General features: G+C 31.6%; 1 protein-coding gene and 6 non-coding genes across 7 annotated transcripts; all 7 read left to right on the top strand.

Annotated features, from left to right (window-relative positions):
• Window positions 1-33,958: 33,958 nt before the first annotated feature.
• On the top strand, window positions 33,959-34,077 carry LOC126265160 (5S ribosomal RNA). The gene has a single exon (XR_007547702.1). It is a non-coding gene; the product is annotated as a 5S ribosomal RNA (ribosomal RNA).
• Window positions 34,078-47,766: 13,689 nt separating this feature from the next.
• Window positions 47,767-47,885, top strand: LOC126265159 (5S ribosomal RNA). Its single transcript, XR_007547701.1, has one exon. It is a non-coding gene; the product is annotated as a 5S ribosomal RNA (ribosomal RNA).
• A 3,587-nt stretch (window positions 47,886-51,472) lies between these two features.
• On the top strand, window positions 51,473-51,591 carry LOC126265158 (5S ribosomal RNA). Its single transcript, XR_007547700.1, has one exon. It is a non-coding gene; the product is annotated as a 5S ribosomal RNA (ribosomal RNA).
• Window positions 51,592-62,124: 10,533 nt separating this feature from the next.
• On the top strand, window positions 62,125-62,243 carry LOC126265156 (5S ribosomal RNA). Its single transcript, XR_007547698.1, has one exon. It is a non-coding gene; the product is annotated as a 5S ribosomal RNA (ribosomal RNA).
• Window positions 62,244-63,780: 1,537 nt separating this feature from the next.
• Window positions 63,781-63,899, top strand: LOC126265155 (5S ribosomal RNA). Its single transcript, XR_007547697.1, has one exon. It is a non-coding gene; the product is annotated as a 5S ribosomal RNA (ribosomal RNA).
• A 1,525-nt stretch (window positions 63,900-65,424) lies between these two features.
• Window positions 65,425-65,543, top strand: LOC126265154 (5S ribosomal RNA). Its single transcript, XR_007547696.1, has one exon. It is a non-coding gene; the product is annotated as a 5S ribosomal RNA (ribosomal RNA).
• Window positions 65,544-67,398: 1,855 nt separating this feature from the next.
• LOC126264773 (uncharacterized) lies at window positions 67,399-69,276 on the top strand. Its single transcript, XM_049964045.1, has one exon. The coding sequence runs from the start codon at window positions 67,399-67,401 to the stop codon at window positions 69,274-69,276; it is 1,878 nt and encodes a 625-aa protein (XP_049820002.1).
• Window positions 69,277-72,089: the final 2,813 nt, after the last annotated feature.

Below are 72,089 nucleotides of genomic sequence, written 5' to 3'. Positions count from 1 at the left end.
TTTTACATTTTACATTTTACATTTTACATTTTACATTTTACATTTTACATTTTACATTTTACATTTTACATTTTACATTTTACATTTTACATTTTACATTTTACATTTTACATTTTACATTTTACATTTTACATTTTACATTTTACATTTTACATTTTACATTTTACATTTTACATTTTACATTTTACATTTTACATTTTACATTTTACATTTTACATTTTACATTTTACATTTTACATTTTACATTTTACATTTTACATTTTACATTTTACATTTTACATTTTACATTTTACATTTTACATTTTACATTTTACATTTTACATTTTACATTTTACATTTTACATTTTACATTTTACATTTTACATTTTACATTTTACATTTTACATTTTACATTTTACATTTTACATTTTACATTTTACATTTTACATTTTACATTTTACATTTTACATTTTACATTTTACATTTTACATTTTACATTTTACATTTTACATTTTACATTTTACATTTTACATTTTACATTTTACATTTTACATTTTACATTTTACATTTTACATTTTACATTTTACATTTTACATTTTACATTTTACATTTTACATTTTACATTTTACATTTTACATTTTACATTTTACATTTTACATTTTACATTTTACATTTTACATTTTACATTTTACATTTTACATTTTACATTTTACATTTTACATTTTACATTTTACATTTTACATTTTACATTTTACATTTTACATTTTACATTTTACATTTTACATTTTACATTTTACATTTTACATTTTACATTTTACATTTTACATTTTACATTTTACATTTTACATTTTACATTTTACATTTTACATTTTACATTTTACATTTTACATTTTACATTTTACATTTTACATTTTACATTTTACATTTTACATTTTACATTTTACATTTTACATTTTACATTTTACATTTTACATTTTACATTTTACATTTTACATTTTACATTTTACATTTTACATTTTACATTTTACATTTTACATTTTACATTTTACATTTTACATTTTACATTTTACATTTTACATTTTACATTTTACATTTTACATTTTACATTTTACATTTTACATTTTACATTTTACATTTTACATTTTACATTTTACATTTTACATTTTACATTTTACATTTTACATTTTACATTTTACATTTTACATTTTACATTTTACATTTTACATTTTACATTTTACATTTTACATTTTACATTTTACATTTTACATTTTACATTTTACATTTTACATTTTACATTTTACATTTTACATTTTACATTTTACATTTTACATTTTACATTTTACATTTTACATTTTACATTTTACATTTTACATTTTACATTTTACATTTTACATTTTACATTTTACATTTTACATTTTACATTTTACATTTTACATTTTACATTTTACATTTTACATTTTACATTTTACATTTTACATTTTACATTTTACATTTTACATTTTACATTTTACATTTTACATTTTACATTTTACATTTTACATTTTACATTTTACATTTTACATTTTACATTTTACATTTTACATTTTACATTTTACATTTTACATTTTACATTTTACATTTTACATTTTACATTTTACATTTTACATTTTACATTTTACATTTTACATTTTACATTTTACATTTTACATTTTACATTTTACATTTTACATTTTACATTTTACATTTTACATTTTACATTTTACATTTTACATTTTACATTTTACATTTTACATTTTACATTTTACATTTTACATTTTACATTTTACATTTTACATTTTACATTTTACATTTTACATTTTACATTTTACATTTTACATTTTACATTTTACATTTTACATTTTACATTTTACATTTTACATTTTACATTTTACATTTTACATTTTACATTTTACATTTTACATTTTACATTTTACATTTTACATTTTACATTTTACATTTTACATTTTACATTTTACATTTTACATTTTACATTTTACATTTTACATTTTACATTTTACATTTTACATTTTACATTTTACATTTTACATTTTACATTTTACATTTTACATTTTACATTTTACATTTTACATTTTACATTTTACATTTTACATTTTACATTTTACATTTTACATTTTACATTTTACATTTTACATTTTACATTTTACATTTTACATTTTACATTTTACATTTTACATTTTACATTTTACATTTTACATTTTACATTTTACATTTTACATTTTACATTTTACATTTTACATTTTACATTTTACATTTTACATTTTACATTTTACATTTTACATTTTACATTTTACATTTTACATTTTACATTTTACATTTTACATTTTACATTTTACATTTTACATTTTACATTTTACATTTTACATTTTACATTTTACATTTTACATTTTACATTTTACATTTTACATTTTACATTTTACATTTTACATTTTACATTTTACATTTTACATTTTACATTTTACATTTTACATTTTACATTTTACATTTTACATTTTACATTTTACATTTTACATTTTACATTTTACATTTTACATTTTACATTTTACATTTTACATTTTACATTTTACATTTTACATTTTACATTTTACATTTTACATTTTACATTTTACATTTTACATTTTACATTTTACATTTTACATTTTACATTTTACATTTTACATTTTACATTTTACATTTTACATTTTACATTTTACATTTTACATTTTACATTTTACATTTTACATTTTACATTTTACATTTTACATTTTACATTTTACATTTTACATTTTACATTTTACATTTTACATTTTACATTTTACATTTTACATTTTACATTTTACATTTTACATTTTACATTTTACATTTTACATTTTACATTTTACATTTTACATTTTACATTTTACATTTTACATTTTACATTTTACATTTTACATTTTACATTTTACATTTTACATTTTACATTTTACATTTTACATTTTACATTTTACATTTTACATTTTACATTTTACATTTTACATTTTACATTTTACATTTTACATTTTACATTTTACATTTTACATTTTACATTTTACATTTTACATTTTACATTTTACATTTTACATTTTACATTTTACATTTTACATTTTACATTTTACATTTTACATTTTACATTTTACATTTTACATTTTACATTTTACATTTTACATTTTACATTTTACATTTTACATTTTACATTTTACATTTTACATTTTACATTTTACATTTTACATTTTACATTTTACATTTTACATTTTACATTTTACATTTTACATTTTACATTTTACATTTTACATTTTACATTTTACATTTTACATTTTACATTTTACATTTTACATTTTACATTTTACATTTTACATTTTACATTTTACATTTTACATTTTACATTTTACATTTTACATTTTACATTTTACATTTTACATTTTACATTTTACATTTTACATTTTACATTTTACATTTTACATTTTACATTTTACATTTTACATTTTACATTTTACATTTTACATTTTACATTTTACATTTTACATTTTACATTTTACATTTTACATTTTACATTTTACATTTTACATTTTACATTTTACATTTTACATTTTACATTTTACATTTTACATTTTACATTTTACATTTTACATTTTACATTTTACATTTTACATTTTACATTTTACATTTTACATTTTACATTTTACATTTTACATTTTACATTTTACATTTTACATTTTACATTTTACATTTTACATTTTACATTTTACATTTTACATTTTACATTTTACATTTTACATTTTACATTTTACATTTTACATTTTACATTTTACATTTTACATTTTACATTTTACATTTTACATTTTACATTTTACATTTTACATTTTACATTTTACATTTTACATTTTACATTTTACATTTTACATTTTACATTTTACATTTTACATTTTACATTTTACATTTTACATTTTACATTTTACATTTTACATTTTACATTTTACATTTTACATTTTACATTTTACATTTTACATTTTACATTTTACATTTTACATTTTACATTTTACATTTTACATTTTACATTTTACATTTTACATTTTACATTTTACATTTTACATTTTACATTTTACATTTTACATTTTACATTTTACATTTTACATTTTACATTTTACATTTTACATTTTACATTTTACATTTTACATTTTACATTTTACATTTTACATTTTACATTTTACATTTTACATTTTACATTTTACATTTTACATTTTACATTTTACATTTTACATTTTACATTTTACATTTTACATTTTACATTTTACATTTTACATTTTACATTTTACATTTTACATTTTACATTTTACATTTTACATTTTACATTTTACATTTTACATTTTACATTTTACATTTTACATTTTACATTTTACATTTTACATTTTACATTTTACATTTTACATTTTACATTTTACATTTTACATTTTACATTTTACATTTTACATTTTACATTTTACATTTTACATTTTACATTTTACATTTTACATTTTACATTTTACATTTTACATTTTACATTTTACATTTTACATTTTACATTTTACATTTTACATTTTACATTTTACATTTTACATTTTACATTTTACATTTTACATTTTACATTTTACATTTTACATTTTACATTTTACATTTTACATTTTACATTTTACATTTTACATTTTACATTTTACATTTTACATTTTACATTTTACATTTTACATTTTACATTTTACATTTTACATTTTACATTTTACATTTTACATTTTACATTTTACATTTTACATTTTACATTTTACATTTTACATTTTACATTTTACATTTTACATTTTACATTTTACATTTTACATTTTACATTTTACATTTTACATTTTACATTTTACATTTTACATTTTACATTTTACATTTTACATTTTACATTTTACATTTTACATTTTACATTTTACATTTTACATTTTACATTTTACATTTTACATTTTACATTTTACATTTTACATTTTACATTTTACATTTTACATTTTACATTTTACATTTTACATTTTACATTTTACATTTTACATTTTACATTTTACATTTTACATTTTACATTTTACATTTTACATTTTACATTTTACATTTTACATTTTACATTTTACATTTTACATTTTACATTTTACATTTTACATTTTACATTTTACATTTTACATTTTACATTTTACATTTTACATTTTACATTTTACATTTTACATTTTACATTTTACATTTTACATTTTACATTTTACATTTTACATTTTACATTTTACATTTTACATTTTACATTTTACATTTTACATTTTACATTTTACATTTTACATTTTACATTTTACATTTTACATTTTACATTTTACATTTTACATTTTACATTTTACATTTTACATTTTACATTTTACATTTTACATTTTACATTTTACATTTTACATTTTACATTTTACATTTTACATTTTACATTTTACATTTTACATTTTACATTTTACATTTTACATTTTACATTTTACATTTTACATTTTACATTTTACATTTTACATTTTACATTTTACATTTTACATTTTACATTTTACATTTTACATTTTACATTTTACATTTTACATTTTACATTTTACATTTTACATTTTACATTTTACATTTTACATTTTACATTTTACATTTTACATTTTACATTTTACATTTTACATTTTACATTTTACATTTTACATTTTACATTTTACATTTTACATTTTACATTTTACATTTTACATTTTACATTTTACATTTTACATTTTACATTTTACATTTTACATTTTACATTTTACATTTTACATTTTACATTTTACATTTTACATTTTACATTTTACATTTTACATTTTACATTTTACATTTTACATTTTACATTTTACATTTTACATTTTACATTTTACATTTTACATTTTACATTTTACATTTTACATTTTACATTTTACATTTTACATTTTACATTTTACATTTTACATTTTACATTTTACATTTTACATTTTACATTTTACATTTTACATTTTACATTTTACATTTTACATTTTACATTTTACATTTTACATTTTACATTTTACATTTTACATTTTACATTTTACATTTTACATTTTACATTTTACATTTTACATTTTACATTTTACATTTTACATTTTACATTTTACATTTTACATTTTACATTTTACATTTTACATTTTACATTTTACATTTTACATTTTACATTTTACATTTTACATTTTACATTTTACATTTTACATTTTACATTTTACATTTTACATTTTACATTTTACATTTTACATTTTACATTTTACATTTTACATTTTACATTTTACATTTTACATTTTACATTTTACATTTTACATTTTACATTTTACATTTTACATTTTACATTTTACATTTTACATTTTACATTTTACATTTTACATTTTACATTTTACATTTTACATTTTACATTTTACATTTTACATTTTACATTTTACATTTTACATTTTACATTTTACATTTTACATTTTACATTTTACATTTTACATTTTACATTTTACATTTTACATTTTACATTTTACATTTTACATTTTACATTTTACATTTTACATTTTACATTTTACATTTTACATTTTACATTTTACATTTTACATTTTACATTTTACATTTTACATTTTACATTTTACATTTTACATTTTACATTTTACATTTTACATTTTACATTTTACATTTTACATTTTACATTTTACATTTTACATTTTACATTTTACATTTTACATTTTACATTTTACATTTTACATTTTACATTTTACATTTTACATTTTACATTTTACATTTTACATTTTACATTTTACATTTTACATTTTACATTTTACATTTTACATTTTACATTTTACATTTTACATTTTACATTTTACATTTTACATTTTACATTTTACATTTTACATTTTACATTTTACATTTTACATTTTACATTTTACATTTTACATTTTACATTTTACATTTTACATTTTACATTTTACATTTTACATTTTACATTTTACATTTTACATTTTACATTTTACATTTTACATTTTACATTTTACATTTTACATTTTACATTTTACATTTTACATTTTACATTTTACATTTTACATTTTACATTTTACATTTTACATTTTACATTTTACATTTTACATTTTACATTTTACATTTTACATTTTACATTTTACATTTTACATTTTACATTTTACATTTTACATTTTACATTTTACATTTTACATTTTACATTTTACATTTTACATTTTACATTTTACATTTTACATTTTACATTTTACATTTTACATTTTACATTTTACATTTTACATTTTACATTTTACATTTTACATTTTACATTTTACATTTTACATTTTACATTTTACATTTTACATTTTACATTTTACATTTTACATTTTACATTTTACATTTTACATTTTACATTTTACATTTTACATTTTACATTTTACATTTTACATTTTACATTTTACATTTTACATTTTACATTTTACATTTTACATTTTACATTTTACATTTTACATTTTACATTTTACATTTTACATTTTACATTTTACATTTTACATTTTACATTTTACATTTTACATTTTACATTTTACATTTTACATTTTACATTTTACATTTTACATTTTACATTTTACATTTTACATTTTACATTTTACATTTTACATTTTACATTTTACATTTTACATTTTACATTTTACATTTTACATTTTACATTTTACATTTTACATTTTACATTTTACATTTTACATTTTACATTTTACATTTTACATTTTACATTTTACATTTTACATTTTACATTTTACATTTTACATTTTACATTTTACATTTTACATTTTACATTTTACATTTTACATTTTACATTTTACATTTTACATTTTACATTTTACATTTTACATTTTACATTTTACATTTTACATTTTACATTTTACATTTTACATTTTACATTTTACATTTTACATTTTACATTTTACATTTTACATTTTACATTTTACATTTTACATTTTACATTTTACATTTTACATTTTACATTTTACATTTTACATTTTACATTTTACATTTTACATTTTACATTTTACATTTTACATTTTACATTTTACATTTTACATTTTACATTTTACATTTTACATTTTACATTTTACATTTTACATTTTACATTTTACATTTTACATTTTACATTTTACATTTTACATTTTACATTTTACATTTTACATTTTACATTTTACATTTTACATTTTACATTTTACATTTTACATTTTACATTTTACATTTTACATTTTACATTTTACATTTTACATTTTACATTTTACATTTTACATTTTACATTTTACATTTTACATTTTACATTTTACATTTTACATTTTACATTTTACATTTTACATTTTACATTTTACATTTTACATTTTACATTTTACATTTTACATTTTACATTTTACATTTTACATTTTACATTTTACATTTTACATTTTACATTTTACATTTTACATTTTACATTTTACATTTTACATTTTACATTTTACATTTTACATTTTACATTTTACATTTTACATTTTACATTTTACATTTTACATTTTACATTTTACATTTTACATTTTACATTTTACATTTTACATTTTACATTTTACATTTTACATTTTACATTTTACATTTTACATTTTACATTTTACATTTTACATTTTACATTTTACATTTTACATTTTACATTTTACATTTTACATTTTACATTTTACATTTTACATTTTACATTTTACATTTTACATTTTACATTTTACATTTTACATTTTACATTTTACATTTTACATTTTACATTTTACATTTTACATTTTACATTTTACATTTTACATTTTACATTTTACATTTTACATTTTACATTTTACATTTTACATTTTACATTTTACATTTTACATTTTACATTTTACATTTTACATTTTACATTTTACATTTTACATTTTACATTTTACATTTTACATTTTACATTTTACATTTTACATTTTACATTTTACATTTTACATTTTACATTTTACATTTTACATTTTACATTTTACATTTTACATTTTACATTTTACATTTTACATTTTACATTTTACATTTTACATTTTACATTTTACATTTTACATTTTACATTTTACATTTTACATTTTACATTTTACATTTTACATTTTACATTTTACATTTTACATTTTACATTTTACATTTTACATTTTACATTTTACATTTTACATTTTACATTTTACATTTTACATTTTACATTTTACATTTTACATTTTACATTTTACATTTTACATTTTACATTTTACATTTTACATTTTACATTTTACATTTTACATTTTACATTTTACATTTTACATTTTACATTTTACATTTTACATTTTACATTTTACATTTTACATTTTACATTTTACATTTTACATTTTACATTTTACATTTTACATTTTACATTTTACATTTTACATTTTACATTTTACATTTTACATTTTACATTTTACATTTTACATTTTACATTTTACATTTTACATTTTACATTTTACATTTTACATTTTACATTTTACATTTTACATTTTACATTTTACATTTTACATTTTACATTTTACATTTTACATTTTACATTTTACATTTTACATTTTACATTTTACATTTTACATTTTACATTTTACATTTTACATTTTACATTTTACATTTTACATTTTACATTTTACATTTTACATTTTACATTTTACATTTTACATTTTACATTTTACATTTTACATTTTACATTTTACATTTTACATTTTACATTTTACATTTTACATTTTACATTTTACATTTTACATTTTACATTTTACATTTTACATTTTACATTTTACATTTTACATTTTACATTTTACATTTTACATTTTACATTTTACATTTTACATTTTACATTTTACATTTTACATTTTACATTTTACATTTTACATTTTACATTTTACATTTTACATTTTACATTTTACATTTTACATTTTACATTTTACATTTTACATTTTACATTTTACATTTTACATTTTACATTTTACATTTTACATTTTACATTTTACATTTTACATTTTACATTTTACATTTTACATTTTACATTTTACATTTTACATTTTACATTTTACATTTTACATTTTACATTTTACATTTTACATTTTACATTTTACATTTTACATTTTACATTTTACATTTTACATTTTACATTTTACATTTTACATTTTACATTTTACATTTTACATTTTACATTTTACATTTTACATTTTACATTTTACATTTTACATTTTACATTTTACATTTTACATTTTACATTTTACATTTTACATTTTACATTTTACATTTTACATTTTACATTTTACATTTTACATTTTACATTTTACATTTTACATTTTACATTTTACATTTTACATTTTACATTTTACATTTTACATTTTACATTTTACATTTTACATTTTACATTTTACATTTTACATTTTACATTTTACATTTTACATTTTACATTTTACATTTTACATTTTACATTTTACATTTTACATTTTACATTTTACATTTTACATTTTACATTTTACATTTTACATTTTACATTTTACATTTTACATTTTACATTTTACATTTTACATTTTACATTTTACATTTTACATTTTACATTTTACATTTTACATTTTACATTTTACATTTTACATTTTACATTTTACATTTTACATTTTACATTTTACATTTTACATTTTACATTTTACATTTTACATTTTACATTTTACATTTTACATTTTACATTTTACATTTTACATTTTACATTTTACATTTTACATTTTACATTTTACATTTTACATTTTACATTTTACATTTTACATTTTACATTTTACATTTTACATTTTACATTTTACATTTTACATTTTACATTTTACATTTTACATTTTACATTTTACATTTTACATTTTACATTTTACATTTTACATTTTACATTTTACATTTTACATTTTACATTTTACATTTTACATTTTACATTTTACATTTTACATTTTACATTTTACATTTTACATTTTACATTTTACATTTTACATTTTACATTTTACATTTTACATTTTACATTTTACATTTTACATTTTACATTTTACATTTTACATTTTACATTTTACATTTTACATTTTACATTTTACATTTTACATTTTACATTTTACATTTTACATTTTACATTTTACATTTTACATTTTACATTTTACATTTTACATTTTACATTTTACATTTTACATTTTACATTTTACATTTTACATTTTACATTTTACATTTTACATTTTACATTTTACATTTTACATTTTACATTTTACATTTTACATTTTACATTTTACATTTTACATTTTACATTTTACATTTTACATTTTACATTTTACATTTTACATTTTACATTTTACATTTTACATTTTACATTTTACATTTTACATTTTACATTTTACATTTTACATTTTACATTTTACATTTTACATTTTACATTTTACATTTTACATTTTACATTTTACATTTTACATTTTACATTTTACATTTTACATTTTACATTTTACATTTTACATTTTACATTTTACATTTTACATTTTACATTTTACATTTTACATTTTACATTTTACATTTTACATTTTACATTTTACATTTTACATTTTACATTTTACATTTTACATTTTACATTTTACATTTTACATTTTACATTTTACATTTTACATTTTACATTTTACATTTTACATTTTACATTTTACATTTTACATTTTACATTTTACATTTTACATTTTACATTTTACATTTTACATTTTACATTTTACATTTTACATTTTACATTTTACATTTTACATTTTACATTTTACATTTTACATTTTACATTTTACATTTTACATTTTACATTTTACATTTTACATTTTACATTTTACATTTTACATTTTACATTTTACATTTTACATTTTACATTTTACATTTTACATTTTACATTTTACATTTTACATTTTACATTTTACATTTTACATTTTACATTTTACATTTTACATTTTACATTTTACATTTTACATTTTACATTTTACATTTTACATTTTACATTTTACATTTTACATTTTACATTTTACATTTTACATTTTACATTTTACATTTTACATTTTACATTTTACATTTTACATTTTACATTTTACATTTTACATTTTACATTTTACATTTTACATTTTACATTTTACATTTTACATTTTACATTTTACATTTTACATTTTACATTTTACATTTTACATTTTACATTTTACATTTTACATTTTACATTTTACATTTTACATTTTACATTTTACATTTTACATTTTACATTTTACATTTTACATTTTACATTTTACATTTTACATTTTACATTTTACATTTTACATTTTACATTTTACATTTTACATTTTACATTTTACATTTTACATTTTACATTTTACATTTTACATTTTACATTTTACATTTTACATTTTACATTTTACATTTTACATTTTACATTTTACATTTTACATTTTACATTTTACATTTTACATTTTACATTTTACATTTTACATTTTACATTTTACATTTTACATTTTACATTTTACATTTTACATTTTACATTTTACATTTTACATTTTACATTTTACATTTTACATTTTACATTTTACATTTTACATTTTACATTTTACATTTTACATTTTACATTTTACATTTTACATTTTACATTTTACATTTTACATTTTACATTTTACATTTTACATTTTACATTTTACATTTTACATTTTACATTTTACATTTTACATTTTACATTTTACATTTTACATTTTACATTTTACATTTTACATTTTACATTTTACATTTTACATTTTACATTTTACATTTTACATTTTACATTTTACATTTTACATTTTACATTTTACATTTTACATTTTACATTTTACATTTTACATTTTACATTTTACATTTTACATTTTACATTTTACATTTTACATTTTACATTTTACATTTTACATTTTACATTTTACATTTTACATTTTACATTTTACATTTTACATTTTACATTTTACATTTTACATTTTACATTTTACATTTTACATTTTACATTTTACATTTTACATTTTACATTTTACATTTTACATTTTACATTTTACATTTTACATTTTACATTTTACATTTTACATTTTACATTTTACATTTTACATTTTACATTTTACATTTTACATTTTACATTTTACATTTTACATTTTACATTTTACATTTTACATTTTACATTTTACATTTTACATTTTACATTTTACATTTTACATTTTACATTTTACATTTTACATTTTACATTTTACATTTTACATTTTACATTTTACATTTTACATTTTACATTTTACATTTTACATTTTACATTTTACATTTTACATTTTACATTTTACATTTTACATTTTACATTTTACATTTTACATTTTACATTTTACATTTTACATTTTACATTTTACATTTTACATTTTACATTTTACATTTTACATTTTACATTTTACATTTTACATTTTACATTTTACATTTTACATTTTACATTTTACATTTTACATTTTACATTTTACATTTTACATTTTACATTTTACATTTTACATTTTACATTTTACATTTTACATTTTACATTTTACATTTTACATTTTACATTTTACATTTTACATTTTACATTTTACATTTTACATTTTACATTTTACATTTTACATTTTACATTTTACATTTTACATTTTACATTTTACATTTTACATTTTACATTTTACATTTTACATTTTACATTTTACATTTTACATTTTACATTTTACATTTTACATTTTACATTTTACATTTTACATTTTACATTTTACATTTTACATTTTACATTTTACATTTTACATTTTACATTTTACATTTTACATTTTACATTTTACATTTTACATTTTACATTTTACATTTTACATTTTACATTTTACATTTTACATTTTACATTTTACATTTTACATTTTACATTTTACATTTTACATTTTACATTTTACATTTTACATTTTACATTTTATATTTTACATTTTACATTTTACATTTTACATTTTACATTTTACATTTTACATTTTACATTTTACATTTTACATTTTACATTTTACATTTTACATTTTACATTTTACATTTTACATTTTACATTTTACATTTTACATTTTACATTTTACATTTTACATTTTACATTTTACATTTTACATTTTACATTTTACATTTTACATTTTACATTTTACATTTTACATTTTACATTTTACATTTTACATTTTACATTTTACATTTTACATTTTACATTTTACATTTTACATTTTACATTTTACATTTTACATTTTACATTTTACATTTTACATTTTACATTTTACATTTTACATTTTACATTTTACATTTTACATTTTACATTTTACATTTTACATTTTACATTTTACATTTTACATTTTACATTTTACATTTTACATTTTACATTTTACATTTTACATTTTACATTTTACATTTTACATTTTACATTTTACATTTTACATTTTACATTTTACATTTTACATTTTACATTTTACATTTTACATTTTACATTTTACATTTTACATTTTACATTTTACATTTTACATTTTACATTTTACATTTTACATTTTACATTTTACATTTTACATTTTACATTTTACATTTTACATTTTACATTTTACATTTTACATTTTACATTTTACATTTTACATTTTACATTTTACATTTTACATTTTACATTTTACATTTTACATTTTACATTTTACATTTTACATTTTACATTTTACATTTTACATTTTACATTTTACATTTTACATTTTACATTTTACATTTTACATTTTACATTTTACATTTTACATTTTACATTTTACATTTTACATTTTACATTTTACATTTTACATTTTACATTTTACATTTTACATTTTACATTTTACATTTTACATTTTACATTTTACATTTTACATTTTACATTTTACATTTTACATTTTACATTTTACATTTTACATTTTACATTTTACATTTTACATTTTACATTTTACATTTTACATTTTACATTTTACATTTTACATTTTACATTTTACATTTTACATTTTACATTTTACATTTTACATTTTACATTTTACATTTTACATTTTACATTTTACATTTTACATTTTACATTTTACATTTTACATTTTACATTTTACATTTTACATTTTACATTTTACATTTTACATTTTACATTTTACATTTTACATTTTACATTTTACATTTTACATTTTACATTTTACATTTTACATTTTACATTTTACATTTTACATTTTACATTTTACATTTTACATTTTACATTTTACATTTTACATTTTACATTTTACATTTTACATTTTACATTTTACATTTTACATTTTACATTTTACATTTTACATTTTACATTTTACATTTTACATTTTACATTTTACATTTTACATTTTACATTTTACATTTTACATTTTACATTTTACATTTTACATTTTACATTTTACATTTTACATTTTACATTTTACATTTTACATTTTACATTTTACATTTTACATTTTACATTTTACATTTTACATTTTACATTTTACATTTTACATTTTACATTTTACATTTTACATTTTACATTTTACATTTTACATTTTACATTTTACATTTTACATTTTACATTTTACATTTTACATTTTACATTTTACATTTTACATTTTACATTTTACATTTTACATTTTACATTTTACATTTTACATTTTACATTTTACATTTTACATTTTACATTTTACATTTTACATTTTACATTTTACATTTTACATTTTACATTTTACATTTTACATTTTACATTTTACATTTTACATTTTACATTTTACATTTTACATTTTACATTTTACATTTTACATTTTACATTTTACATTTTACATTTTACATTTTACATTTTACATTTTACATTTTACATTTTACATTTTACATTTTACATTTTACATTTTACATTTTACATTTTACATTTTACATTTTACATTTTACATTTTACATTTTACATTTTACATTTTACATTTTACATTTTACATTTTACATTTTACATTTTACATTTTACATTTTACATTTTACATTTTACATTTTACATTTTACATTTTACATTTTACATTTTACATTTTACATTTTACATTTTACATTTTACATTTTACATTTTACATTTTACATTTTACATTTTACATTTTACATTTTACATTTTACATTTTACATTTTACATTTTACATTTTACATTTTACATTTTACATTTTACATTTTACATTTTACATTTTACATTTTACATTTTACATTTTACATTTTACATTTTACATTTTACATTTTACATTTTACATTTTACATTTTACATTTTACATTTTACATTTTACATTTTACATTTTACATTTTACATTTTACATTTTACATTTTACATTTTACATTTTACATTTTACATTTTACATTTTACATTTTACATTTTACATTTTACATTTTACATTTTACATTTTACATTTTACATTTTACATTTTACATTTTACATTTTACATTTTACATTTTACATTTTACATTTTACATTTTACATTTTACATTTTACATTTTACATTTTACATTTTACATTTTACATTTTACATTTTACATTTTACATTTTACATTTTACATTTTACATTTTACATTTTACATTTTACATTTTACATTTTACATTTTACATTTTACATTTTACATTTTACATTTTACATTTTACATTTTACATTTTACATTTTACATTTTACATTTTACATTTTACATTTTACATTTTACATTTTACATTTTACATTTTACATTTTACATTTTACATTTTACATTTTACATTTTACATTTTACATTTTACATTTTACATTTTACATTTTACATTTTACATTTTACATTTTACATTTTACATTTTACATTTTACATTTTACATTTTACATTTTACATTTTACATTTTACATTTTACATTTTACATTTTACATTTTACATTTTACATTTTACATTTTACATTTTACATTTTACATTTTACATTTTACATTTTACATTTTACATTTTACATTTTACATTTTACATTTTACATTTTACATTTTACATTTTACATTTTACATTTTACATTTTACATTTTACATTTTACATTTTACATTTTACATTTTACATTTTACATTTTACATTTTACATTTTACATTTTACATTTTACATTTTACATTTTACATTTTACATTTTACATTTTACATTTTACATTTTACATTTTACATTTTACATTTTACATTTTACATTTTACATTTTACATTTTACATTTTACATTTTACATTTTACATTTTACATTTTACATTTTACATTTTACATTTTACATTTTACATTTTACATTTTACATTTTACATTTTACATTTTACATTTTACATTTTACATTTTACATTTTACATTTTACATTTTACATTTTACATTTTACATTTTACATTTTACATTTTACATTTTACATTTTACATTTTACATTTTACATTTTACATTTTACATTTTACATTTTACATTTTACATTTTACATTTTACATTTTACATTTTACATTTTACATTTTACATTTTACATTTTACATTTTACATTTTACATTTTACATTTTACATTTTACATTTTACATTTTACATTTTACATTTTACATTTTACATTTTACATTTTACATTTTACATTTTACATTTTACATTTTACATTTTACATTTTACATTTTACATTTTACATTTTACATTTTACATTTTACATTTTACATTTTACATTTTACATTTTACATTTTACATTTTACATTTTACATTTTACATTTTACATTTTACATTTTACATTTTACATTTTACATTTTACATTTTACATTTTACATTTTACATTTTACATTTTACATTTTACATTTTACATTTTACATTTTACATTTTACATTTTACATTTTACATTTTACATTTTACATTTTACATTTTACATTTTACATTTTACATTTTACATTTTACATTTTACATTTTACATTTTACATTTTACATTTTACATTTTACATTTTACATTTTACATTTTACATTTTACATTTTACATTTTACATTTTACATTTTACATTTTACATTTTACATTTTACATTTTACATTTTACATTTTACATTTTACATTTTACATTTTACATTTTACATTTTACATTTTACATTTTACATTTTACATTTTACATTTTACATTTTACATTTTACATTTTACATTTTACATTTTACATTTTACATTTTACATTTTACATTTTACATTTTACATTTTACATTTTACATTTTACATTTTACATTTTACATTTTACATTTTACATTTTACATTTTACATTTTACATTTTACATTTTACATTTTACATTTTACATTTTACATTTTACATTTTACATTTTACATTTTACATTTTACATTTTACATTTTACATTTTACATTTTACATTTTACATTTTACATTTTACATTTTACATTTTACATTTTACATTTTACATTTTACATTTTACATTTTACATTTTACATTTTACATTTTACATTTTACATTTTACATTTTACATTTTACATTTTACATTTTACATTTTACATTTTACATTTTACATTTTACATTTTACATTTTACATTTTACATTTTACATTTTACATTTTACATTTTACATTTTACATTTTACATTTTACATTTTACATTTTACATTTTACATTTTACATTTTACATTTTACATTTTACATTTTACATTTTACATTTTACATTTTACATTTTACATTTTACATTTTACATTTTACATTTTACATTTTACATTTTACATTTTACATTTTACATTTTACATTTTACATTTTACATTTTACATTTTACATTTTACATTTTACATTTTACATTTTACATTTTACATTTTACATTTTACATTTTACATTTTACATTTTACATTTTACATTTTACATTTTACATTTTACATTTTACATTTTACATTTTACATTTTACATTTTACATTTTACATTTTACATTTTACATTTTACATTTTACATTTTACATTTTACATTTTACATTTTACATTTTACATTTTACATTTTACATTTTACATTTTACATTTTACATTTTACATTTTACATTTTACATTTTACATTTTACATTTTACATTTTACATTTTACATTTTACATTTTACATTTTACATTTTACATTTTACATTTTACATTTTACATTTTACATTTTACATTTTACATTTTACATTTTACATTTTACATTTTACATTTTACATTTTACATTTTACATTTTACATTTTACATTTTACATTTTACATTTTACATTTTACATTTTACATTTTACATTTTACATTTTACATTTTACATTTTACATTTTACATTTTACATTTTACATTTTACATTTTACATTTTACATTTTACATTTTACATTTTACATTTTACATTTTACATTTTACATTTTACATTTTACATTTTACATTTTACATTTTACATTTTACATTTTACATTTTACATTTTACATTTTACATTTTACATTTTACATTTTACATTTTACATTTTACATTTTACATTTTACATTTTACATTTTACATTTTACATTTTACATTTTACATTTTACATTTTACATTTTACATTTTACATTTTACATTTTACATTTTACATTTTACATTTTACATTTTACATTTTACATTTTACATTTTACATTTTACATTTTACATTTTACATTTTACATTTTACATTTTACATTTTACATTTTACATTTTACATTTTACATTTTACATTTTACATTTTACATTTTACATTTTACATTTTACATTTTACATTTTACATTTTACATTTTACATTTTACATTTTACATTTTACATTTTACATTTTACATTTTACATTTTACATTTTACATTTTACATTTTACATTTTACATTTTACATTTTACATTTTACATTTTACATTTTACATTTTACATTTTACATTTTACATTTTACATTTTACATTTTACATTTTACATTTTACATTTTACATTTTACATTTTACATTTTACATTTTACATTTTACATTTTACATTTTACATTTTACATTTTACATTTTACATTTTACATTTTACATTTTACATTTTACATTTTACATTTTACATTTTACATTTTACATTTTACATTTTACATTTTACATTTTACATTTTACATTTTACATTTTACATTTTACATTTTACATTTTACATTTTACATTTTACATTTTACATTTTACATTTTACATTTTACATTTTACATTTTACATTTTACATTTTACATTTTACATTTTACATTTTACATTTTACATTTTACATTTTACATTTTACATTTTACATTTTACATTTTACATTTTACATTTTACATTTTACATTTTACATTTTACATTTTACATTTTACATTTTACATTTTACATTTTACATTTTACATTTTACATTTTACATTTTACATTTTACATTTTACATTTTACATTTTACATTTTACATTTTACATTTTACATTTTACATTTTACATTTTACATTTTACATTTTACATTTTACATTTTACATTTTACATTTTACATTTTACATTTTACATTTTACATTTTACATTTTACATTTTACATTTTACATTTTACATTTTACATTTTACATTTTACATTTTACATTTTACATTTTACATTTTACATTTTACATTTTACATTTTACATTTTACATTTTACATTTTACATTTTACATTTTACATTTTACATTTTACATTTTACATTTTACATTTTACATTTTACATTTTACATTTTACATTTTACATTTTACATTTTACATTTTACATTTTACATTTTACATTTTACATTTTACATTTTACATTTTACATTTTACATTTTACATTTTACATTTTACATTTTACATTTTACATTTTACATTTTACATTTTACATTTTACATTTTACATTTTACATTTTACATTTTACATTTTACATTTTACATTTTACATTTTACATTTTACATTTTACATTTTACATTTTACATTTTACATTTTACATTTTACATTTTACATTTTACATTTTACATTTTACATTTTACATTTTACATTTTACATTTTACATTTTACATTTTACATTTTACATTTTACATTTTACATTTTACATTTTACATTTTACATTTTACATTTTACATTTTACATTTTACATTTTACATTTTACATTTTACATTTTACATTTTACATTTTACATTTTACATTTTACATTTTACATTTTACATTTTACATTTTACATTTTACATTTTACATTTTACATTTTACATTTTACATTTTACATTTTACATTTTACATTTTACATTTTACATTTTACATTTTACATTTTACATTTTACATTTTACATTTTACATTTTACATTTTACATTTTACATTTTACATTTTACATTTTACATTTTACATTTTACATTTTACATTTTACATTTTACATTTTACATTTTACATTTTACATTTTACATTTTACATTTTACATTTTACATTTTACATTTTACATTTTACATTTTACATTTTACATTTTACATTTTACATTTTACATTTTACATTTTACATTTTACATTTTACATTTTACATTTTACATTTTACATTTTACATTTTACATTTTACATTTTACATTTTACATTTTACATTTTACATTTTACATTTTACATTTTACATTTTACATTTTACATTTTACATTTTACATTTTACATTTTACATTTTACATTTTACATTTTACATTTTACATTTTACATTTTACATTTTACATTTTACATTTTACATTTTACATTTTACATTTTACATTTTACATTTTACATTTTACATTTTACATTTTACATTTTACATTTTACATTTTACATTTTACATTTTACATTTTACATTTTACATTTTACATTTTACATTTTACATTTTACATTTTACATTTTACATTTTACATTTTACATTTTACATTTTACATTTTACATTTTACATTTTACATTTTACATTTTACATTTTACATTTTACATTTTACATTTTACATTTTACATTTTACATTTTACATTTTACATTTTACATTTTACATTTTACATTTTACCATTTTACATTTTACATTTTACATTTTACATTTTACATTTTACATTTTACATTTTACATTTTACATTTTACATTTTACATTTTACATTTTACATTTTACATTTTACATTTTACATTTTACATTTTACATTTTACATTTTACATTTTACATTTTACATTTTACATTTTACATTTTACATTTTACATTTTACATTTTACATTTTACATTTTACATTTTACATTTTACATTTTACATTTTACATTTTACATTTTACATTTTACATTTTACATTTTACATTTTACATTTTACATTTTACATTTTACATTTTACATTTTACATTTTACATTTTACATTTTACATTTTACATTTTACATTTTACATTTTACATTTTACATTTTACATTTTACATTTTACATTTTACATTTTACATTTTACATTTTACATTTTACATTTTACATTTTACATTTTACATTTTACATTTTACATTTTACATTTTACATTTTACATTTTACATTTTACATTTTACATTTTACATTTTACATTTTACATTTTACATTTTACATTTTACATTTTACATTTTACATTTTACATTTTACATTTTACATTTTACATTTTACATTTTACATTTTACATTTTACATTTTACATTTTACATTTTACATTTTACATTTTACATTTTACATTTTACATTTTACATTTTACATTTTACATTTTACATTTTACATTTTACATTTTACATTTTACATTTTACATTTTACATTTTACATTTTACATTTTACATTTTACATTTTACATTTTACATTTTACATTTTACATTTTACATTTTACATTTTACATTTTACATTTTACATTTTACATTTTACATTTTACATTTTACATTTTACATTTTACATTTTACATTTTACATTTTACATTTTACATTTTACATTTTACATTTTACATTTTACATTTTACATTTTACATTTTACATTTTACATTTTACATTTTACATTTTACATTTTACATTTTACATTTTACATTTTACATTTTACATTTTACATTTTACATTTTACATTTTACATTTTACATTTTACATTTTACATTTTACATTTTACATTTTACATTTTACATTTTACATTTTACATTTTACATTTTACATTTTACATTTTACATTTTACATTTTACATTTTACATTTTACATTTTACATTTTACATTTTACATTTTACATTTTACATTTTACATTTTACATTTTACATTTTACATTTTACATTTTACATTTTACATTTTACATTTTACATTTTACATTTTACATTTTACATTTTACATTTTACATTTTACATTTTACATTTTACATTTTACATTTTACATTTTACATTTTACATTTTACATTTTACATTTTACATTTTACATTTTACATTTTACATTTTACATTTTACATTTTACATTTTACATTTTACATTTTACATTTTACATTTTACATTTTACATTTTACATTTTACATTTTACATTTTACATTTTACATTTTACATTTTACATTTTACATTTTACATTTTACATTTTACATTTTACATTTTACATTTTACATTTTACATTTTACATTTTACATTTTACATTTTACATTTTACATTTTACATTTTACATTTTACATTTTACATTTTACATTTTACATTTTACATTTTACATTTTACATTTTACATTTTACATTTTACATTTTACATTTTACATTTTACATTTTACATTTTACATTTTACATTTTACATTTTACATTTTACATTTTACATTTTACATTTTACATTTTACATTTTACATTTTACATTTTACATTTTACATTTTACATTTTACATTTTACATTTTACATTTTACATTTTACATTTTACATTTTACATTTTACATTTTACATTTTACATTTTACATTTTACATTTTACATTTTACATTTTACATTTTACATTTTACATTTTACATTTTACATTTTACATTTTACATTTTACATTTTACATTTTACATTTTACATTTTACATTTTACATTTTACATTTTACATTTTACATTTTACATTTTACATTTTACATTTTACATTTTACATTTTACATTTTACATTTTACATTTTACATTTTACATTTTACATTTTACATTTTACATTTTACATTTTACATTTTACATTTTACATTTTACATTTTACATTTTACATTTTACATTTTACATTTTACATTTTACATTTTACATTTTACATTTTACATTTTACATTTTACATTTTACATTTTACATTTTACATTTTACATTTTACATTTTACATTTTACATTTTACATTTTACATTTTACATTTTACATTTTACATTTTACATTTTACATTTTACATTTTACATTTTACATTTTACATTTTACATTTTACATTTTACATTTTACATTTTACATTTTACATTTTACATTTTACATTTTACATTTTACATTTTACATTTTACATTTTACATTTTACATTTTACATTTTACATTTTACATTTTACATTTTACATTTTACATTTTACATTTTACATTTTACATTTTACATTTTACATTTTACATTTTACATTTTACATTTTACATTTTACATTTTACATTTTACATTTTACATTTTACATTTTACATTTTACATTTTACATTTTACATTTTACATTTTACATTTTACATTTTACATTTTACATTTTACATTTTACATTTTACATTTTACATTTTACATTTTACATTTTACATTTTACATTTTACATTTTACATTTTACATTTTACATTTTACATTTTACATTTTACATTTTACATTTTACATTTTACATTTTACATTTTACATTTTACATTTTACATTTTACATTTTACATTTTACATTTTACATTTTACATTTTACATTTTACATTTTACATTTTACATTTTACATTTTACATTTTACATTTTACATTTTACATTTTACATTTTACATTTTACATTTTACATTTTACATTTTACATTTTACATTTTACATTTTACATTTTACATTTTACATTTTACATTTTACATTTTACATTTTACATTTTACATTTTACATTTTACATTTTACATTTTACATTTTACATTTTACATTTTACATTTTACATTTTACATTTTACATTTTACATTTTACATTTTACATTTTACATTTTACATTTTACATTTTACATTTTACATTTTACATTTTACATTTTACATTTTACATTTTACATTTTACATTTTACATTTTACATTTTACATTTTACATTTTACATTTTACATTTTACATTTTACATTTTACATTTTACATTTTACATTTTACATTTTACATTTTACATTTTACATTTTACATTTTACATTTTACATTTTACATTTTACATTTTACATTTTACATTTTACATTTTACATTTTACATTTTACATTTTACATTTTACATTTTACATTTTACATTTTACATTTTACATTTTACATTTTACATTTTACATTTTACATTTTACATTTTACATTTTACATTTTACATTTTACATTTTACATTTTACATTTTACATTTTACATTTTACATTTTACATTTTACATTTTACATTTTACATTTTACATTTTACATTTTACATTTTACATTTTACATTTTACATTTTACATTTTACATTTTACATTTTACATTTTACATTTTACATTTTACATTTTACATTTTACATTTTACATTTTACATTTTACATTTTACATTTTACATTTTACATTTTACATTTTACATTTTACATTTTACATTTTACATTTTACATTTTACATTTTACATTTTACATTTTACATTTTACATTTTACATTTTACATTTTACATTTTACATTTTACATTTTACATTTTACATTTTACATTTTACATTTTACATTTTACATTTTACATTTTACATTTTACATTTTACATTTTACATTTTACATTTTACATTTTACATTTTACATTTTACATTTTACATTTTACATTTTACATTTTACATTTTACATTTTACATTTTACATTTTACATTTTACATTTTACATTTTACATTTTACATTTTACATTTTACATTTTACATTTTACATTTTACATTTTACATTTTACATTTTACATTTTACATTTTACATTTTACATTTTACATTTTACATTTTACATTTTACATTTTACATTTTACATTTTACATTTTACATTTTACATTTTACATTTTACATTTTACATTTTACATTTTACATTTTACATTTTACATTTTACATTTTACATTTTACATTTTACATTTTACATTTTACATTTTACATTTTACATTTTACATTTTACATTTTACATTTTACATTTTACATTTTACATTTTACATTTTACATTTTACATTTTACATTTTACATTTTACATTTTACATTTTACATTTTACATTTTACATTTTACATTTTACATTTTACATTTTACATTTTACATTTTACATTTTACATTTTACATTTTACATTTTACATTTTACATTTTACATTTTACATTTTACATTTTACATTTTACATTTTACATTTTACATTTTACATTTTACATTTTACATTTTACATTTTACATTTTACATTTTACATTTTACATTTTACATTTTACATTTTACATTTTACATTTTACATTTTACATTTTACATTTTACATTTTACATTTTACATTTTACATTTTACATTTTACATTTTACATTTTACATTTTACATTTTACATTTTACATTTTACATTTTACATTTTACATTTTACATTTTACATTTTACATTTTACATTTTACATTTTACATTTTACATTTTACATTTTACATTTTACATTTTACATTTTACATTTTACATTTTACATTTTACATTTTACATTTTACATTTTACATTTTACATTTTACATTTTACATTTTACATTTTACATTTTACATTTTACATTTTACATTTTACATTTTACATTTTACATTTTACATTTTACATTTTACATTTTACATTTTACATTTTACATTTTACATTTTACATTTTACATTTTACATTTTACATTTTACATTTTACATTTTACATTTTACATTTTACATTTTACATTTTACATTTTACATTTTACATTTTACATTTTACATTTTACATTTTACATTTTACATTTTACATTTTACATTTTACATTTTACATTTTACATTTTACATTTTACATTTTACATTTTACATTTTACATTTTACATTTTACATTTTACATTTTACATTTTACATTTTACATTTTACATTTTACATTTTACATTTTACATTTTACATTTTACATTTTACATTTTACATTTTACATTTTACATTTTACATTTTACATTTTACATTTTACATTTTACATTTTACATTTTACATTTTACATTTTACATTTTACATTTTACATTTTACATTTTACATTTTACATTTTACATTTTACATTTTACATTTTACATTTTACATTTTACATTTTACATTTTACATTTTACATTTTACATTTTACATTTTACATTTTACATTTTACATTTTACATTTTACATTTTACATTTTACATTTTACATTTTACATTTTACATTTTACATTTTACATTTTACATTTTACATTTTACATTTTACATTTTACATTTTACATTTTACATTTTACATTTTACATTTTACATTTTACATTTTACATTTTACATTTTACATTTTACATTTTACATTTTACATTTTACATTTTACATTTTACATTTTACATTTTACATTTTACATTTTACATTTTACATTTTACATTTTACATTTTACATTTTACATTTTACATTTTACATTTTACATTTTACATTTTACATTTTACATTTTACATTTTACATTTTACATTTTACATTTTACATTTTACCATTTTACATTTTACATTTTACATTTTACATTTTACATTTTACATTTTACATTTTACATTTTACATTTTACATTTTACATTTTACATTTTACATTTTACATTTTACATTTTACATTTTACATTTTACATTTTACATTTTACATTTTACATTTTACATTTTACATTTTACATTTTACATTTTACATTTTACATTTTACATTTTACATTTTACATTTTACATTTTACATTTTACATTTTACATTTTACATTTTACATTTTACATTTTACATTTTACATTTTACATTTTACATTTTACTGCCTTTTACATTTTACATTTTACATTTTACATTTTACATTTTACTGCCTTTTACATTTTACATTTTACATTTTACATTTTACATTTTACATTTTACATTTTACATTTTACATTTTACATTTTACATTTTACATTTTACATTTTACATTTTACATTTTACATTTTACATTTTACATTTTACATTTTACATTTTACATTTTACATTTTACATTTTACATTTTACATTTTACATTTTACATTTTACATTTTACATTTTACATTTTACATTTTACATTTTACATTTTACATTTTACATTTTACATTTTACATTTTACATTTTACATTTTTCAGTGTGCGCTTGCGCCTGTCTGCTTGTCTGCGCTCACGTTCAACCTGATATGTATCTAAATGATACATTATTTTTGTTTATTAAATTAATAATAATAATAATGATTATTATTATTACTATTATTAAATTAAATTAAATTAAATTATTACGTGTAACTATTTCTGTTTATTTTATTTTTGAAAATTTGTATACATGTTTGTCCTGTAATATCGTAAATTTAATACCGGTCCCGCCAAGGAATACCTTATCGGTTCCGCTTTCAACGGTGCAGAAACAGCCGTGTCCCTCTTTTCAACTGACACAGTCACCGGTATATCTGGTAAATCGTCGAATAATTTCCTAACGATGCGTCTGCTAGGCGTCAAAACTCTTCTCCTCGGTGTCGGACGATAAGTGTCGAGAACAACACTCTTTTTAACGTGTACTTCGTCTTTTTTAGGCGTCTCCGCTGTTTGTTTTCCCCTTCGGGAAGAAACGACGACCGTTTCGGCTTTTGATCGTGGTCCAGGGGAAACAGACCGAATCGGACCAGGTGCTTTTGAAATATTAGCTGATACGCTCGTTAATCTAATGTTTGGTGACATCGATTCGGTCGATGTGCCCATGTCCCGTGTCAATTTTAATTTTTTTACAACAACGCCTTCTGAAAACTCGCCGTCCTCGTTTTCGCTGTAATTCTCTCTGGTGCGTTTCATTGACTTCCGATCGACATTGTCCTCGCCGACGGTCGGATAGACAAAGAAAAGGGTTTTGCAGTAATGGAATAGCGTTGTAACGAAAGGCATGGTTGAACGGAATAAAATATACTGATCAACGGCGATAATGAACTTTATTTATATGCGGGTAGGGAAGGTTTCAGGTAGTTTTTCACACTTGGATGCTTCATTAAGCAAACAGGTAGTCCGACGAATATTTCTTTTTTTTTTTTTTTCTTCTTCTTCTTCAAAATAACAATCAATGTTATACTTATGTCGAAGTGAGTAATATCCTGCAAACTTTGTGGTCCTTTGAAATCATTCTTGACTCAAAATTGATGTCTAACAGTTAATATGCGTTGCTCGTAAACCACCTGTGAAAAAGAAACTGATGGCAACGGCCATACCACGTTGAAAATACCAGTTCTCGTCAATGGCATCACAATCTATAACCACGTCCTGAGCACAAACACATTGATGCTTTACCTCGAAGAAAGCACCCACTACCCCGACAACGGCACCACACCGACGACAATTGACTTCGTGTTATGTCCTAATGTAACCCTATCACTATCACAACCCTACGTCATACACGAACTAGACTCAGACCACGTCCCAGTATGCGTTGAAATTGCCAGCAGAAACCACACACAACCAGTCAGAACAACGTATAACTACAAACACACAGACTGGGGCAAATTCAGACAGATACTCAACGACCTCACCCAAATAGACAGTGACATTCGCTCGGAGCATACGATAGATGAACAAATAAAAGTCCTCGTTAACAACATAATCAAAGCAAGGAACAGAACAACGAAAATTATAAAAATTAGCACACCGTCGGACGATATTCCCCAGTCTGTGCGCGATAAGATTAATACCAAAAACAGACACAAAAAGAGGTGGAATAAACTCAGAAGCGAGCAAGACAAAAACGAATACAACAAACTCAGACAAGAAATAAAGCACGAGATTGCCACCTACAGACAACAGACATGGACAAACAAACTAACCAAGTTAAATGCAAGAGACAACTCCATCTGGAATTTCTTAAGAAAACTAAAAAACAAAAACACAGATTACCCCACACTTTTGCACAACGGCACCGAACACGTAACAAACAAAGAAAAAGCTGAGGTATTCGCAGCACATTTTGCATCAGTACACGAAACAGACACGACAAACATGACACAAGACCAACACACCACGGTAAAAACAGGACAGCAAATAAACCGTAACAGTCCCTCACCCATACCGCGAAACATCCTGCACAAAGTCCTCACTAACCCAACCGAAATCAAGCGACAAATAAAAACCCTTCCAACCAACAAATCCCCAGGCCCCGATACCATAGACAACATCTTACTAAAAAACCTTCCCAATAAAACAATAGTTCAACTTCATTACATAATCAACGCTATATTACGCCACCAATACTTCCCCACCAAATGGAAATCCTCCATAGTCATCCCGATCCACAAACCAGGCAAAAACACCCACTCTCCAAACTCCTACCGACCCATAAGCCTTCTCGACTCCCTGTCGAAACTGACAGAGAGGGTAATTCTCTCTAGGATAAACCGAGTCGACAAACAGCTCAACCTGACCCCACCGGAACAATTCGGCTTTCGCCCGAAACACGACACCGTTCTCCAGGCAGTGCGTATAGTCGGATCTGTCAGGGAGGCATTTAACCGTGGACAGTCGACGGTCATGCTTCTTCTCGACATGGAGAAGGCTTTCGACACGGTCTGGACGGACGGTGTCCTGCATAAATTAACACTGCTCGGTTTCCCCGCATACTGGGTGAAACTCATAAACTCGTACCTCAGAGAAAGAACCTTCAAAGTCAGAATCGGCAACGATATGTCTAACCTGCACCACATCTCCGCCGGCGTTCCGCAAGGCACTGTCCTAGCTCCCAAGCTGTACACCCTCTACACCTCAGACATCCCTACCTTTCCCAAAACAAACCTTGCCTTGTACGCCGACGACACTGCAATCTATGCCCACAGTTTCCACTCTCAGGTAGCAGTGGAACAAATTAAACTCCATCTGAACATGCTGACCACATACTACGACAGATGGAAAATCAAAATCAACCCGTCAAAAACGGAGTTGATCAACTTCACCAAAAAATTCACCAACACCAGAATTACCCGACCACCTGTCGTGGGTGGGGTCAGCATCCGGGAGAAAAAGTGCGTCAAGTATCTAGGAATACATTTAGACAAACGATTATTTTTTCAGGAACACACCAACCAAACGAGGCGTAAGATATTTGGCGCACTTAAGACCGTTTATCCGCTCATCAACCGAAAGAGCCCACTCGGCGTGCAGAGCAAGATTCTCCTTTACAAAACCCTGATCCGACCCATCATAACCTACGGCTGCCCTGTCTGGTCGACAATAACAAAGACGAACATGCTGGCACTTCAACGCATACAAAACAAAATGCTAAGACACGCCAAAAACCTACCCAACACCACTAACATCGACACCCTCCACGAAAACACCGGCATCACAAAAATAGACACACAAATAAGCGAGATCGCAAATAAATACTTCCATTCCCGAGTCAAAAACAACCCCTTGACAAGACAACTACTAGACACACATCACCTCAACAAAAACCCAACCCACCGCCACCAACTAATCCATGAAGCCCTACCCATTTTCTGGGAGCCCCCATGACTAATTAACGTAGACAACGACATTTGGCAAAATTAACAGACTGTATACAGGCCTCGGGTCAATGACCTGACCAAACAATAATAAACCCACACCCACCAAACAAAAACAAAAACGCAACCCAGATCACACCAGTCCAACTACTGAAAGGGGGTTTTTTACAGATTGTTTTCCCCTGTCGACTGATGCCATAGTTGCCCTGCAAAGTAGACCCAGAAGATCCACGGACAGACAGGAATGCGAGTTTCGCACGGACAACCGGAAGACCTTCGAGGATGCGCCCAGCGCGACGATGGCCGAGCTTTGATCAGGATACACAATACACCGTAGGACAAATGTCATAAGATCGACAGCAGAGTTGGCTAAGGCGAAGCTCTGGATCCCCGTCCCCGATGGCTGCAACCAAAACGGCACTTGGAGGACCCACTTCTTAAATCTGAAAATTTGTTATACTGAATGTGTTGTAAGATTTTAAAGATTATGACAATAAACATTATTATTATTATTATTATTAGTTCTCGTCCGATCACTGAAGTCAAGCAACGTCGGGCGCGGTTAGTACTTGGATGGGTGACCGCTTGGGAATACCGCGTGCTGTTGCCTTTTTGCTGATTTCTCGTTGTTTTTGTCCTTAATTGATGTAATTTTTCGAAATATATTTTGTGAATAAAATCGAAATATCGAATTATGGTGGATGCGCGTCATATATCGTTTTTGTCGTAGACTTCCTTCCACCACCGTGTAAATCCGAAACAGTGATGTTACGCTGTTGCGCGGTCACATGGACGAACGCACACACATAATAATTTTTTTATTTACTTATAAGTTTCGTCAGTTATAAATTGTTGTGAGTTTCCAATATCAATGATCCGTCGTACGGGTATTAAGATAAAGTGTCCCGTTGCAAACCGACGAATATCGATTTTAGTAGATGAACAGGTGTCAGGCGCGTCCGCACACCGCCGTCGCCCGGCGTCGACTGTCCGAGACTTATTAAATATAAACTATCTCGAATTTTTTCAGTGTGCGCTTGCGCCTGTCTGCTTGTCTGCGCTCACGTTCAACCTGATATGTATCTAAATGATACATTATTTTTGTTTATTAAATTAATAATAATAATAATAATAATAATAATAATAATAGTTATTATTATTACTATTATTATATTAAATTAAATTAAATTAAATTAAATTAAATTATTACGTGTAACTATTTCTGTTTATTTTATTTTTGAAAATTTGTATACATGTTTGTCCTGTAATATCGTAAATTTAATACCGGTCCCGCCAACGAATACCTTATCGGTTCCGCTTTCAACGGTACAGAAACAGCCGTGTCCCTCTTTTCAACTGACACAGTCACCGGTATATCTGGTAAATCGTCGAATAATTTCCTAACGATGCGTCTGCTAGGCGTCAAAACTCTTCTCCTCGGTGTCGGACGATAAGTGTCGAGAACAACACTCTTTTTAACGTGTACTTCGTCTTTTTTAAGCGTCTCCGCTGTTTGTTTTCCCCTTCGGGAAGAAACGACGACCGTTTCGGCTTTTGATCGTGGTCCAGGGGAAACAGACCGAATCGGACCAGGTGCTTTTGAAATATTAGCTGATACGGTCGTTAATCTAATGTTTGGTGACATCGATTCGGTCGATGTGCCCATGTCCCGTGTCAATTTTAATTTTTTTACAACAACGCCATCTGAAAACTCGCCGTCCTCGTTTTCGCTGTAATTCTCTCTGGTGCGTTTCATTGACTTCCGATCGACATTGTCCTCGCCGACGGTCGGATAGACAAAGAAAAGGGTTTTGCAGTAATGGAATAGCGTTGTAACGAAAGGCATGGTTGAACGGAATAAAATATACTGATCAACGGCGATAATGAACTTTATTTATATGCCGGTAGGGAAGGTTTCAGGTAGTTTTTCACACTTGGATGCCTCATTAAGCAAACAGGTAGTCCGACGAATTTTTCTTTTTTTTTTTTTCCCTTCTTCTTCTTCAAAATAACAATCAATGTTATACTTATGTCGAAGTGAGTAATATCCTGCAAACTTTGTGGTCCTTTGAAATCATTCTTGACTCAAAATTGATGTCTAACAGTTAATATGCGTTGCTCGTAAACCACCTGTGAAAAAGAAACTGATGGCAACGGCCATACCACGTTGAAAATACCAGTTCTCGTCCGATCACTGAAGTCAAGCAACGTCGGGCGCGGTTAGTACTTGGATGGGTGACCGCTTGGGAATACCGCGTGCTGTTGCCTTTTTGCTGATTTCTCGTTGTTTTTGTCCTTAATTGATGTAATTTTTCGAAATATATTTTGTGAATAAAATCGAAATATCGAATTATGGTGGATGCGCGTCATATATCGTTTTTGTCGTAGACTTCCTTCCACCACCGTGTAAATCCGAAACAGTGATGTTACGCTGTTGCGCGGTCACATGGACGAACGCACACACATAATAATTTTTTTATTTACTTATAAGTTTCGTCAGTTATAAATTGTTGTGAGTTTCCAATATCAATGATCCGTCGTACGGGTATTAAGATAAAGTGTCCCGTTGCAAACCGACGAATATCGATTTTAGTAGATGAACAGGTGTCAGGCGCGTCCGCACACCGCCGTCGCCCGGCGTCGACTGTCCGAGACTTATTAAATATAAACTATCTCGAATTTTTTCAGTGTGCGCTTGCGCCTGTCTGCTTGTCTGCGCTCACGTTCAACCTGATATGTATCTAAATGATACATTATTTTTGTTTATTAAATTAATAATAATAATAATAATAATAATAATAATAATAGTTATTATTATTACTATTATTATTTCTGGGAGAGAAGGAAAAATGAAAAGCAAATTATACAGTGTCATCGATGCCAACTGTGGGGCCATGCCACTAGTAACTGCAATAGTGATCCCCAGTGTCTGAAGTGCGGCAACCAACATGAGACGAAGACCTGTGCCAAGCCGAGGGAAGAACCCCCCAAATGCGCTAACTGCCAGGAGGCACATACCGCAAACAGTGTCAAATGCCCTGTATATATATACAAACTACAACAATTAGAGGAGCGCCGTTAACACAACAAATTCAACCCAAAAGCTCAACGATTAACCGGCCCAAAAACATTAACTGACCTGCCCAGACGCGATAACAGGGGAACCAATGGAGTAATTAACCCAACCAACTTACAAGAATACCCACCCCTGGAACGGACAACAATCGAAGTAAACAACCCAAAACCGAAGCTATCAGCACCAGCTAGCAACATTTGGATACAGAGGGCTCAAAAAAGTATAGCTACCAGCTCCGCACACAACGCCCAACGAGCAACTGGGCACCAACAGGATGACACTGATGGCGCTGAGGACATGGGAGCTCTGTTCTCGGTGGCCAGGGACTTGCAGAACGCAGTTAACATGAAGGAGATGGTGCAAGCTCTCCGCGACCTAACCGCAAGAATGTCCAACGCTGGCACCAAGCAGGAAAGATTCCAGGCTTTCCTACAATTCTGCATCTTTGACGTAAACAACTATGACATCTAGGCTGAAGATCTGCACTTGGAACGCTAACAGTGTTAATAACAAAATACCATGTTTAATTAATTTTCTGCACACACACAAAATAGACATAATCTGCATAACAGAAACAAAACTGTCCAGCAGACATAATTTCAAAATTAAAAACTATCTAACTTACAGAGAAGACAGGCAATACAACCCGGGTCACACCCGCCACACACACGGAGGAGTTGCAATCCTTGTTAAAAACTCCATCCCACACTCCAAAATAGATAGTATACCTAGTCATATAGAGAATATATCAATCAAACTAGCCGACGGAACCGTAATAATGTGCGCATACAACCCTCCATCCAACAATTTTTCTACACCACAAATAGACCAACTCTGCAAAAAGTATAACAAAACCATAATCTTAGGGGACCTTAACTCTCGCCACACAGCCTGGAACTGCCACAGAAATAATACCAACGGAGCCACCCTGTACAATTATATACTCAACTCGGACGTTGACCTCCTTTTCCCTGAAGAAACCACGCACTATCCCAATAACGGGGACACTCCATCAACAATAGACCTAGTCATAAGCAATGGAGTACGCAGAGTGACTGAACCAACTGTACTCCATGAACTAGACTCCGACCATGCCCCAGTGCTAATTAATATCCAACAAAAAAGAACAAATGTCCTCCAACAAACCAAATTCTGTTTCCGAGAAACGAACTGGGACATGTACAGGCACGAGCTAAACACTCTGACGGTCCTAAGAGGTCACATCACGGATTTGGAATCACTAAAGAGAGAAGTGGATTCATTCACACTCAATCTAAAAATAGCCAGGAACAAAACTACTAAGGTAACAAAAACCAAACCACCAGCAGATGATCTTCCAGATGATATAACAGAAGCTATCAAAACAAAAAACTACCACAAAAAACGTTGGCACAAATACAAACTCGACAATGACAAACAAATAATGAACCGGCTCAAAAACGAAATTACATATAAAATCGGGCAACACAGAAATAACGTGTGGCGGGACCTTCTGGGCAGGCTCCAAGCCACGGATTGCTCCTTATGGAGATACGTAAAGAAACTAAAAGGGGAACGTCCTATATACCCGACCATCCTCTACAACAACATCGAGCACATGTCCAACAAATCTAAAGCTACAGCCATCTCCACACACTTTGCAGAAATTCATAAAACTGATACGACAAACCTCACACCGGAACAAAACTACATACAGCAAATGGCTCAGAATATACACAAAGCTCAACCAGAGGTAATTCAAAACAATGAACTTGCTAAACTACTCACAAGGCCGAGTGAAGTGCAGCAAATTCTGCGAAAGCTGCCAAATAACAAAGCTCCAGGACCAGACGGTATCCAATACATCCTTTTAAAAAACATACCAAGGAAGACACTGGTCCATCTAACCTATATTATCAATGGTATTATTAGGCTGCAATACTTCCCAGAACAATGGAAGCACGCTGTGGTTATCCCCGTACTAAAGCCCGGTAAACCGCCACATAACCCCAACTCATACAGGCCAATATCGCTACTAAGCTCTATTTCCAAGGTAGCCGAAAGAGTTATACTGCGACGCCTGGAAACAGCCGACTCACACCTACACATAACACCACACGAGCAGTTCGGATTCCGCCCCAAACATGGCACAGTCCTGCAGGTGGCGCGAATTGCTGAACACACTAAGAAGCACTGGAACTTCGGGAGAAACACAGTTGCACTCTTTTTAGATATGCAGAAAGCCTTCGATACCGTATGGTTGGATGGACTAGTGTATAAACTGGACCAGCTAAAACTGCCTAAATGTCTGGTCAAACTAATCGACTCGTATCTACGAGGAAGGACCTTCCAGGTAAAAATCAGCGGGGAATTATCCGAAACACAAAACACTTCGGCAGGAGTACCACAGGGAACGGTGCTCGCACCAAAACTCTACAACTTCTATACCTCCGACATCCCTAAGTTTTCCCACACTAACTTGGCATTATACGCTGATGACACTGCCATCTACAGCTCGTCCTTTAGCTCACAGGTCGCCACCCAACAGATTAAAATCCATCTGGGCATGCTCACTGCGTTTTTTGAGAGATGGAAAATTAAAATAAATCCTGAAAAAACAGAATTGATCAACTTTACAAAAAAATACACTAACACAAGGATAGTATCTCCACCCACTATAGACGGAACCATCATTCCATGCAAAAAAGTCGTGAAATACTTAGGCACCTATCTGGACAATCGGCTGACCTTTAGACCTCATATAGACAAAATTAGACCAAAGATATTTGGTGCAATCAAGCCACTATATCCCCTAATCTCAGCAAACAGCCCCATGAGTAGAGATAACAAAATTAACTTATACACCACAATCCTCCGACCCATCATGACATACGCATGCCCCATCTGGTGTGGAGCCTCAATAACCGCCATTAACATACTACAACGACTGCAAAACAAAATACTGAGAATGGCAATCAGCGCACCCCAGAGAAGCAGAACCCGACACATACACGACACAACTGGAGTGCCATATGTACAGGATTACATCATCCAAGAGGCTAATAAATTCTACGAAAAACAAATACACCACTCGATACTCACAAAACACATGGCTGACGTCAGAATCCACAACATTGACCCTAATCACAAACACAAACCCCTCTACCATAAACTTCCAATTTTTCACAAACTCCCACCATAATGTCTGCCGCGCACTCAAAACTTTCCACTTAAAACGCAAAACGTAAAGACGCCCACTAAACCACAAAACATTATCCGAACAACGCGAAACCTCCCCCAAAAATGCTACAACGGGTTTTTTGACTAAGTTTTTCCCGAGCGCACTAAATTGCAAAGCTGGCCATCCAGCAACAGTTTCCGCTAATTTCATCTACAGGTTCCATTATCTAAATCATATTGAGACAAAATGCCCCCAGAAATGCAACGACCATGTGAGGGGGGTCTTGGACCCATTTTGCTTTCAACATCGTTGCTGACGCTCGGAGATGCCACGACACCGGCAATTGGCCGTGCCAATCCCCAAGAAGGTGGACAACCCCGGACTCCATTCGGTAACCCACCCCCACAAGAACGGAGCCTACTATACAGTACGAAAAATGCTCTTCGTGTCTGGATGTTGTAAGAGATGGATGCACGACAAAGAGAGTAAAGTTTTGCCCGGTAGTAAGAATCCCTACTCTCAGAGACAATGCGCCGTGCTGGTGCGCGCCGGCGCACAATGTAAATTTATCTTTGCGAATGCATTTAGTAACTCTCCGTATGCGCAGGGATGTAGTTCGAGTTCTTCGGATGCTCCATTTAAATTCCGTAACTTTGTATAATTTTCAATCTGTAAAATGAAATATTTTTTGAGGGTATATCAAAAACAAAAATAAGTATTTTAAAAATAAACTACTTTTTTCAAAATAAAAATGTATTTCAAAAATTAAATAAAATATACTAGAAACAACGTCTGCGGAGACGAACCGCATGCTAAACGCAGCAAAACCAAATGATCCCCTCCAGTCAGTTCGGCCCGCCCACATAATTGCATGTATATCTTTCCTTTTTGTTTACAAAGGGGTATTGATGTTCCGTCTCAATATGCGAGTAGACACGTTCATCATTTTTGATACGGTATATAGTGCCCACAGGAGTCTCGAGCTGTACGAGCCAATGATATGTATTTTAACAAAAAGACAAATAAAATATATTTTAGTTTAGTTTTAGTTTAGTTCTCGTCCGATCACTGAAGTCAAGCAACGTCGGGCGCGGTTAGTACTTGGATGGGTGACCGCTTGGGAATACCGCGTGCTGTTGCCTTTTTGCTGATTTCTCGTTGTTTTTGTCCTTAATTGATGTAATTTTTCGAAATATATTTTGTGAATAAAATCGAAATATCGAATTATGGTGGATGCGCGTCATATATCGTTTTTGTCGTAGACTTCCTTCCACCACCGTGTAAATCCGAAACAGTGATGTTACGCTGTTGCGCGGTCACATGGACGAACGCACACACATAATAATTCTTTTATTTACTTATAAGTTTCGTCAGTTATAAATTGTTGTGAGTTTCCAATATCAATGATCCGTCGTACGGGTATTAAGATAAAGTGTCCCGTTGCAAACCGACGAATATCGATTTTAGTAGATGAACAGGTGTCAGGCGCGTCCGCACACCGCCGTCGCCCGGCGTCGACTGTCCGAGACTTATTAAATATAAACTATCTCGAATTTTTTCAGTGTGCGCTTGCGCCTGTCTGCTTGTCTGCGCTCACGTTCAACCTGATATGTATCTAAATGATACATTATTTTTGTTTATTAAATTAATAATAATAATAATAATAGTTATTATTATTACTATTATTATATTAAATTAAATTAAATTAAATTAAATTAAATTAAATTAAATTATTACGTGTAACTATTTCTGTTTATTTTATTTTTGAAAATTTGTATACATGTTTGTCCTGTAATATCGTAAATTTAATACTGGTCCCGCCAACGAATACCTTATCGGTTCCGCTTTCAACGGTACAGAAACAGCCGTGTCCCTCTTTTCAACTGACACAGTCACCGGTATATCTGGTAAATCGTCGAATAATTTCCTAACGATGCGTCTGCTAGGCGTCAAAACTCTTCTCCTCGGTGTCGGACGATAAGTGTCGAGAACAACACTCTTTTTAACGTGTACTTCGTCTTTTTTAAGCGTCTCCGCTGTTTGTTTTCCCCTTCGGGAAGAAACGACGACCGTTTCGGCTTTTGATCGTGGTCCAGGGGAAACAGACCGAATCGGACCAGGTGCTTTTGAAATATTAGCTGATACGGTCGTTAATCTAATGTTTGGTGACATCGATTCGGTCGATGTGCCCATGTCCCGTGTCAATTTTAATTTTTTTACAACAACGCCATCTGAAAACTCGCCGTCCTCGTTTTCGCTGTAATTCTCTCTGGTGCGTTTCATTGACTTCCGATCGACATTGTCCTCGCCGACGGTCGGATAGACAAAGAAAAGGGTTTTGCAGTAATGGAATAGCGTTGTAACGAAAGGCATGGTTGAACGGAATAAAATATACTGATCAACGGCGATAATGAACTTTATTTATATGCCGGTAGGGAAGGTTTCAGGTAGTTTTTCACACTTGGATGCTTCATTAAGCAAACAGGTAGTCCGACGAATTTTTCTTTTTTTTTTTTTCCCTTCTTCTTCTTCAAAATAACAATCAATGTTATACTTATGTCGAAGTGAGTAATATCCTGCAAACTTTGTGGTCCTTTGAAATCATTCTTGACTCAAAATTGATGTCTGACAGTTAATATGCGTTGCTCGTAAACCACCTGTGAAAAAGAAACTGATGGCAACGGCCATACCACGTTGAAAATACCAGTTCTCGTCCAGTTCTCGTCCGACCTTGACAGAAGACGCACACGTACGCTGCCAAGCCGATCTTGATCAAAATTAGTTCAAAGACAATTTAGTTATTAGTTTTAGTTAGTTTAGTTAGTAATAGTTGGGTTTTTCATAGTCTTATTCGTGGGGATTGTTAAATTGTGTAGTTTGGGATAATTTAGTGGGAATAGTGTAATCTGTGTGTGTCGGGACAATAATTAACAATTCGAATCGCCAAAGAAAAATGTGACGACCGTAGGGGGGATCCACCTAAGAGATTCTACAAAGAGGAATTCATGAAATCCTACAAACGTGACCTCAAAGTGCAACTAGGGCCTAAGGACCAAGTGGACAATCACCGAAAGCTGCAACGTGGTCGCTTGAAAAAACCGAGGCCAACAGGTAGTGAGGTGGAATACATCAGCGACACCTCGCGGGAAGGGGAGTCGTCGTCCGCAGAGACGCCAGAGACCTGCAACGGCCAGGTGGCGACACCTGCCGGAGCAGAGCCCAACCAGAGAACTGCAGGCAACTGTAGTCCGCTCCCCGAGTCGAGTCCGCCAACCAAAATGGCGGACAAAAACAAAAACAAACAAAGGGAGGACATTCACAGATATGTCCGAATGAAAACTTTCGAGGTCCCGAGCGAATCAAACAACACACTGGCGGGCAAGCCAGTGGAAAACATGGAAACAGACGATATCGACAAACACCAAGGGGCAAAAAGAACAAGGTCGGTCTCAACAGCGAGCGAGTCCGAAACGGACATCGACTCCGTGGCCACCGTGGCCCAAATTCACCACACCGCCGACTCGCAGGTGAGCCGCCCAGCCATCCCGCCCTCGGCCAACGATGCCCAGCTAAAAGATATAGCCGCGTCAAGCAAATTCGTAAAACCAAGGAAAACAACAAATATCGGCAGCCTCCTTAGGCAAAGGGCCGAAATTTTAAAAAACAACGTTGTGAAAACCCACAACAAATACGATCCATTGAAGGTGGATCATATTATGACGGAAACCAATAAGGAGAACATCGGCGAGAATGAGGACAAAGGCAAGGCTGAGCAGCGTTCAGCCGACAAGGGAAGCAAGGGGACGAGCGCGCCGAGGAAAAACACGAAAATCCCTCCCATTATCCTCCAGGGAGTGTTCAGTGATCACGACCGAGGGGTAACGGAATTGAGGAGGCACTTCGCGAAGGGGTTCACCATCAAATACACTAAGAACAACACCCACGTCCACGCGAAGGACCTCACAGAGTACACAACTTATGTGGACGCGCTGAAGGAAAGCGACACGGCGTTCCACACTTACACAACGCCGAACAACCGAACACACGCGTTCGTGATGAGGGGATTCGACGCCGAGCTGGAACCAAGCGAAATAGGGGAAGGACTGGCAGAAGAGCATAACATCAAAATTCACAACATTTATAAAATGCGAACCCAGTTCCGACCCCTCTACATGGTCATCACTGACCCCGGCATCACTCTCAAGTGGATTAACCAAAACGTCAAACACGTCCTCAACACCAGGATCTTCTGGGAAAGGAGAAGATCAGAACGGGGCGTCATCCAGTGCCACCGGTGCCAGGCATGGGGCCACGCCACATCGAACTGTAACAGGCAGTACAGGTGCCTGAAATGTGCAGAACCACACCCGACGCACACTTGCACCAAGTCGAGGGACCTGCCGGCTAGGTGTGCTAACTGCCAAGGAAGTCATCCGGCCAACAGCACGGAGTGTGACGTGTACAAAATGAGGGTGGCCCGGATGGAGGGGCGGACTCAGCAACAACGCCCGACCGGAGCCACAGGAATCCAATCACAGCCAACAGAGAATTACTGGCAGAAGAGGATGGCCTCCAAGACTACAGCCCAGAACCTCACACCAGATAACTTCCTCACACCAGATAACTTCCCACCACTACCGTCGAGGGGAGGGGAGAACAGGACCAACGAACCGGCTAAGCCAATCGCCCAGCCTGCTGTCGTTCAAAATAATCTCATTAATATCTTTTCAGAGTTCGGCCAGCTGAGCGGGAAGGTCAACCTCGGGGGTCTTCTGGAGGCGGTCCGTGAACTCAACCTTCGTCTCCGCAAGGACCAGTCATCCGCGGAGAAGTTTATGGTCTTCATGGACTTCTGCAACACGGAGCTGGGCAGATATGACATCTAGTCGGCAGGGGAGTACAAAAATCATTAGTTGGAACGCCTGCTCCCTCAGAAACAAAATTCCCTCCCTCATCCATTTCCTAAAGACACACGACATTGATATTATGCTCATACAAGAGACGAAACTGACACCCAATGACAAATTGACTGTTAGAGGTTACCGCGTCCACAGGCAGGACGCGGTAACCACTCAAAGACAGAGAATCGGGGGGGTTGCAATTCTCATAAAGAAATGCATCCCTCACACGAAAATCGACAACACTCCCAGCCCCATCCACAACATAACAATAAAACTGTACAACGACATCCACATCACATCCATCTACAACCCACCCACAAACCAAATGACAGAGACACAGTTAGGCAACCTTGTTAACATCGCGCACAAGACAATAATGATCGGTGACTACAACGCCAGGCATACAGCGTGGAACTGCCATAGGAACAACGCCAATGGCACCACAGTCTATAACCACGTCCTGAGCACAAACACATTGATGCTTTACCCCGAAGAAAGCACCCACTACCCCGACAACGGCACCACACCGACGACAATTGACTTCGTGTTATGTCGTAATGTAACCAGACTATCACAACCCTACGTCATACACGAACTAGACTCAGACCACGTCCCAGTATGCGTTGAAATTGCCAGCAGAAACCACACACAACCAGTCAGAACAACGTATAACTACAAACACACAGACTGGGGCAAATTCAGGCAGATACTCAACGACCTCACGCAAATAGAGAGTGACATTCGCTCGGAGCATACGATAGATGAACAAATAAAGGTCCTCGTTAACAACATAATCAAAGCAAGGAACAGAACAACGAAAATTATAAAAATTAGCACACCGTCGGACGATATTCCCCAGTCTGTGCGCGATAAGATTAATACCAAAAACAGACACAAAAAGAGGTGGAATAAACTCAGAAGCGAGCAAGACAAAAACGAATACAACAAACTCAGACAAGAAATTAAGCACGAGATTGCCACCTACAGACAACAGACATGGACAAACAAACTAACCAAGTTAAATGCAAGAGACAACTCCATCTGGAATTTCTTAAGAAAACTAAAAAACAAAAGCACAGATTACCCCACACTTTTGCACAACGGCACCGAACACGTAACAAACAAAGAAAAAGCTGAGGTATTCGCAGCACATTTTGCATCAGTACACGAAACAGACACGACAAACATGACACAAGACCAACACACCACGGTAAAGACAGGGCAGCAAATAAACCGTAACAGTCCCTCACCCATACCGCGAAACATCCTGCACAAAGTCCTCACTAACCCAACCGAAATCAAGCGACAAATAAAAACCCTTCCAACCAACAAATCCCCAGGCCCCGATACCATAGACAACATCTTACTAAAAAACCTTCCCAATAAAACAATAGTTCAACTTCATTACATAATCAACGCTATATTACGCCACCAATACTTCCCCACCAAATGGAAATCCTCCATAGTCATCCCGATCCACAAACCAGGCAAAAACACCCACTCTCCAAACTCCTACCGACCCATAAGCCTTCTCGACTCCCTGTCGAAACTGACAGAGAGGGTAATTCTCTCTAGGATAAACCGAGTCGACAAACAGCTCAACCTGACCCCACCGGAACAATTCGGCTTTCGCCCGAAACACGACACCGTTCTCCAGGCAGTGCGTATAGTCGGATCTGTCAGGGAGGCATTTAACCGTGGACAGTCGACGGTCATGCTTCTTCTCGACATGGAGAAGGCTTTCGACACGGTCTGGACGGACGGTGTCCTGCATAAATTAACACTGCTCGGTTTCCCCGCATACTGGGTGAAACTCATAAACTCGTACCTCAGAGAGAGAACCTTCAAAGTCAGAATCGGCAACGATATGTCTAACCTGCACCACATCTCCGCCGGCGTTCCGCAAGGCACTGTCCTAGCTCCCAAGCTGTACACCCTCTACACCTCAGACATCCCTACCTTTCCCAAAACAAACCTTGCCTTGTACGCCGACGACACTGCAATCTATGCCCACAGTTTCCAATCTCAGGTAGCAGTGGAACAAATTAAACTCCATCTGAACATGCTGACCACATACTACGACAGGTGGAAAATCAAAATCAACCCGTCAAAAACGGAGTTGATCAACTTCACCAAAAAATTCACCAACACCAGAATTACCCGACCACCTGTCGTGGGTGGGGTCAGCATCCGGGAGAAAAAGTGCGTCAAGTATCTAGGAATACATTTAGACAAACGATTATTTTTCCAGGAACACACCAACCAAACGAGGCGTAAGATATTTGGCGCACTTAAGACCGTTTACCCGCTCATCAACCGAAAGAGCCCACTCGGCGTGCAGAGCAAGATTCTCCTATACAAAACCCTGATCCGACCCATCATAACTTACGGCTGCCCTGTCTGGTCGACAATAACAAAGACGAACATGCTGGCACTTCAACGCATACAAAACAAAATTCTAAGACACGCGAAAAACCTACCCAACACCACTAACATCGACACCCTTCACGAAAACACCGGCATCACAAAAATAGACACACAAATAAGCGAGATCGCAAATAAATACTTCCATTCCCGAGTCAAAAATAACCCCCTGACAAGACAACTACTAGACACACATCACCTCAACAAAAACCCAACCCACCGCCACCAACTTATCCATGAAACCCTACCCATTTTCTGGGAGCCCCCATGACTAATTAACACAGACAACGACATTTGGCAAAATTAACAGACTGTATACAGGCCTCGGGTCAATGACCTGACCAGACAATAATAAACCCACACCCACCAAACAAAAACAAAAACGCAACCCAGATCACACCAGTCCAACTACTGAAAGGGGGTTTTTTACAGATTGTTTTCCCCTGCCGACTGATGCCATAGTTGCCCTGCAAAGTAGACCCAGAAGATCCACGAACAGACAGGAATGCGAGGTTCGCACGGACAGCCGGAAGACCTTCGAGGATGCGCCCAGCGCGACGATGGCCGAGCTTTGATCAGGATACACAACACACCGTATGACAAATGTCACAAGATCGACAGCAGAGTTGGCTAAGGCGAAGCTCTGGATCCCCGTCCCCGATGGCTGCAACCAAAACGGCACTTGGAGGACCCACTTCTTAAAGCTGAAAATTTGTAATACTGAATGTGTTGTAAGATTTTAAAGAATATGACAATAAACTTTATTATTATTTATTATTATAGTTCTCGTCCGATCACTGAAGTCAAGCAACGTCGGGCGCGGTTAGTACTTGGATGGGTGACCGCTTGGGAATACCGCGTGCTGTTGCCTTTTTGCTGATTTCTCGTTGTTTTTGTCCTTAATTGATGTAATTTTTCGAAATATATTTTGTGAATAAAATCGAAATATCGAATTATGGTGGATGCGCGTCATATATCGTTTTTGTCGTAGACTTCCTTCCACCACCGTGTAAATCCGAAACAGTGATGTTACGCTGTTGCGCGGTCACATGGACGAACGCACACACATAATAATTTTTTTATTTACTTATAAGTTTCGTCAGTTATAAATTGTTGTGAGTTTCCAATATCAATGATCCGTCGTACGGGTATTAAGATAAAGTGTCCCGTTGCAAACCGACGAATATCGATTTTAGTAGATGAACAGGTGTCAGGCGCGTCCGCACACCGCCGTCGCCCGGCGTCGACTGTCCGAGACTTATTAAATATAAACCATCTCGAATTTTTTCAGTGTGCGCTTGCGCCTGTCTGCTTGTCTGCGCTCACGTTCAACCTGATATGTATCTAAATGATACATTATTTTTGTTTATTAAATTAATAATAATAATAATAATAATAATAATAATAGTTATTATTATTACTATTATTATATTAAATTAAATTAAATTAAATTATTACGTGTAACTATTTCTGTTTATTTTATTTTTGAAAATTTGTATACATGTTTGTCCTGTAATATCGTAAATTTAATACCGGTCCCGCCAACGAATACCTTATCGGTTCCGCTTTCAACGGTACAGAAACAGCCGTGTCCCTCTTTTCAACTGACACAGTCACCGGTATATCTGGTAAATCGTCGAATAATTTCCTAACGATGCGTCTGCTAGGCGTCAAAACTCTTCTCCTCGGTGTCGGACGATAAGTGTCGAGAACAACACTCTTTTTAACGTGTACTTCGTCTTTTTTAAGCGTCTCCGCTGTTTGTTTTCCCCTTCGGGAAGAAACGACGACCGTTTCGGCTTTTGATCGTGGTCCAGGGGAAACAGACCGAATCGGACCAGGTGCTTTTGAAATATTAGCTGATACGGTCGTTAATCTAATGTTTGGTGACATCGATTCGGTCGATGTGCCCATGTCCCGTGTCAATTTTAATTTTTTTACAACAACGCCATCTGAAAACTCGCCGTCCTCGTTTTCGCTGTAATTCTCTCTGGTGCGTTTCATTGACTTCCGATCGACATTGTCCTCGCCGACGGTCGGATAGACAAAGAAAAGGGTTTTGCAGTAATGGAATAGCGTTGTAACGAAAGGCATGGTTGAACGGAATAAAATATACTGATCAACGGCGATAATGAACTTTATTTATATGCCGGTAGGGAAGGTTTCAGGTAGTTTTTCACACTTGGATGCTTCATTAAGCAAACAGGTAGTCCGACGAATTTTTCTTTTTTTTTTTTCCCTTCTTCTTCTTCAAAATAACAATCAATGTTATACTTATGTCGAAGTGAGTAATATCCTGCAAACTTTGTGGTCCTTTGAAATCATTCTTGACTCAAAATTGATGTCTGACAGTTAATATGCGTTGCTCGTAAACCACTTGTGAAAAAGAAACTGATGGCAACGGCCATACCACGTTGAAAATACCAGTTCTCGTCCGATCACTGAAGTCAAGCAACGTCGGGCGCGGTTAGTACTTGGATGGGTGACCGCTTGGGAATACCGCGTGCTGTTGCCTTTTTGCTGATTTCTCGTTGTTTTTGTCCTTAATTGATGTAATTTTTCGAAACATATTTTGTGAATAAAATCGAAATATCGAATTATGGTGGATGCGCGTCATATATCGTTTTTGTCGTAGACTTCCTTCCACCACCGTGTAAATCCGAAACAGTGATGTTACGCTGTTGCGCGGTCACATGGACGAACGCAAACACATAATAATTTTTTTATTTACTTATAAGTTTCGTCAGTTATAAATTGTTGTGAGTTTCCAATATCAATGATCCGTCGTACGGGTATTAAGATAAAGTGTCCCGTTGCAAACCGACGAATATCGATTTTAGTAGATGAACAGGTGTCAGGCGCGTCCGCACACCGCCGTCGCCCGGCGTCGACTGTCCGAGACTTATTAAATATAAACTATCTCGAATTTTTTCAGTGTGCGCTTGCGTCTGTCTGCTTGTCTGCGCTCACGTTCAACCTGATATGTATCTAAATGATACATTATTTTTGTTTATTAAATTAATAATAATAATAATAATAATAATAATAGTTATTATTATTACTATTATTATATTAAATTAAATTAAATTAAATTAAATTAAATTAAATTATTACGTGTAACTATTTCTGTTTATTTTATTTTTGAAAATTTGTATACATGTTTGTCCTGTAATATCGTAAATTTAATACCGGTCCCGCCAACGAATACCTTATCGGTTCCGCTTTCAACGGTACAGAAACAGCCGTGTCCCTCTTTTCAACTGACACAGTCACCGGTATATCTGGTAAATCGTCGAATAATTTCCTAACGATGCGTCTGCTAGGCGTCAAAACTCTTCTCCTCGGTGTCGGACGATAAGTGTCGAGAACAACACTCTTTTTAACGTGTACTTCGTCTTTTTTAAGCGTCTCCGCTGTTTGTTTTCCCCTTCGGGAAGAAACGACGACCGTTTCGGCTTTTGATCGTGGTCCAGGGGAAACAGACCGAATCGGACCAGGTGCTTTTGAAATATTAGCTGATACGGTCGTTAATCTAATGTTTGGTGACATCGATTCGGTCGATGTGCCCATGTCCCGTGTCAAATTTAATTTTTTTACAACAACGCCATCTGAAAACTCGCCGTCCTCGTTTTCGCTGTAATTCTCTCTGGTGCGTTTCATTGACTTCCGATCGACATTGTCCTCGCCGACGGTCGGATAGACAAAGAAAAGGGTTTTGCAGTAATGGAATAGCGTTGTAACGAAAGGCATGGTTGAACGGAATAAAATATACTGATCAACGGCGATAATGAACTTTATTTATATGCCGGTAGGGAAGGTTTCAGGTAGTTTTTCACACTTGGATGCTTCATTAAGCAAACAGGTAGTCCGACGAATTTTTCTTTTTTTTTTTTCCCTTCTTCTTCTTCAAAATAACAATCAATGTTATACTTATGTCGAAGTGAGTAATATCCTGCAAACTTTGTGGTCCTTTGAAATCATTCTTGACTCAAAATTGATGTCTGACAGTTAATATGCGTTGCTCGTAAACCACCTGTGAAAAAGAAACTGATGGCAACGGCCATACCACGTTGAAAATACCAGTTCTCGTCCAGTCCGTCCCAGTCCAACTACTGAAAGGGGGTTTTTTACAGATTGTTTTCCCCTGTCGACTGATGCCATAGTTGCCCTGCAAAGTAGACCCAGAAGATCCACGGACAGACAGGAATGCGAGTTTCGCACGGACAACCGGAAGACCTTCGAGGATGCGCCCAGCGCGACGATGGCCGAGCTTTGATCAGGATACACAATACACCGTAGGACAAATGTCATAAGATCGACAGCAGAGTTGGCTAAGGCGAAGCTCTGGATCCCCGTCCCCGATGGCTGCAACCAAAACGGCACTTGGAGGACCCACTTCTTAAATCTGAAAATTTGTATTACTGAATGTGTTGTAAGATTTTAAAGATTATGACAATAAACATTATTATTATTATTATTATTATTATAGTTCTCGTCCGATCACTGAAGTCAAGCAACGTCGGGCGCGGTTAGTACTTGGATGGGTGACCGCTTGGGAATACCGCGTGCTGTTGCCTTTTTGCTGATTTCTCGTTGTTTTTGTCCTTAATTGATGTAATTTTTCGAAATATATTTTGTGAATAAAATCGAAATATCGAATTATGGTGGATGCGCGTCATATATCGTTTTTGTCGTAGACTTCCTTCCACCACCGTGTAAATCCGAAACAGTGATGTTACGCTGTTGCGCGGTCACATGGACGAACGCACACACATAATAATTTTTTTATTTACTTATAAGTTTCGTCAGTTATAAATTGTTGTGAGTTTCCAATATCAATGATCCGTCGTACGGGTATTAAGATAAAGTGTCCCGTTGCAAACCGACGAATATCGATTTTAGTAGATGAACAGGTGTCAGGCGCGTCCGCACACCGCCGTCGCCCGGCGTCGACTGTCCGAGACTTATTAAATATAAACCATCTCGAATTTTTTCAGTGTGCGCTTGCGCCTGTCTGCTTGTCTGCGCTCACGTTCAACCTGATATGTATCTAAATGATACATTATTTTTGTTTATTAAATTAATAATAATAATAATAATAATAATAATAATAGTTATTATTATTACTATTATTATATTAAATTAAATTAAATTAAATTATTACGTGTAACTATTTCTGTTTATTTTATTTTTGAAAATTTGTATACATGTTTGTCCTGTAATATCGTAAATTTAATACCGGTCCCGCCAACGAATACCTTATCGGTTCCGCTTTCAACGGTACAGAAACAGCCGTGTCCCTCTTTTCAACTGACACAGTCACCGGTATATCTGGTAAATCGTCGAATAATTTCCTAACGATGCGTCTGCTAGGCGTCAAAACTCTTCTCCTCGGTGTCGGACGATAAGTGTCGAGAACAACACTCTTTTTAACGTGTACTTCGTCTTTTTTAAGCGTCTCCGCTGTTTGTTTTCCCCTTCGGGAAGAAACGACGACCGTTTCGGCTTTTGATCGTGGTCCAGGGGAAACAGACCGAATCGGACCAGGTGCTTTTGAAATATTAGCTGATACGGTCGTTAATCTAATGTTTGGTGACATCGATTCGGTCGATGTGCCCATGTCCCGTGTCAATTTTAATTTTTTTACAACAACGCCATCTGAAAACTCGCCGTCCTCGTTTTCGCTGTAATTCTCTCTGGTGCGTTTCATTGACTTCCGATCGACATTGTCCTCGCCGACGGTCGGATAGACAAAGAAAAGGGTTTTGCAGTAATGGAATAGCGTTGTAACGAAAGGCATGGTTGAACGGAATAAAATATACTGATCAACGGCGATAATGAACTTTATTTATATGCCGGTAGGGAAGGTTTCAGGTAGTTTTTCACACTTGGATGCTTCATTAAGCAAACAGGTAGTCCGACGAATTTTTCTTTTTTTTTTTTCCCTTCTTCTTCTTCAAAATAACAATCAATGTTATACTTATGTCGAAGTGAGTAATATCCTGCAAACTTTGTGGTCCTTTGAAATCATTCTTGACTCAAAATTGATGTCTGACAGTTAATATGCGTTGCTCGTAAACCACTTGTGAAAAAGAAACTGATGGCAACGGCCATACCACGTTGAAAATACCAGTTCTCGTCCGATCACTGAAGTCAAGCAACGTCGGGCGCGGTTAGTACTTGGATGGGTGACCGCTTGGGAATACCGCGTGCTGTTGCCTTTTTGCTGATTTCTCGTTGTTTTTGTCCTTAATTGATGTAATTTTTCGAAACATATTTTGTGAATAAAATCGAAATATCGAATTATGGTGGATGCGCGTCATATATCGTTTTTGTCGTAGACTTCCTTCCACCACCGTGTAAATCCGAAACAGTGATGTTACGCTGTTGCGCGGTCACATGGACGAACGCAAACACATAATAATTTTTTTATTTACTTATAAGTTTCGTCAGTTATAAATTGTTGTGAGTTTCCAATATCAATGATCCGTCGTACGGGTATTAAGATAAAGTGTCCCGTTGCAAACCGACGAATATCGATTTTAGTAGATGAACAGGTGTCAGGCGCGTCCGCACACCGCCGTCGCCCGGCGTCGACTGTCCGAGACTTATTAAATATAAACTATCTCGAATTTTTTCAGTGTGCGCTTGCGTCTGTCTGCTTGTCTGCGCTCACGTTCAACCTGATATGTATCTAAATGATACATTATTTTTGTTTATTAAATTAATAATAATAATAATAATAATAATAATAGTTATTATTATTACTATTATTATATTAAATTAAATTAAATTAAATTAAATTAAATTAAATTATTACGTGTAACTATTTCTGTTTATTTTATTTTTGAAAATTTGTATACATGTTTGTCCTGTAATATCGTAAATTTAATACCGGTCCCGCCAACGAATACCTTATCGGTTCCGCTTTCAACGGTACAGAAACAGCCGTGTCCCTCTTTTCAACTGACACAGTCACCGGTATATCTGGTAAATCGTCGAATAATTTCCTAACGATGCGTCTGCTAGGCGTCAAAACTCTTCTCCTCGGTGTCGGACGATAAGTGTCGAGAACAACACTCTTTTTAACGTGTACTTCGTCTTTTTTAAGCGTCTCCGCTGTTTGTTTTCCCCTTCGGGAAGAAACGACGACCGTTTCGGCTTTTGATCGTGGTCCAGGGGAAACAGACCGAATCGGACCAGGTGCTTTTGAAATATTAGCTGATACGGTCGTTAATCTAATGTTTGGTGACATCGATTCGGTCGATGTGCCCATGTCCCGTGTCAAATTTAATTTTTTTACAACAACGCCATCTGAAAACTCGCCGTCCTCGTTTTCGCTGTAATTCTCTCTGGTGCGTTTCATTGACTTCCGATCGACATTGTCCTCGCCGACGGTCGGATAGACAAAGAAAAGGGTTTTGCAGTAATGGAATAGCGTTGTAACGAAAGGCATGGTTGAACGGAATAAAATATACTGATCAACGGCGATAATGAACTTTATTTATATGCCGGTAGGGAAGGTTTCAGGTAGTTTTTCACACTTGGATGCTTCATTAAGCAAACAGGTAGTCCGACGAATTTTTCTTTTTTTTTTTTCCCTTCTTCTTCTTCAAAATAACAATCAATGTTATACTTATGTCGAAGTGAGTAATATCCTGCAAACTTTGTGGTCCTTTGAAATCATTCTTGACTCAAAATTGATGTCTGACAGTTAATATGCGTTGCTCGTAAACCACCTGTGAAAAAGAAACTGATGGCAACGGCCATACCACGTTGAAAATACCAGTTCTCGTCCAGTCCGTCCCAGTCCAACTACTGAAAGGGGGTTTTTTACAGATTGTTTTCCCCTGTCGACTGATGCCATAGTTGCCCTGCAAAGTAGACCCAGAAGATCCACGGACAGACAGGAATGCGAGTTTCGCACGGACAACCGGAAGACCTTCGAGGATGCGCCCAGCGCGACGATGGCCGAGCTTTGATCAGGATACACAATACACCGTAGGACAAATGTCATAAGATCGACAGCAGAGTTGGCTAAGGCGAAGCTCTGGATCCCCGTCCCCGATGGCTGCAACCAAAACGGCACTTGGAGGACCCACTTCTTAAATCTGAAAATTTGTATTACTGAATGTGTTGTAAGATTTTAAAGATTATGACAATAAACATTATTATTATTATTATTATTATTATAGTTCTCGTCCGATCACTGAAGTCAAGCAACGTCGGGCGCGGTTAGTACTTGGATGGGTGACCGCTTGGGAATACCGCGTGCTGTTGCCTTTTTGCTGATTTCTCGTTGTTTTTGTCCTTAATTGATGTAATTTTTCGAAATATATTTTGTGAATAAAATCGAAATATCGAATTATGGTGGATGCGCGTCATATATCGTTTTTGTCGTAGACTTCCTTCCACCACCGTGTAAATCCGAAACAGTGATGTTACGCTGTTGCGCGGTCACATGGACGAACGCACACACATAATAATTTTTTTATTTACTTATAAGTTTCGTCAGTTATAAATTGTTGTGAGTTTCCAATATCAATGATCCGTCGTACGGGTATTAAGATAAAGTGTCCCGTTGCAAACCGACGAATATCGATTTTAGTAGATGAACAGGTGTCAGGCGCGTCCGCACACCGCCGTCGCCCGGCGTCGACTGTCCGAGACTTATTAAATATAAACTATCTCGAATTTTTTCAGTGTGCGCTTGCGTCTGTCTGCTTGTCTGCGCTCACGTTCAACCTGATATGTATCTAAATGATACATTATTTTTGTTTATTAAATTAATAATAATAATAATAATAATAATAATAATAATAATAATAATAATAATAATAATAGTTATTATTATTACTATTATTATATTAAATTAAATTAAATTAAATTAAATTATTACGTGTAACTATTTCTGTTTATTTTATTTTTGAATTTGTATACATGTTTGTCCTGTAATATCGTAAATTTAATACCGGTCCCGCCAACGAATACCTTATCGGTTCCGCTTTCAACGGTACAGAAACAGCCGTGTCCCTCTTTTCAACTGACACAGTCACCGGTATATCTGGTAAATCGTCGAATAATTTCCTAACGATGCGTCTGCTAGGCGTCAAAACTCTTCTCCTCGGTGTCGGACGATAAGTGTCGAGAACAACACTCTTTTTAACGTGTACTTCGTCTTTTTTAAGCGTCTCCGCTGTTTGTTTTCCCCTTCGGGAAGAAACGACGACCGTTTCGGCTTTTGATCGTGGTCCAGGGGAAACAGACCGAATCGGACCAGGTGCTTTTGAAATATTAGCTGATACGGTCGTTAATCTAATGTTTGGTGACATCGATTCGGTCGATGTGCCCATGTCCCGTGTCAATTTTAATTTTTTTACAACAACGCCATCTGAAAACTCGCCGTCCTCGTTTTCGCTGTAATTCTCTCTGGTGCGTTTCATTGACTTCCGATCGACATTGTCCTCGCCGACGGTCGGATAGACAAAGAAAAGGGTTTTGCAGTAATGGAATAGCGTTGTAACGAAAGGCATGGTTGAACGGAATAAAATATACTGATCAACGGCGATAATGAACTTTATTTATATGCCGGTAGGGAAGGTTTCAGGTAGTTTTTCACACTTGGATGCTTCATTAAGCAAACAGGTAGTCCGACGAATTTTTCTTTTTTTTTTTTTCCCTTCTTCTTCTTCAAAATAACAATCAATGTTATACTTATGTCGAAGTGAGTAATATCCTGCAAACTTTGTGGTCCTTTGAAATCATTCTTGACTCAAAATTGATGTCTGACAGTTAATATGCGTTGCTCGTAAACCACCTGTGAAAAAGAGAAGTACATAATCAACGCTATATTACGCCACCAATACTTCCCCACCAAATGGAAATCCTCCATAGTCATCCCGATCCACAAACCAGGCAAAAACACCCACTCTCCAAACTCCTACCGACCCATAAGCCTTCTCGACTCCCTGTCGAAACTGACAGAGAGGGTAATTCTCTCTAGGATAAACCGAGTCGACAAACAGCTCAACCTGACCCCACCGGAACAATTCGGCTTTCGCCCGAAACACGACACCGTTCTCCAGGCAGTGCGTATAGTCGGATCTGTCAGGGAGGCATTTAACCGTGGACAGTCGACGGTCATGCTTCTTCTCGACATGGAGAAGGCTTTCGACACGGTCTGGACGGACGGTGTCCTGCATAAATTAACACTGCTCGGTTTCCCCGCATACTGGGTGAAACTCATAAACTCGTACCTCAGAGAGAGAACCTTCAAAGTCAGAATCGGCAACGATATGTCTAACCTGCACCACATCTCCGCCGGCGTTCCGCAAGGCACTGTCCTAGCTCCCAAGCTGTACACCCTCTACACCTCAGACATCCCTACCTTTCCCAAAACAAACCTTGCCTTGTACGCCGACGACACTGCAATCTATGCCCACAGTTTCCACTCTCAGGTAGCAGTGGAACAAATTAAACTCCATCTGAACATGCTGACCACATACTACGACAGGTGGAAAATCAAAATCAACCCGTCAAAAACGGAGTTGATCAACTTCACCAAAAAATTCACCAACACCAGAATTACCCGACCACCTGTCGTGGGTGGGGTCAGCATCCGGGAGAAAAAGTGCGTCAAGTATCTAGGAATACATTTAGACAAACGATTATTTTTCCAGGAACACACCAACCAAACGAGGCGTAAGATATTTGGCGCACTTAAGACCGTTTACCCGCTCATCAACCGAAAGAGCCCACTCGGCGTGCAGAGCAAGATTCTCCTATACAAAACCCTGATCCGACCCATCATAACTTACGGCTGCCCTGTCTGGTCGACAATAACAAAGACGAACATGCTGGCACTTCAACGCATACAAAACAAAATTCTAAGACACGCGAAAAACCTACCCAACACCACTAACATCGACACCCTTCACGAAAACACCGGCATCACAAAAATAGACACACAAATAAGCGAGATCGCAAATAAATACTTCCATTCCCGAGTCAAAAATAACCCCCTGACAAGACAACTACTAGACACACATTACCTCAACAAAAACCCAACCCACCGCCACCAACTTATCCATGAAACCCTACCCATTTTCTGGGAGCCCCCATGACTAATTAACACAGACAACGACATTTGGCAAAATTAACAGACTGTATACAGGCCTCGGGTCAATGACCTGACCAGACAATAATAAACCCACACCCACCAAACAAAAACAAAAACGCAACCCAGATCACACCAGTCCAACTACTGAAAGGGGGTTTTTTACAGATTGTTTTCACAATAATAAACCCACACCCACCAAACAAAAACAAAAACGCAACCCAGATCACACCAGTCCAACTACTGAAAGGGGGTTTTTTACAGATTGTTTTCCCCTGCCGACTGATGCCATAGTTGCCCTGCAAAGTAGACCCAGAAGATCCACGGACAGACAGGAATGCGAGTTTCGCACGGACAACCGGAAGACCTTCGAGGATGCGCCCAGCGCGACGATGGCCGAGCTTTGATCAGGATACACAATACACCGTAGGACAAATGTCATAAGATCGACAGCAGAGTTGGCTAAGGCGAAGCTCTGGATCCCCGTCCCCGATGGCTGCAACCAAAACGGCACTTGGAGGACCCACCTCTTAAATCTGAAAATTTGTATTACTGAATGTGTTGTAAGATTTTAAAGATTATGACAATAAACATTATTATTATTATTATTATAGTTCTCGTCCGATCACTGAAGTCAAGCAACGTCGGGCGCGGTTAGTACTTGGATGGGTGACCGCTTGGGAATACCGCGTGCTGTTGCCTTTTTGCTGATTTCTCGTTGTTTTTGTCCTTAATTGATGTAATTTTTCGAAATATATTTTGTGAATAAAATCGAAATATCGAATTATGGTGGATGCGCGTCATATATCGTTTTTGTCGTAGACTTCCTTCCACCACCGTGTAAATCCGAAACAGTGATGTTACGCTGTTGCGCGGTCACATGGACGAACGCACACACATAATAATTTTTTTATTTACTTATAAGTTTCGTCAGTTATAAATTGTTGTGAGTTTCCAATATCAATGATCCGTCGTACGGGTATTAAGATAAAGTGTCCCGTTGCAAACCGACGAATATCGATTTTAGTAGATGAACAGGTGTCAGGCGCGTCCGCACACCGCCGTCGCCCGGCGTCGACTGTCCGAGACTTATTAAATATAAACCATCTCGAATTTTTTCAGTGTGCGCTTGCGCCTGTCTGCTTGTCTGCGCTCACGTTCAACCTGATATGTATCTAAATGATACATTATTTTTGTTTATTAAATTAATAATAATAATAATAATAATAATAATAATAGTTATTATTATTACTATTATTATATTAAATTAAATTAAATTAAATTATTACGTGTAACTATTTCTGTTTATTTTATTTTTGAAAATTTGTATACATGTTTGTCCTGTAATATCGTAAATTTAATACCGGTCCCGCCAACGAATACCTTATCGGTTCCGCTTTCAACGGTACAGAAACAGCCGTGTCCCTCTTTTCAACTGACACAGTCACCGGTATATCTGGTAAATCGTCGAATAATTTCCTAACGATGCGTCTGCTAGGCGTCAAAACTCTTCTCCTCGGTGTCGGACGATAAGTGTCGAGAACAACACTCTTTTTAACGTGTACTTCGTCTTTTTTAAGCGTCTCCGCTGTTTGTTTTCCCCTTCGGGAAGAAACGACGACCGTTTCGGCTTTTGATCGTGGTCCAGGGGAAACAGACCGAATCGGACCAGGTGCTTTTGAAATATTAGCTGATACGGTCGTTAATCTAATGTTTGGTGACATCGATTCGGTCGATGTGCCCATGTCCCGTGTCAATTTTAATTTTTTTACAACAACGCCATCTGAAAACTCGCCGTCCTCGTTTTCGCTGTAATTCTCTCTGGTGCGTTTCATTGACTTCCGATCGACATTGTCCTCGCCGACGGTCGGATAGACAAAGAAAAGGGTTTTGCAGTAATGGAATAGCGTTGTAACGAAAGGCATGGTTGAACGGAATAAAATATACTGATCAACGGCGATAATGAACTTTATTTATATGCCGGTAGGGAAGGTTTCAGGTAGTTTTTCACACTTGGATGCTTCATTAAGCAAACAGGTAGTCCGACGAATTTTTCTTTTTTTTTTTTCCCTTCTTCTTCTTCAAAATAACAATCAATGTTATACTTATGTCGAAGTGAGTAATATCCTGCAAACTTTGTGGTCCTTTGAAATCATTCTTGACTCAAAATTGATGTCTGACAGTTAATATGCGTTGCTCGTAAACCACCTGTGAAAAAGAGAAGTACATAATCAACGCTATATTACGCCACCAATACTTCCCCACCAAATGGAAATCCTCCATAGTCATCCCGATCCACAAACCAGGCAAAAACACCCACTCTCCAAACTCCTACCGACCCATAAGCCTTCTCGACTCCCTGTCGAAACTGACAGAGAGGGTAATTCTCTCTAGGATAAACCGAGTCGACAAACAGCTCAACCTGACCCCACCGGAACAATTCGGCTTTCGCCCGAAACACGACACCGTTCTCCAGGCAGTGCGTATAGTCGGATCTGTCAGGGAGGCATTTAACCGTGGACAGTCGACGGTCATGCTTCTTCTCGACATGGAGAAGGCTTTCGACACGGTCTGGACGGACGGTGTCCTGCATAAATTAACACTGCTCGGTTTCCCCGCATACTGGGTGAAACTCATAAACTCGTACCTCAGAGAGAGAACCTTCAAAGTCAGAATCGGCAACGATATGTCTAACCTGCACCACATCTCCGCCGGCGTTCCGCAAGGCACTGTCCTAGCTCCCAAGCTGTACACCCTCTACACCTCAGACATCCCTACCTTTCCCAAAACAAACCTTGCCTTGTACGCCGACGACACTGCAATCTATGCCCACAGTTTCCACTCTCAGGTAGCAGTGGAACAAATTAAACTCCATCTGAACATGCTGACCACATACTACGACAGGTGGAAAATCAAAATCAACCCGTCAAAAACGGAGTTGATCAACTTCACCAAAAAATTCACCAACACCAGAATTACCCGACCACCTGTCGTGGGTGGGGTCAGCATCCGGGAGAAAAAGTGCGTCAAGTATCTAGGAATACATTTAGACAAACGATTATTTTTCCAGGAACACACCAACCAAACGAGGCGTAAGATATTTGGCGCACTTAAGACCGTTTACCCGCTCATCAACCGAAAGAGCCCACTCGGCGTGCAGAGCAAGATTCTCCTATACAAAACCCTGATCCGACCCATCATAACTTACGGCTGCCCTGTCTGGTCGACAATAACAAAGACGAACATGCTGGCACTTCAACGCATACAAAACAAAATTCTAAGACACGCGAAAAACCTACCCAACACCACTAACATCGACACCCTTCACGAAAACACCGGCATCACAAAAATAGACACACAAATAAGCGAGATCGCAAATAAATACTTCCATTCCCGAGTCAAAAATAACCCCCTGACAAGACAACTACTAGACACACATTACCTCAACAAAAACCCAACCCACCGCCACCAACTTATCCATGAAACCCTACCCATTTTCTGGGAGCCCCCATGACTAATTAACACAGACAACGACATTTGGCAAAATTAACAGACTGTATACAGGCCTCGGGTCAATGACCTGACCAGACAATAATAAACCCACACCCACCAAACAAAAACAAAAACGCAACCCAGATCACACCAGTCCAACTACTGAAAGGGGGTTTTTTACAGATTGTTTTCCCCTGCCGACTGATGCCATAGTTGCCCTGCAAAGTAGACCCAGAAGATCCACGGACAGACAGGAATGCGAGTTTCGCACGGACAACCGGAAGACCTTCGAGGATGCGCCCAGCGCGACGATGGCCGAGCTTTGATCAGGATACACAATACACCGTAGGACAAATGTCATAAGATCGACAGCAGAGTTGGCTAAGGCGAAGCTCTGGATCCCCGTCCCCGATGGCTGCAACCAAAACGGCACTTGGAGGACCCACCTCTTAAATCTGAAAATTTGTATTACTGAATGTGTTGTAAGATTTTAAAGATTATGACAATAAACATTATTATTATTATTATTATAGTTCTCGTCCGATCACTGAAGTCAAGCAACGTCGGGCGCGGTTAGTACTTGGATGGGTGACCGCTTGGGAATACCGCGTGCTGTTGCCTTTTTGCTGATTTCTCGTTGTTTTTGTCCTTAATTGATGTAATTTTTCGAAATATATTTTGTGAATAAAATCGAAATATCGAATTATGGTGGATGCGCGTCATATATCGTTTTTGTCGTAGACTTCCTTCCACCACCGTGTAAATCCGAAACAGTGATGTTACGCTGTTGCGCGGTCACATGGACGAACGCACACACATAATAATTTTTTTATTTACTTATAAGTTTCGTCAGTTATAAATTGTTGTGAGTTTCCAATATCAATGATCCGTCGTACGGGTATTAAGATAAAGTGTCCCGTTGCAAACCGACGAATATCGATTTTAGTAGATGAACAGGTGTCAGGCGCGTCCGCACACCGCCGTCGCCCGGCGTCGACTGTCCGAGACTTATTAAATATAAACCATCTCGAATTTTTTCAGTGTGCGCTTGCGCCTGTCTGCTTGTCTGCGCTCACGTTCAACCTGATATGTATCTAAATGATACATTATTTTTGTTTATTAAATTAATAATAATAATAATAATAATAATAATAATAGTTATTATTATTACTATTATTATATTAAATTAAATTAAATTAAATTATTACGTGTAACTATTTCTGTTTATTTTATTTTTGAAAATTTGTATACATGTTTGTCCTGTAATATCGTAAATTTAATACCGGTCCCGCCAACGAATACCTTATCGGTTCCGCTTTCAACGGTACAGAAACAGCCGTGTCCCTCTTTTCAACTGACACAGTCACCGGTATATCTGGTAAATCGTCGAATAATTTCCTAACGATGCGTCTGCTAGGCGTCAAAACTCTTCTCCTCGGTGTCGGACGATAAGTGTCGAGAACAACACTCTTTTTAACGTGTACTTCGTCTTTTTTAAGCGTCTCCGCTGTTTGTTTTCCCCTTCGGGAAGAAACGACGACCGTTTCGGCTTTTGATCGTGGTCCAGGGGAAACAGACCGAATCGGACCAGGTGCTTTTGAAATATTAGCTGATACGGTCGTTAATCTAATGTTTGGTGACATCGATTCGGTCGATGTGCCCATGTCCCGTGTCAATTTTAATTTTTTTACAACAACGCCATCTGAAAACTCGCCGTCCTCGTTTTCGCTGTAATTCTCTCTGGTGCGTTTCATTGACTTCCGATCGACATTGTCCTCGCCGACGGTCGGATAGACAAAGAAAAGGGTTTTGCAGTAATGGAATAGCGTTGTAACGAAAGGCATGGTTGAACGGAATAAAATATACTGATCAACGGCGATAATGAACTTTATTTATATGCCGGTAGGGAAGGTTTCAGGTAGTTTTTCACACTTGGATGCTTCATTAAGCAAACAGGTAGTCCGACGAATTTTTCTTTTTTTTTTTTCCCTTCTTCTTCTTCAAAATAACAATCAATGTTATACTTATGTCGAAGTGAGTAATATCCTGCAAACTTTGTGGTCCTTTGAAATCATTCTTGACTCAAAATTGATGTCTGACAGTTAATATGCGTTGCTCGTAAACCACCTGTGAAAAAGAAACTGATGGCAACGGCCATACCACGTTGAAAATACCAGTTCTCGTCCGATCACTGAAGTCAAGCAACGTCGGGCGCGGTTAGTACTTGGATGGGTGACCGCTTGGGAATACCGCGTGCTGTTGCCTTTTTGCTGATTTCTCGTTGTTTTTGTCCTTAATTGATGTAATTTTTCGAAACATATTTTGTGAATAAAATCGAAATATCGAATTATGGTGGATGCGCGTCATATATCGTTTTTGTCGTAGACTTCCTTCCACCACCGTGTAAATCCGAAACAGTGATGTTACGCTGTTGCGCGGTCACATGGACGAACGCAAACACATAATAATTTTTTTATTTACTTATAAGTTTCGTCAGTTATAAATTGTTGTGAGTTTCCAATATCAATGATCCGTCGTACGGGTATTAAGATAAAGTGTCCCGTTGCAAACCGACGAATATCGATTTTAGTAGATGAACAGGTGTCAGGCGCGTCCGCACACCGCCGTCGCCCGGCGTCGACTGTCCGAGACTTATTAAATATAAACCATCTCGAATTTTTTCAGTGTGCGCTTGCGCCTGTCTGCTTGTCTGCGCTCACGTTCAACCTGATATGTATCTAAATGATACATTATTTTTGTTTATTAAATTAATAATAATAATAATAATAATAATAATAGTTATTATTATTACTATTATTATATTAAATTAAATTAAATTAAATTAAATTAAATTAAATTATTACGTGTAACTATTTCTGTTTATTTTATTTTTGAAAATTTGTATACATGTTTGTCCTGTAATATCGTAAATTTAATACCGGTCCCGCCAACGAATACCTTATCGGTTCCGCTTTCAACGGTACAGAAACAGCCGTGTCCCTCTTTTCAACTGACACAGTCACCGGTATATCTGGTAAATCGTCGAATAATTTCCTAACGATGCGTCTGCTAGGCGTCAAAACTCTTCTCCTCGGTGTCGGACGATAAGTGTCGAGAACAACACTCTTTTTAACGTGTACTTCGTCTTTTTTAAGCGTCTCCGCTGTTTGTTTTCCCCTTCGGGAAGAAACGACGACCGTTTCGGCTTTTGATCGTGGTCCAGGGGAAACAGACCGAATCGGACCAGGTGCTTTTGAAATATTAGCTGATACGGTCGTTAATCTAATGTTTGGTGACATCGATTCGGTCGATGTGCCCATGTCCCGTGTCAATTTTAATTTTTTTACAACAACGCCATCTGAAAACTCGCCGTCCTCGTTTTCGCTGTAATTCTCTCTGGTGCGTTTCATTGACTTCCGATCGACATTGTCCTCGCCGACGGTCGGATAGACAAAGAAAAGGGTTTTGCAGTAATGGAATAGCGTTGTAACGAAAGGCATGGTTGAACGGAATAAAATATACTGATCAACGGCGATAATGAACTTTATTTATATGCCGGTAGGGAAGGTTTCAGGTAGTTTTTCACACTTGGATGCTTCATTAAGCAAACAGGTAGTCCGACGAATTTTTCTTTTTTTTTTTTCCCTTCTTCTTCTTCAAAATAACAATCAATGTTATACTTATGTCGAAGTGAGTAATATCCTGCAAACTTTGTGGTCCTTTGAAATCATTCTTGACTCAAAATTGATGTCTGACAGTTAATATGCGTTGCTCGTAAACCACCTGTGAAAAAGAAACTGATGGCAACGGCCATACCACGTTGAAAATACCAGTTCTCGTCCGATCACTGAAGTCAAGCAACGTCGGGCGCGGTTAGTACTTGGATGGGTGACCGCTTGGGAATACCGCGTGCTGTTGCCTTTTTGCTGATTTCTCGTTGTTTTTGTCCTTAATTGATGTAATTTTTCGAAATATATTTTGTGAATAAAATCGAAATATCGAATTATGGTGGATGCGCGTCATATATCGTTTTTGTCGTAGACTTCCTTCCACCACCGTGTAAATCCGAAACAGTGATGTTACGCTGTTGCGCGGTCACATGGACGAACGCACACACATAATAATTTTTTTATTTACTTATAAGTTTCGTCAGTTATAAATTGTTGTGAGTTTCCAATATCAATGATCCGTCGTACGGGTATTAAGATAAAGTGTCCCGTTGCAAACCGACGAATATCGATTTTAGTAGATGAACAGGTGTCAGGCGCGTCCGCACACCGCCGTCGCCCGGCGTCGACTGTCCGAGACTTATTAAATATAAACCATCTCGAATTTTTTCAGTGTGCGCTTGCGCCTGTCTGCTTGTCTGCGCTCACGTTCAACCTGATATGTATCTAAATGATACATTATTTTTGTTTATTAAATTAATAATAATAATAATAATAATAATAATAATAGTTATTATTATTACTATTATTATATTAAATTAAATTAAATTAAATTATTACGTGTAACTATTTCTGTTTATTTTATTTTTGAAAATTTGTATACATGTTTGTCCTGTAATATCGTAAATTTAATACCGGTCCCGCCAACGAATACCTTATCGGTTCCGCTTTCAACGGTACAGAAACAGCCGTGTCCCTCTTTTCAACTGACACAGTCACCGGTATATCTGGTAAATCGTCGAATAATTTCCTAACGATGCGTCTGCTAGGCGTCAAAACTCTTCTCCTCGGTGTCGGACGATAAGTGTCGAGAACAACACTCTTTTTAACGTGTACTTCGTCTTTTTTAAGCGTCTCCGCTGTTTGTTTTCCCCTTCGGGAAGAAACGACGACCGTTTCGGCTTTTGATCGTGGTCCAGGGGAAACAGACCGAATCGGACCAGGTGCTTTTGAAATATTAGCTGATACGGTCGTTAATCTAATGTTTGGTGACATCGATTCGGTCGATGTGCCCATGTCCCGTGTCAATTTTAATTTTTTTACAACAACGCCATCTGAAAACTCGCCGTCCTCGTTTTCGCTGTAATTCTCTCTGGTGCGTTTCATTGACTTCCGATCGACATTGTCCTCGCCGACGGTCGGATAGACAAAGAAAAGGGTTTTACAGTAATGGAATAGCGTTGTAACGAAAGGCATGGTTGAACGGAATAAAATATACTGATCAACGGCGATAATGAACTTTATTTATATGCCGGTAGGGAAGGTTTCAGGTAGTTTTTCACACTTGGATGCTTCATTAAGCAAACAGGTAGTCCGACGAATTTTTCTTTTTTTTTTTTCCCTTCTTCTTCTTCAAAATAACAATCAATGTTATACTTATGTCGAAGTGAGTAATATCCTGCAAACTTTGTGGTCCTTTGAAATCATTCTTGACTCAAAATTGATGTCTGACAGTTAATATGCGTTGCTCGTAAACCACCTGTGAAAAAGAAACTGATGGCAACGGCCATACCACGTTGAAAATACCAGTTCTCGTCCGATCACTGAAGTCAAGCAACGTCGGGCGCGGTTAGTACTTGGATGGGTGACCGCTTGGGAATACCGCGTGCTGTTGCCTTTTTGCTGATTTCTCGTTGTTTTTGTCCTTAATTGATGTAATTTTTCGAAATATATTTTGTGAATAAAATCGAAATATCGAATTATGGTGGATGCGCGTCATATATCGTTTTTGTCGTAGACTTCCTTCCACCACCGTGTAAATCCGAAACAGTGATGTTACGCTGTTGCGCGGTCACATGGACGAACGCACACACATAATAATTTTTTTATTTACTTATAAGTTTCGTCAGTTATAAATTGTTGTGAGTTTCCAATATCAATGATCCGTCGTACGGGTATTAAGATAAAGTGTCCCGTTGCAAACCGACGAATATCGATTTTAGTAGATGAACAGGTGTCAGGCGCGTCCGCACACCGCCGTCGCCCGGCGTCGACTGTCCGAGACTTATTAAATATAAACCATCTCGAATTTTTTCAGTGTGCGCTTGCGCCTGTCTGCTTGTCTGCGCTCACGTTCAACCTGATATGTATCTAAATGATACATTATTTTTGTTTATTAAATTAATAATAATAATAATAATAATAATAATAGTTATTATTATTACTATTATTATATTAAATTAAATTAAATTAAATTAAATTAAATTAAATTATTACGTGTAACTATTTCTGTTTATTTTATTTTTGAAAATTTGTATACATGTTTGTCCTGTAATATCGTAAATTTAATACCGGTCCCGCCAACGAATACCTTATCGGTTCCGCTTTCAACGGTACAGAAACAGCCGTGTCCCTCTTTTCAACTGACACAGTCACCGGTATATCTGGTAAATCGTCGAATAATTTCCTAACGATGCGTCTGCTAGGCGTCAAAACTCTTCTCCTCGGTGTCGGACGATAAGTGTCGAGAACAACACTCTTTTTAACGTGTACTTCGTCTTTTTTAAGCGTCTCCGCTGTTTGTTTTCCCCTTCGGGAAGAAACGACGACCGTTTCGGCTTTTGATCGTGGTCCAGGGGAAACAGACCGAATCGGACCAGGTGCTTTTGAAATATTAGCTGATACGGTCGTTAATCTAATGTTTGGTGACATCGATTCGGTCGATGTGCCCATGTCCCGTGTCAATTTTAATTTTTTTACAACAACGCCATCTGAAAACTCGCCGTCCTCGTTTTCGCTGTAATTCTCTCTGGTGCGTTTCATTGACTTCCGATCGACATTGTCCTCGCCGACGGTCGGATAGACAAAGAAAAGGGTTTTGCAGTAATGGAATAGCGTTGTAACGAAAGGCATGGTTGAACGGAATAAAATATACTGATCAACGGCGATAATGAACTTTATTTATATGCCGGTAGGGAAGGTTTCAGGTAGTTTTTCACACTTGGATGCTTCATTAAGCAAACAGGTAGTCCGACGAATTTTTCTTTTTTTTTTTTCCCTTCTTCTTCTTCAAAATAACAATCAATGTTATACTTATGTCGAAGTGAGTAATATCCTGCAAACTTTGTGGTCCTTTGAAATCATTCTTGACTCAAAATTGATGTCTGACAGTTAATATGCGTTGCTCGTAAACCACCTGTGAAAAAGAAACTGATGGCAACGGCCATACCACGTTGAAAATACCAGTTCTCGTCCGACCTTGACAGAAGACGCACACGTACGCTGCCAAGCCGATCTTGATTAAAATTAGTTCAAAGACAATTTAGTTATTAGTTTTAGTTAGTTTAGTTAGTAATAGTTGGGTTTTTCATAGTCTTATTCGTGGGGATTGTTAAATTGTGTAGTTTGGGATAATTTAGTGGGAATAGTGTAATCTGTGTGTGTCGGGACAATAATTAACAATTCGAATCGCCAAAGAAAAATGTGACGACCGTAGGGGGGATCCACCTAAGAGATTCTACAAAGAGGAATTCATGAAATCCTACAAACGTGACCTCAAAGTGCAACTAGGGCCTAAGGACCAAGTGGACAATCACCGAAAGCTGCAACGTGGTCGCTTGAAAAAACCGAGGCCAACAGGTAGTGAGGTGGAATACATCAGCGACACCTCGCGGGAAGGGGAGTCGTCGTCCGCAGAGACGCCAGAGACCTGCAACGGCCAGGTGGCGACACCTGCCGGAGCAGAGCCCAACCAGAGAACTGCAGGCAACTGTAGTCCGCTCCCCGAGTCGAGTCCGCCAACCAAAATGGCGGACAAAAACAAAAACAAACAAAGGGAGGACATTCACAGATATGTCCGAATGAAAACTTTCGAGGTCCCGAGCGAATCAAACAACACACTGGCGGGCAAGCCAGTGGAAAACATGGAAACAGACGATATCGACAAACACCAAGGGGCAAAAAGAACAAGGTCGGTCTCAACAGCGAGCGAGTCCGAAACGGACATCGACTCCGTGGCCACCGTGGCCCAAATTCACCACACCGCCGACTCGCAGGTGAGCCGCCCAGCCATCCCGCCCTCGGCCAACGATGCACAGCTAAAGGATATAGCCGCGTCAAGCAAATTCGTAAAACCAAGGAAAACAACAAATATCGGCAGCCTCCTTAGGCAAAGGGCCGAAATTTTAAAAAACAACGTTGTGAAAACCCACAACAAATACGATCCATTGAAGGTTGATCATATTATGACGGAAACCAATAAGGAGAACATCGGCGAGGATGAGGACAAAGGCAAGGCTGAGCAGCGTTCAGCCGACAAGGGAAGCAAGGGGACGAGCGCGCCGAGGAAAAACACGAAAATCCCTCCCATTATCCTCCAGGGAGTGTTCAGTGACCACGACCGGGGGGTGACGGAATTGAGGAGGCACTTCACGAAGGGGTTCACAATCAAGTACACTAAGAACAACACCCACGTCCACGCGAAGGACCTCTCGGAGTACACAACTTATGTGGACGCGCTCAAGGCAAGCGACACGGCGTTCCACACTTACACAACGCCGATCAACCGAACACACGCGTTCGTGATGAGGGGATTCGACGCCGAGCTGGAACCAAGCGATATAGGGGAAGGACTGGCAGAAGAGCATAACATCAAAATTCACAACATTTACAAAATGCGAACCCAGTTCCGACCCCTCTACATGGTCATCACTGACCCCGGCATCACTCTCAAGTGGATTAACCAAAACGTCAAACACGTCCTCAACACCAGGATCTTCTGGGAAAGGAGAAGATCAGAACGGGGCGTCATCCAATGCCACCGGTGCCAGGCATGGGGCCACGCCACATCGAACTGTAACAGGCAGTACAGGTGCCTGAAATGTGCAGAACCACACCCGACGCACACTTGCACCAAGTCGAGGGACCTGCCGGCTAGGTGTGCTAACTGCCAAGGAAGTCATCCGGCCAACAGCACGGAGTGTGACGTGTACAAAATGAGGGTGGCCCAGTTAGAGAGGCGGACTCAGCAACAACGCCCGACCGGAGCCACAGTCCAATCACAGCCAACAGAGAATTACTGGCAGAAGAGGATGGCCTCCAAGACTACAGCCCAGAACCTCACACCAGATAACTTCCTCACACCAGATAACTTCCCACCACTACCGTCGAGGGGAGGGGAGAACAGAACCAACGAACCGGCTAAGCCAATCGCCCAGCCTGCTGTCGTCCAAAATAATCTCATTAATATCTTTTCAGAGTTCGGCCAGCTGAGCGGGAAGGTCAACCTCGGGGGTCTTCTGGAGGCGGTCCGTGAACTCAACCTTCGTCTCCGCAAGGACCAGTCATCCGCGGAGAAGTTTATGGTCTTCATGGACTTCTGCAACACGGAGCTGGGCAGATATGACATCTAGTCGGCAGGGGAGTACAAAAATCATTAGTTGGAACGCCTGCTCCCTCAGAAACAAAATTCCCTCCCTCATCCATTTCCTAAAGACACACGACATTGATATTATGCTCATACAAGAGACGAAACTGACGCCCAATGACAAATTAACTGTAAGAGGTTACCGCGTCCACAGGCAGGACGCGGTAACCACTCAAAGACAGAGAATCGGGGGGGTTGCAATTCTCATAAAGAAATGCATCCCTCACACGAAAATCGACAACACTCCCAGCCCCATCCACAACATAACAATAAAACTGTACAACGACATCCACATCACATCCATCTACAACCCACCCACAAACCAAATGACAGAGACACAGTTAGGCAACCTTGTTAACATCGCGCACAAGACAATAATGATCGGTGACTACAACGCCAGGCATACAGCGTGGAACTGCCATAGGAACAACGCCAATGGCACCACAGTCTATAACCACGTCCTGAGCACAAACACATTGATGCTTTACCCCGAAGAAAGCACCCACTACCCCGACAACGGCACCACACCGACGACAATTGACTTCGTGTTATGTCGTAATGTAACCAGACTATCACAACCCTACGTCATACACGAACTAGACTCAGACCACGTCCCAGTATGCGTTGAAATGGCCAGCAGAAACCACACACAACCAGTCAGAACAACGTATAACTACAAACACACAGACTGGGGCAAATTCAGGCAGATACTCAACGACCTCACGCAAATAGAGAGTGACATTCGCTCGGAGCATACGATAGATGAACAAATAAAGGTCCTCGTTAACAACATAATCAAAGCAAGGAACAGAACAACGAAAATTATAAAAATTAGCACACCGTCGGACGATATTCCCCAGTCTGTGCGCGATAAGATTAATACCAAAAACAGACACAAAAAGAGGTGGAATAAACTCAGAAGCGAGCAAGACAAAAACGAATACAACAAACTCAGACAAGAAATTAAGCACGAGATTGCCACCTACAGACAACAGACATGGACAAACAAACTAACCAAGTTAAATGCAAGAGACAACTCCATCTGGAATTTCTTAAGAAAACTAAAAACCAAAAGCACAGATTATCCCACACTTTTGCACAACGGCACCGAACACGTAACAAACAAAGAAAAAGCTGAGGTATTCGCAGCACATTTTGCATCAGTACACGAAACAGACACGACAAACATGACACAAGACCAACACACCACGGTAAAGACAGGGCAGCAAATAAACCGTAACAGTCCCTCACCCATACCGCGAAACATCCTGCACAAAGTCCTCACTAACCCAACCGAAATCAAGCGACAAATAAAAACCCTTCCAACCAACAAATCCCCAGGCCCCGATACCATAGACAACATCTTACTAAAAAACCTTCCCAATAAAACAATAGTTCAACTTCATTACATAATCAACGCTATATTACGCCACCAATACTTCCCCACCAAATGGAAATCCTCCATAGTCATCCCGATCCACAAACCAGGCAAAAACACCCACTCTCCAAACTCCTACCGACCCATAAGCCTTCTCGACTCCCTGTCGAAACTGACAGAGAGGGTAATTCTCTCTAGGATAAACCGAGTCGACAAACAGCTCAACCTGACCCCACCGGAACAATTCGGCTTTCGCCCGAAACACGACACCGTTCTCCAGGCAGTGCGTATAGTCGGATCTGTCAGGGAGGCATTTAACCGTGGACAGTCGACGGTCATGCTTCTTCTCGACATGGAGAAGGCTTTCGACACGGTCTGGACGGACGGTGTCCTGCATAAATTAACACTGCTCGGTTTCCCCGCATACTGGGTGAAACTCATAAACTCGTACCTCAGAGAAAGAACCTTCAAAGTCAGAATCGGCAACGATATGTCTAACCTGCACCACATCTCCGCCGGCGTTCCGCAAGGCACTGTCCTAGCTCCCAAGCTGTACACCCTCTACACCTCAGACATCCCTACCTTTCCCAAAACAAACCTTGCCTTGTACGCCGACGACACTGCAATCTATGCCCACAGTTTCCACTCTCAGGTAGCAGTGGAACAAATTAAACTCCATCTGAACATGCTGACCACATACTACGACAGGTGGAAAATCAAAATCAACCCGTCAAAAACGGAGTTGATCAACTTCACCAAAAAATTCACCAACACCAGAATTACCCGACCACCTGTCGTGGGTGGGGTCAGCATCCGGGAGAAAAAGTGCGTCAAGTATCTAGGAATACATTTAGACAAACGATTATTTTTTCAGGAACACACCAACCAAACGAGGCGTAAGATATTTGGCGCACTTAAGACCGTTTATCCGCTCATCAACCGAAAGAGCCCACTCGGCGTGCAGAGCAAGATTCTCCTTTACAAAACCCTGATCCGACCCATCATAACCTACGGCTGCCCTGTCTGGTCGACAATAACAAAGACGAACATGCTGGCACTTCAACGCATACAAAACAAAATGCTAAGACACGCCAAAAACCTACCCAACACCACTAACATCGACACCCTCCACGAAAACACCGGCATCACAAAAATAGACACACAAATAAGCGAGATCGCAAATAAATACTTCCATTCCCGAGTCAAAAACAACCCCTTGACAAGACAACTACTAGACACACATCACCTCAACAAAAACCCAACCCACCGCCACCAACTTATCCATGAAGCCCTACCCATTTTCTGGGAGCCCCCATGACTAACTAACATAGACAACGACATTTGGCAAAATTAACAGACTGTATACAGGCCTCGGGTCAATGACCTGACCAAACAATAATAAACCCACACCCACCAAACAA

The sequence above is a fragment of the Aethina tumida genome, chromosome 3 (assembly GCF_024364675.1).
Source record: "Aethina tumida isolate Nest 87 chromosome 3, icAetTumi1.1, whole genome shotgun sequence".
Taxonomy (NCBI): Eukaryota; Metazoa; Arthropoda; class Insecta; order Coleoptera; family Nitidulidae; genus Aethina; species Aethina tumida.
This window is presented reverse-complemented; position numbering and strand designations above follow the sequence as displayed.

Bases quoted from the DNA above. Each gene is read 5' to 3' on its own strand.
- LOC126264773 (XM_049964045.1), top strand. From the start codon at position 67,399: ATGAAATCCTACAAACGTGACCTCAAAGTGCAACTAGGGCCTAAGGAC.